Source organism: Puntigrus tetrazona, chromosome 13 (genome assembly GCF_018831695.1).
Source record: "Puntigrus tetrazona isolate hp1 chromosome 13, ASM1883169v1, whole genome shotgun sequence".
Taxonomy (NCBI): domain Eukaryota; kingdom Metazoa; phylum Chordata; class Actinopteri; order Cypriniformes; family Cyprinidae; genus Puntigrus; species Puntigrus tetrazona.
The window spans coordinates 22,815,418-22,880,417 of record NC_056711.1 but is presented as its reverse complement, the minus strand read 5'-3'; the positions used below and the strand labels follow the sequence as shown (position 1 = coordinate 22,880,417).

At 36.4% G+C, this 65,000-nt stretch overlaps 1 protein-coding gene and 2 pseudogenes across 1 annotated transcript in view; 2 read left to right on the top strand and 1 right to left on the bottom strand.

Annotated features, from left to right (window-relative positions):
* Positions 1-32,472: 32,472 nt before the first annotated feature.
* On the bottom strand, positions 32,473-48,686 carry LOC122356268 (annotated as a pseudogene).
* Positions 48,687-49,893: 1,207 nt separating this feature from the next.
* LOC122356568 lies at positions 49,894-59,796 on the top strand (annotated as a pseudogene).
* Positions 59,797-60,960: 1,164 nt separating this feature from the next.
* The window catches only part of LOC122356266 (glucocorticoid-induced transcript 1 protein-like), a 16,740-nt gene continuing 12,700 nt past the window's right edge, over positions 60,961-65,000 (top strand). Inside the window, exons 1-2 of the mRNA XM_043254796.1 lie at positions 60,961-61,400; positions 64,925-65,000. The exon at positions 64,925-65,000 is cut by the window's right edge and continues 46 nt beyond it. Coding sequence (XP_043110731.1) covers positions 61,118-61,400; positions 64,925-65,000 — 359 coding nt within the window. The 5' untranslated portion in view covers positions 60,961-61,117. The remainder of the gene's footprint in view (positions 61,401-64,924) is intronic.

The following is a 65,000-nucleotide window of genomic DNA, read 5'->3' as shown; positions in this document are numbered from 1 at the left end:
AAACTGCCAAAAACAGCACGTAATGAGCATTAACATGTGTAATCCTCTCTTAGTGTGTACGCTCTCGTCTGTGTCTCCTGACGCCCACACTCCCGGAGGGATTAGCTCTGTGGGTTATGGCGCAGAGATGCTAATTTCAACCATCCAAAATGTCTCTGTCTCTATGTCATACTGTATCAAGCTGCATTTAATATGCATTTCAATAAGACACATTCATGGACATGCTAAGGCCTTCCTTCACATGTGGGTTGAATGAAGCTGCAGCACAAGCTACAACACAGGCTACAGTGTCGGAGCGCAAACGAAAAAAAATAGTAGAAAAAAATAATAATAAATAAGGTTAAGGAACAGGTTTGGTGGTATGGCTAGTTTTAAGGGCGAGTTAAGGTGTCAGGAATGGGTCAATGGTGTAATTAAATATATATATATATAGAAATGAATTTCAGATGTAATTGCATGTATTTTTAAACAATATCATTGCAATGTACAAACATGCATGTACACAATAAGTACATTGTAGTATTGTAAGATTAATTTTAATGTAATGACATAGTAGTTAATGCCACCTTATATAAAGTGGGACCAAATGACTTCATGGCCATTTATGGTAATGCTATCAGAAACGAACCAATTGGAGAGCTATGCAAATACTGTGGCGTATGAACATTCATCCAGTACCACGATTTATTACAAGATTTTCTTGAAATACTTGCCTATGATTGGTCAGTCCCGATATTCATTCAAATAGTTTTGTATAATAACCACTAATCTGACCGTTCCAGGAAACCAGTATTGTACACAGCTGCACTAAAGTCTCTGACATCGCTCCACGTTTGGTTCACATAAACATTTAACTTTATTGTTATTATTTATTGTTTTAGTTTCAAATTTGTTGAAATTCATGAAACTCTTGAAATACGAGAAAAAATGAAATATATAGAAAAAAACGATATATAAACAATATGCACAATAGCACAGAGTAGAATAATTTAGCATAGTACAGTGAGTGTTCTGCACACGGTCAACTCGATCTTAACGTGCATTTTCCCTCGGCCAAACCAAACGCAGTCTGTAATGATGCAATTGCCTGGATGCAGGGCTTGAACCAATCTAAAGGCCGTTAGCTTAAGGACAGTTGGAGAGCTCTTTAAAGGCGGCGTTACCCCAGACTGAGGATGGAGATGTGAGGGTTCGACTACTCCAACCTCTTCCCATGAGGCGCAGCGCAGATTGGAACCTTCTGGCACGCTGATGATCACACATATTACTTACAACACAAAAGCAGTCCAGACATCTGACATAGATTACAATCTAACAGTCAGTGGCAATAAATGCTTTCCAACATCCCCCTACAAAGAACATCGTTGGGTAAACCAGGAAACGCAAAGTGTGCATGTGAGAGAATGCTGACTTTAAAAGTTATTATTATGCCATTATGTGTCCAAACTGGCATTTGCATAGCGTATGTGCCAGTGATGAAATTTTAATAAGAGTCAATTACACACATTAAAGTAGACACCGTGGAAATGTAGCAGGGTCATTGGCAACACAATATCGCGAAGCCCGTATGCTGTTACATTGCATCAGCATGGGAAGTTCAACAAATGTGTTAATTGCTGGAGTCCTTTCAAGCAACGCCAAGTGTTTTGCAGTTGAAAGCCTTATACCATCTATTATATAAAACTGTCCTTCTAATACGCTTATTACATCATGTCTACAACAATTGTCATCAAAGGTTTGGCTCTCTATGTGACAGACCTGCTCCTATGGCTCATTGGGTTTCATGTTCATGCGTTTGCTAAGCAGAGATGAACAAAGGAAACCAAAGATAGTCGATCTTTAAAGTTTTGTGACATTCTAGTGCCGTTCCGCTTGGCTTCATTTCAAAGCATGTCTCGCTTGAATTAGAAATACTCACACCCTTGATCGTTTTTCCCTTTTATACCACACTATAATCTGAACCCAGTGAATTCACTGTGAAAATCATTTTCTTAATCATTTTCTTAAACATCATTTTCTCTTTTCGCTTTCTAGAGAGAAAGAGAGGGAGTGAGCATATTGATATAAAAAAATCATAAATTAAAAATAAATAAATAAAATGAATGTTTAATCAAAATGAATGTTTAAATAAATTAAAATAAAGCCAAAATAAATGCCACAACCAATGTCAGATAATAATGAACATGCAAATATGATACTTCATTATTGAAATATATATTTTAAAATCTTAAGGGTACTTAACTTAATCACTCTGTGATAATACAAATAAAAATGATGTGTTTATCAGTAGATGGTGTGTATATTTTATATATATATATATATATATATATATATATATATATATATATATAACTTATGTGCTTATGCATATGCTTATAAATCACTTGAAATATATTTTTAATAAATAATGGAAAACTGTTTTTCTAAATTGTGTTTTGTCATGACTTTTTTATTTACAGTAGTTTTAAGAATAATTAGACTATCTGTCCTTTTTTTTTTTTGAAAAATTTAAAATACGAAGTTTTGAAACCCCATTGTCCATTGTTCAGCTTCTATTCCTAAACTGCAGCAGACAACAGCTCAGGAACCAGATGAATCCTTGTCAAAAAGGAAGCATAGTATTTCATTTAAAAAAAATTCTTTCCCAATCTCCTCCTTGGAAATGGAGAATTAGCTGAAACACGAGGACAATTACAAGTGGGCCTAGTGTAAAGACCGAGGGGACTAGGAAAATAAACCAATCGCAGTCCTCCAGAATCAATCTGGTTTACTTTAAAAAAGCCCTCTGAACTTGTGCCAGCTCCTTCCATCCAAATAATTTATCCCTGCACAGCCTTATGTTTTCACCTTTAAACATCGACAATCAAGGAGAGCCTTCTTGTCCCCCTTTGCTTTGCCTTTTGTTCGCCGCAGCAAGGTCGACTGAACATCGCACCTTACAAGTAACATTAGAAATATCTAATTGCGCAGAGGAATGCAGGTCAGCCTTTTGAAGTCGCTTGTTTTTTTAGCACTTAAGTCTATGGGAAAGACTGCGTGGGCCAGCTTGTCTTTCAGCTTCTTGATCCGCCTTTTTTCACCATCAACCCTTTTACAGCTTTTCTCATTACGCCATTTGAAAAACAGTGTCTGAGGAGCAGTGATGCATGAATGAATTATTTAGACGGAGCAGTGGATAGGCCTGACAGTGTGTGCAAAGTTTTAGTGCGGTGCAAGCGAGTCCTCCGAGGCACATCAGAGGGGCCGAAAGCCATAATGTAAACCCACTTTTATACCGCCGAGGGAGGAGCGAGACTACAGCTGTAAGCTTTATTTAGTAAAACAGACAGTATGTAAAGACGAGCCAAGGCCGCGGGATTTCAGAGGGTTGACGTGCTGCATTTACTGTTTATTATGGACAAAGCGACTGAGATCACAAGCACGGGGTTGTGAAAAGAAAATAGTTCTATTGCAGTTCCTTTGTTTAAGTGTTTGAAATTGGTAGCCATGGAGAACATTTGAACGATTAGCAGTCTGTTGTCTCAGACAATATCATTGAATCATTCATCACGGCATGTTTAGCTTGACGTTAGCGAGCTCATGTCTACCATAGTCAACCCGCACATTCTCCTGAGGCTAAAACGCAGTAGTCACATAATTGCTACATTTCTGATGTGCCATTGTAGTTCTTAACAAAAAACATATATATATATATATATATATATATGATTTTTGTAAACAAATGACAAAGTGACAAAGGGAGAGAATGACAAAGACAGCATAACAATACCATAAAGTAGTCCATATGCTCTAATGTGTCTTCTAAAAAAACATATGATGGCGTGTGAGGAGGTACGTTGTTATTGTGCGTCTTACATCTATTTAATTGCAGCATCAGATTTAAAATGGTGCACCATGTTAAAATAGTCGATGTGCCCAGCTCAAGGGCTAAACCCCCGTTTACACCAAGAACGATAAGATAACAATATTAGCATCCACACTAGCAACCGATATCGTCAGATAGCGGGCGCGTGTCTGCCGCATTAAATTTTTGAGATAGTGAGATCAGGATGGATTCTGATTGGCTGTCAACGTTTGTATCGTTCATCAGCTGAAAAAAAAAATCTGAAAACGAACAGTATTGTTTCTCTATTGTTTCGTTATATATTATAAATTTTGCTAACCTTTAATACTAATGATTTTTCAAACAATATCTATTGTTATCTTTTTGTTCTTGGTGTGAATGGGGCTTAAAAGGCTTGTCCCTATTCTTTTAAAATAAGTTTCGCGTTTGTAATAAGGAATGTGTGTGTTTTGGGAATAACATGCAATAAACCAATCAGAGCCTTATCTCCCATTCCCTCCCATGGCAGATTCAAGCATGAAGACTGAATGCATCTCCAGAGAGGAAACGGCCCTTCTGAAAAAACAGCACACGCTCGACCAGCTTAAGTCACCTCAAACCAGCATCTATGTTTCAAACCCTGCCTAACTAACATATACTGTTTTTTTCCATTGTGCTCAAGGAAATAATTCTGATACGTGCAATGACATTTTATGTTTATGTAGACTACACAATAGTAATATTTTGCATGTTTATGTGCCACTGTGTAACCCCTGTGTAATGAATATAGTATATGCTCATTATGGACCTTCCTATAGGAGCATATTACTATATAAATAAATAAATAAATACTGCGCAATTGACTTTAAACCAAGTCTCAAAATAGCAACGCCTCGGTTTCAGGCCAGCGCGGCCATGAGCACACAAGTCATGCAGGACGTGAACATGATAACTGCATTGATGTGAAACTAGCAAAAAACACTTGCATCAAATTGCACCTTAGTCCTCACAAATCAAATGACCGATCACACTGAATCTTAACAGATCATTAAAAAACATGTTTTTGTGTTCAATGTAAAAAAATAACAACATAGCAGTTTGGAATGAAATGAGGGTGAGTGTATAATGACAGAATTATTATTTTTTGGGTGAACTGTTCCTATAATCTGTTTTGAGTTTATCGCAGCCAGTACAGCAGTACAATAAAACTCCATGAGCAGCTTCAACACCTCATCTGTTTAATGATCTGTGGTTATCTGCAATCCTTTTAAACGTTCACTGTGAAAATTGCATTAGTCTAGTAAAGGTAGAATTATGCTAATGTAATTAAAAAAATGGCCTGCCAAGCATATGGTATTTACTTTTATAATCTGCTATATTCTTTTCTTGCCTTCACTCTTACAGTGCCAGAATATAGTGAAACCATCTGATTGGATTTGTTTCGCTGTGGAATGAAGTCAAAGGTGTTTCTTGTGATCTGGGTTAAACAATAAAACTTCTCCTCAATATGTCTTCTTCCCTTGTTTCTTGATTGCTCTGTTCAGATAGATGAGGGTTGGCACAGCATGACTCAGGGTCTATTTATAACTGGCGAGGTAGCAGTCAGTGTGGTGGCATCTGTGTGCCAGGGCCCGAGCGCTCACAACCCTCTGACAGTCTCTGGCTCAGGTGGTGGGCACGGCCCTACCGTATGACGAACACAGTTTGGTAGGGGAAAGCTGAACCCGTGCCAGGCAGCCAAAAGACAAGCGGCAATGAACAGAACATCTACTAGATAGGTGTTTGCATGTCATTTTCAATGTTTTTCTGCACACACTCAATGTGTGATTATTACAATTGCTAAATATTTGCTGATATTGTCTTAATGTGAAACAATTGCAGTTTTTATACTTCATTTCCGTCCTGCTAACTGGCACAGGAAGGATACCTCATTGTAACGAAATTCTCTCTTCTTTTCCCAAGAATTATACTGAATGATGTCATTCTGCAAGCACTCGATCAGAACATGCATCATACATCACTTGACAGTCTTTCTTGTTTGCTGATTGTATCGCTGGGATAACTTACAAGGTGTGTTGCAACCTGTAAGTGTGGCAAATATCCAGATGAAAACATAAGGAAGGTAATGTTTGTATTTCCAAATACGCAACGGACAGCAATCCCAGTTCTGCCTCCCGGTTCTGTTTGCTTCATCAGTATCTACGATCCGATCTTCATACGTGTGTGTGACCAACAAACCACATCACGCTGTGCCTCTGTAACGAAATATCATAAACAGTATGTGTTAAGATGTAAGATCTGTGTGTAAGGCCTTCCATTGTAAATGTTGCACTGTAACAACATTCGCAGCTCATCCTCGCAGATATGGTGAATTCACACCAGCACTGAAGCAGCATGTTGTGTTGTTAAATTTCAGGACTGCCCAGACAACTGTGCAATGCTTATGGCTCTCTCGTTTCATTAATTTCTCTTTTGTTTTAATTGATCTTTATTTCCCCTGATTATGAGCGTAATTAAACACCAGAAACTAATTCCTGGTCCATACCATCTGCCTGGACAGCCAGGCTTCCAGAAGGGCATATGGATGCTGAGATACTGGGCATGAACCATCACCATCGCCATCACCTGCTTCCCAAAGCCTTCTCTTGACATGCACTTCATCCACAAGGTCATTTTTAGGACAATATTGAATAATGGTAAATGTATGGCGAAAATATATTACAGTAAGTACAATTATCAAAATTTATTGCACTGCTGTTTTGCAATTAAAAAAACTAAAATCCATGAAGACGGCTTGAACAGGAATCGAAAGGATGAACATAACAAGTATTCGATAGTGGCACGTTGTAGCTTGTTCACATATTTGTTGTGATGACCTGTAAGAGTAATTAGAGAATGTGAGCAGGTCTAATTATAGACATCCTTAGGGACTTTGGATGCCTGTTCATAAAATTTTTGTCATTAAAGTGTCAAATTGAGCTCACTAATGCCAAGCTATGCCTTCACCGAATTCTCTGCTTTTGTGTTTCCGCTAAGTGGTGGCTTATTTGATTAGCTAGGATCTGTTTAATGAGCCAGCGATATGAAGTTAAGCCTAGTCAAAGCTAAAAGAAGAGCACTCCCATTAGAAAGGAGAAACAGTGCTATCAACTTTTGACCTCCACAAATTGAATAAGTTGAGCTAGTCATTCGAGTAGCTGAGACTTGGACTAGCTAAGTCCCCACTTACTCAGGCTTACATTACAACCATATGGCCACTGCCAAGACTGAGTGCTTAGTGCAATTTCACAGAAAACCACTATCAAAGTGTATTGCTTTTTCTTCTCAAAGCATCATCCACAAAAATTTTGTAGTCATCTCAGAAAATTCATAAAATAATCCTAAGGGCAGAAATAAACAGTTGGCAGTGATTGAAATCTAAAAATTGTGGCCATGAAAGACTATATTACATTTGAATTTTCTAGAATTGTATGCCAACATTAGATTTATTTTCCAATATATTATATATCTTGATTTTTACTGTTCTCACTCAATACACCACAAATCGAGTTATGAACTTGATCAATCGCGCCTGCTGCTGTGACTGTTTTATGATTGGGCAAGGTCAGGGATTTTATTGACCCGATAACCCTTGATGAAAATGGACGCGCTTGACGACCGGGTAGGAAGACAGTTCAACAAGCTCTTTCCTCTGTCCGGCATTTGCCAGTTCCACAGCTCATAAATGAGAACCGACATGGACTAATTTCTTCCGTGTGTATCTCAAACGCTTCTTCACCAATCGCGCCTGGAGAAAAGTGCATAAAAGCTGGACTGAGACAGACGGAAAGCTGGAAGGAGGCAGAAGAAAAACAAGGAGAGGGTGATGGATGGTGCCTGAGCCTGGCGCAAACTTCTCTGAAACTTCCCACACCCCACTCATACCATCTGTATTGGGTAGATACATTCCTTTTCCTCTGAAAGAAGCTAAAGCAATTTTCAGAGATGTTCACTGAGCAGATAAGAGCCAGCATTTCATGGTGGGGCCACTGTAGGCATGATATAGGCTTGAGGTGTGGGCATACATGGGTTTGTTCACAGGTTCTATGTTAGCCCTATCTGAAGTACCCTCTAGTAGGGTCCAACATATTCTCACATTACCAGACTAATGACTGAAGGTCTGGAATCCTTAGCTTTCATTTGGCAAGGGCCATCCATCCGTTTGTTGGACATGAATAAGTTACAGTGCATATAGACTTCCAACTGATGTTAAAGGAAACAGAAAACTGCCCTAAGCTGCTTAAAAGCCCCTTAAAAGGTGCAGTTTATATGTTTATGTGTATATATATATATATATATATATATATATATATATATATATATATATATATATATATATATATATATATATATATATATATATATATATATATATATATATATATATATATATATATATATATATACATATACATATACATATACATATATATATATATAGCACTGATGCATGAATTTTAAGGTCATTGTCATTTAATTTATTATAACACAAATATGTAAATTAGGCTAACAGGTCATCTGCCAGTTGAACAACTCCAAATCACCCTATCGGATGGGCACTTGAGCTGTGTACAAATTATGTGTAACCTTTTTTTGTTGCATGTGTTTGCGCTGGATATTACTTTTTGCTCTCAGCGGAATCCCCTGATGTGGTTAGCATTCAGACACTTACGCAGCCATTACTGTAACATTAAAACACCTTGCTGTACGGTATTTAACCAAACAGTCACACTTTACTTTAATTAAGTTCGCTGGGAAAGGAAGACATCTAGCCAACTCCCAGTAAACCATTTTAAATAGTTTTCTGACTGTTAGCAGTCTGACATTCTCCAGACCTTTGACTTCCTTCATCACATAATTAGGAAAATTGCTTTTTGCAGACCTAAATTAGTAATGGTTCTCTTTTTCCCATCCTTTGACAAGGCTAAACTACAATAAGATGTTACCTCTTACCCCACTTACCATCACTACCTTCAAACCATCAACCAATCCAGGCTGATGCGGTGTTTTCATATAATGGTCTAAATAAGCTCAGCCGTTGTCTACTTGGCTGCAGGTCTTTGATCAGGGAATGATCATAGCAGTGAGTTCCAAGATTCGGGCAACTGCCGACACACTTGTGGAGATGCTGAGGCGGCCCATTTGAAAATAACCCATCCAACTTTCATCTAACAGGCCTGACACCCACTAAAGCTCCCCGTTCATCTAACAGCTTCCCCTCCACAAAATTAAATTGGAAGCAGATGGAACGGACCCGCAATGCTTGTCCTGTCAGATTGTCATGGCACATTTGGAGTGATTTCACTGTGGTTCTGGACGAGAGGGGTTATGGGGATTGGGTAGGGGGTTGAAGAGAGAAATGTGGAAGCCACTTCTGCCAAGACATCAGTGTATGATCACACAGCTGGCACCGGTCTAGAGAGAGTCTGCATACCACCTTATGGAGGAAGCAGCCGGCGTTCCACCATCAATATGGACGGTTCTTTGTCATTACGATCCTCCTAAGCTTCAAAACTTCCCGTCACTTTGAATCTCTGTTTAGTTTTGTAGATGCACCCTCGAGGTTTATGTCATTGCTTCAGGGACTGGTGGTGCAAAATGTCCAATACTGAGAATAATAGCTCATTCTGACATGTCTCGATGTGATCTCTGAGGGATACTGTGATTTCCATGGTATCCTTCACATTGTTGGAATTGTCACTGTCAAATCTGCTATTTTTTTCAAGCCCAATAAAATCAGAGCAGTCCCAGTGCATCGAGTCTCATCTGCCATTATGCTTACCCATCCCTGCATGCTCTCCATACATCCATACACTCTGCTCTCTGATGCGTCACGGCCGCATGCTTTCAGAGGTTCCATCTCAAACAAGGTCAGCGGGGTCGGAGAGAGAGGAGGTCTGGAATGTACAGGCTGATGTGATGTGTGCTTTGCCATGGTTGTGTAGTTGACAGGTGGAGTTCCGATGAAGGGGTGAGAGAGAGACCAGTACACCTCCAGTGACCTTCTGTAGGTCTGACCCTACCCCAGCCTTCCCAAAAGGCTCCAGAGGGGTCACAATAGCTGAACCGAGGAGACGTTCCCAGCAACTGTGAGAATACGTCTAAGAGAGTCTAAATTGATGATGACTAACATATGCATGGTTGAAACACTTAATACTTATACAAATTCTCTCACACCAGAATGAAGGCTAATTCATATATCATAATTCACACCAAACTGCAACATGCAAGCTATGTGACAGTGGATAATATCAGGTTGTTATGTGCATTATTCAAAGTAAAATGTGTCTAATACATTTTGTGTGACCTGATGGCCATACTGAAAGCAACAAAAGATAGTTTGATCTGTATAGTACCTCAGATCTTGCAAATATGGCTGTGATGTTTGATTTATTCTGTCGTGTCATAGTGTCACGTCTGGTAAGGACGCCCAAATTGCTTGTCTCTGCAATTTTGTCACGCATGTATGTAGGACATGGTGTTAGTCCCTGATTATCTTCTTTTTTCTGGGTACTCAACTTTTGGACGTGCCTACGAACACATTGCAATCAGTATTGATGTCATTGACACCAAACTACATTGGTTCAAGATTGTCACATGTTGGATTGTAAATAATTTAGAAGCAAGAAGCCAAATAGGATTTTAATGTGATTACATGCCAGATTTCTGATGGCTTCAGAACACGTAAAATATAGCTCACTAGATGTATTTTCATTATATTTATACAATGCTTTGTTGTCTTTTTTAGAGCTTGGTGGTATAAATCATCACCGGGTTTTGCTGAATGGAAAACAGAAGCCCTGACACTCTGTTTAATACTTGGGTGAACTACTCTTTCAACACTTTTTGTCAGTCTAAAGGTCTTGGATTGTGTCTTGAAAGGGTTTTGGATCTTTGTCATAGAAGCTTAATAATCGATTAGAAAGAAAAGAAGAAATTCAGTACTGGGATTTTAGTACAGAACAGCAAAGCAATGTTCCCCCATAGGATATAATGCAAGCAATTTCCTGCGAACATGCAGTAAGTGTGATAACATCTCCTCCTTCAACGTTACCAGGTAATGAGTCCCCTGACATCTTAGGGCTTGGTTTTGAGTGCTTTCACCACATGGCAGAGGTCTCACACTGTGCCAGAGAAGCTCGCTGGAAGTTTGATTCCGGTCGGTAATGTTATTTCCGCAGGTGCCATTAAGCTCTAATAATTGGCAGAATCATTAACATATCATTAACACATAAGCTAGGACTTATATTTGAACCATTTAATGAGGCTATCATTCAACATTAATAGATTTGTTATCATTAGTAATGACTTTGATGTCATTTGCCATTCCCTTAGGTCGAAGTGGTGCGAGAGTCACTTTGCATAATGTAGGTATCAGACTGTGCCTGTGTGAACGTGAGGTCCTCTAGCTGTCCCCGGACACATAATGAATGGTTTCCTTCCAGGGAAAAAGCTTGGCCTGGGAGACAGGGCCGAAATCCAGCGATGGCATTACACATCACCGCAGATCCAGGATCTGACGGCCTGGCCTCGTCCTCACAAAACACCTGTCTATCCCCCAGCGGGGCCAGCAAACCCCCCACTCATGCCTCAGTCCTTCAACCACATCCATCAGGCCTCTGTCGGAGATTCGGCCATGGGCCAAAGCTGCTGGCAGGCCCGTGCTTCGCTCCCCCGGCCCCCAGCACCGCTGCTCTCCACGCCAGAGCTTTTAATGGCACTCAAGGGCAACTCAGAAAGATATGGGGCCGAAAAGCCGATGGGCCATACAATGAAGCACCTCAATGAGCGGTGAATGACAGAGCTGATGTCATTTCAGAGGTGTTTTGGTGCAATTTCTTTTTATTTGACAGTGTTTCAAGAGTAAAAGGAATGAAATGAAGGATCTAATTTACAGCATGTAATCCATTCTGACACCCACATCACTCCCATGTTCAGGTTGAGTGCATCCAAGCCTCTTCAAACCAAAAAAGGCACAAAATCAGTGGTAAAACTTTATGAAGAGCAAGCTTGGTTTCCTTTACCCCTGGATTAGGGTGCAATTAATCCCACAAAATGGCGCTGTTCTTCATTTGAGTGGACGATGACGGATTGAAACGAAGGCTCATAGCTGGAATTAGCTTACTCGGTACCGAAGGCAAAGCAATCCTTTGATTAGGGTCTGAGAAGACCTCTTGGATCACGCATGAATGCACAGAGACATTTCTGGAAGCGAGGCTCTATCATTTTTCTTTTTTCCTCTGATGTGAAAAACAGGTAAGTGTTTTTTTCCCCCTTCGCCTCCTCTTCTCTGACGGCACGGTGATGGATTATATCTCAGTGCTTAGAAACACATTGTTTTCTTTAGCACAGCAGGGTATTCTATTTGCTGGGTCTCCCCGTGAAATATTATGCATATCTATCATTGGCTAGATGCCACTGCTATGCAATTCCAAAAGGGAGCATTTGTAGGAGATTGCAGCTTTCCTTGACTCTCAGCAGTGCACAAATGAATACAAGGTGAAAGCTGGGTAGCTGATGTTAAATGGCGCTAGCAGAGGGATGAGCGATTGGAAAGTGTGTGCTCGCAGGGACGGTGAAGGAACAGAGGAGCTCAGACCTGAGGCCACACGCACTTCAGCACAAGAGATTCATGTTCACTGACAAAAACAGTTACAGGTCACAACATCCAAGCTGGCGCTGAGAGTCCAGAGCTTTAAGATGCTTCGTGTAAATCTTCTGCATCAACTGGAAGTGCGGTGGTATTAGTTTGCCATTGCTTTTAAAAGACTTGACAGGATCCATTAATTCCATCTTCACATGTATATTTGGCTACACAGCGGAGGAAAAAAAAGAAAACTTGTTAATATTACGTCAATAATTTGTCACAGGTCAGCAATTAGCGCACCATGTCTAGACCCAGATTCCACCCACACTGCATCTAATTAGGAAAATGACAATTACAGTATAATTTTCTTAATGTGTAGTTTTCTTTACAACATAACCTTTTTTTACTTGCGGTAAAAAAAATTCAAGGATATACTTATTTAATTATTTACTTATTTTTTTACACATTAAAACATTCTTATTTCATATTAAGAATAGTTCAGTTTAATTAACATATTTGCTGACATATTGCTCAACACCCAATTATATTATTTAGTACTACGTGATACTACTAATTTAAAAAGTTTATGTATTTCTTAATATTGAGAATTTATTAAGCCTAAATGATGAGGACTGTATGCTCTTTAAACAATATCATATGTCTTTAAATGCAAGATATTTAAAGTGTACCTGAACTATACTTGCAACAGTTCCACATCAGAGATACTTCAATAGATCTTTACTTGGATCTTAGTTCCACTTCAGTATTAAAAAGGTTTTCATACATAAAGCTCTAAAAACTTACTGACTAATGTATTAGAGCACTTCCTGCAAATATGGGAAGAAATAAAATAAAATAAAATAAATAAAGAGTCTCAATCACATATGTGAGTTTCACATGATTAGAACAAATTGTCACATGAGCAGAGCAGTTTATTTCCTGTTTGTGCATAAGTAAACAACTCGATGGTCACAGTAGTGACCGGTGGGATAACAGTAAATTTAGGTATACAATATAAATCCATTTGCTGTTGTTTATACTAAAATATTGCTCTAAATTAAAAGTTTAACTGTTAAAAATCAGTTACAATACTGATGTTATATACTTTTGTAATACTGGCAGCACTGATAAAAAAATATAAAAAAATATATATGATATGTTAATTCAGTACACACATTATCCCATATTTTTTTTTACACACTTTTCATGTTAACAAAATGATTACTGATTATTTAAAAGGGTTACTAATGACACATGATTTGGGTATTTCTTATTGTCACACAGGAGTTCACCTTCTATATAAAAAAAAAAAAAAATGTTTGTCTGAAAGTTTGACTGACCTTTAATAGGAAGGAAATTTAGAACTGTAATCATATCCCAGGATCTATTCCGTGTGCTCATTTATGTGTATATCACGACGGAAAGCTTCAAAAACAATGCATACAAGTGTTATGAAAAATGACTGGGAAGCTAACTGCCATTTGTGTCTCGTCTGAGTTTGAAAAATACATTTAGGCCTGACACCTGCTCCTCTGTGCGCCTGGCTGGAGCCAGCGTGCCGTCACAGGATGTGTACTTCTCTCTAGCCGACCAGCCCTATGAAAGAGAGCCTTGTAGCACTGGGATCATTCCAGCCCTTGGGAGCCGCGCCTGAGCACAAGATGGCTTGCTGCGCGGTGCTGGCAATGATCGAAAGCCTTTCAAATCCTCGCTACGTTTGAGAAATGTCTCTGTATGCTTTTGTGTGTGAAGATAAATATGAGCTTGTTCGTAAAAATGCGATTTCAGGAGAGTTTGGTAAGCCGGCAGCCCTCAGCTAATTAGCGTTAGCGCGCAAATGTTGTGAGTGAATGTTTATTTGTTTTGTTACGTAGGAAACCGCGGCCGTTGAGGGCCAACAAGGGCACTTTCTGGCACGATGATCAAATGGAAGATTACCAAGGAAGGATTATCGATCTAAATCCTCCTTTTATGATCTTAAACAGTGAGTAAATAATGTGGGGTGCTTGTTTGCTGCTGTTGACAGCATTTATGCCATAAGCACTTTGCGGGCGCCTTGTTTGAGTCAAATGAAACCGTTTGAAAGGGTTGTTTCAAGGCATTTCCTCCTTTTATGTATCTCTGGAGATGCTAAACACATATACGCTGTTTTGACATGCTTTACATGTATTTCTCCGGGGGATGAAGGTATTTAAAAACAGTACAGTGACAGGGCCGCGATGACGAACGTGTGGTACGCGTCGAAAGAAATTGGAAATGATCTGCAATGCAAACAAGACCAACGACCCAGTCAGAGCAGAGGCTTTTGTCAACGGTGGATTCAGACTTCACTCTTACGCTGCCCTCGTGAACTGATGTGAATATTTGCAAACAAGAAAATGTTGTTGTTCGGTGGTTGCTCTTTTAGATTTAATGATGTTTTATATATATATATATATATATAAGATCCTTTATCTTAGCTGATTCTCCTAAAATACTTGGAGAGAAAATAATATAAAACAGATGCAAATGAGACATTCATTGCTGACATATATAGTATTTTTTGTTTGTTTAAATATTGCAATGTGCATTAAATATTATTATGTGTTAATTTTAGTGTGTGAATTTGTAAGGGATTGAATAAAACAAGTTATTATTATTTTCACGGCTCTGTGTCTGAGACCATTTGAAGAGCAAGCTCCATTTATGATATTTCTGTGTTGGCTCCAGTGTGTGTGTGTGTGTGTGTGTGTGGTTATGGGCCTGCTGTTCCTGTGTGAACAGCAGACGAGGAGCTGAACTTCTGACCTGTCCCTGAGGTGGGGCCCTGAGGCTTCAGCAGAATCACAGAGCCCATCTACTCCAGCCATCCCTTCAAACGGCCCAGCAAACTCTCACACACATAACACCGACTATAAATACATTTTCACTATACACACTGCCATTTACAGGTCATATATATAAATGCATAACAGCTGCGATAAAACTAATTCTACAAAATTCTTATCTGTGGGGATTCCGAAGATGAAAAAGTCAGATTATAATATAATAGCCGTTCATTATTTTACTTCCATTACTATTCAAATTATAAGATACAGTACAGGAACTAAGAAATAGCCAATTCAAGTAAAATTCAAAACGACATATCACTTATAAATTATTGTTTATATGTCATGGCTCAATACACACACACACACACACACATTTTGTCATCATATTTAATTTTAAGTCAAACATGGATTAACTTAAAAATGTATTTTACAAATGTAACTCAAGTCCATAATTGATCTAAAGTGGAGTTGAAACAACCCAGAATTTTTCAAGTGTACAGAAATGAACAAATTATCAATTAACAGGAAACATTATACAGTAAAGTAAAATTAAAGATAATTGAAATAGTGCCAATTATATGTTTTTATATGGCACAGCTCATATTATATATTATGTAGCAATTACTTTAAAAAATTTTTTAAATAACATCATAATCATTTAAAAAAATGTTGTTATTCAATCAAAATAAAATCAGTGTTTTGTGTACTTTGCTAATATACAAAACTTAATAGCATTGTGAATATTTCAATGTGTAAAGCAAAATTTCTTGTACATATGCATTTGAGGCATGCTTTAACATCTTTCCATTATATATATATATATATATATATATATATATATATATATATATATATATATATATATAGTTCATTGCATATTTTATTATTTATTATTTTAATGCTTAAAATCAAATTTTCTGTGCCTAGTGGTATTAGAATTAGTCTCTCCACGTCTTTTCATGAAAGCTCAGTTTTTATTCTTACTGCACAAACACAGACCATCATGGACAGACACAACAAGGAGAACGATGAAAGAATGAGAGTGGGAAAGAGGAAGAGAGTGGAAAGAGCAAACGAAGGTGGGGTTGAGCTGAACATGGTTCCCAGAGTGTCAGCACCCCTGCTGGTTTTGCAGCACCCTGGGCTAAAACTTCTGACCCTACGACCCTCCAATCTGCCCTGGGCAACCCTAGAGCACAGGCCCTCTCAGCACAGAGTGTGTGTGTGTGTGTGTGTCCACTGTCTGTTTACTTCAGCTCACAAACACAGTCAATGGAGTCATAGTCATTGCGCCAACTGCGCTCTCCTCTGATAACCTCTCCATGGATCATTTCAGCACTGGATTCTGGGATGGAGGGAAATGATGAGAATAAAAGCGCGAGCTGCAGTGTTTGTTCTGGCGAGCGCTGTGGATGCGTATGTGTGTGTGTGTGGACGGGGAACATGCCTCCGACTGCCGATGATCTGACGACCCCAGATGGAGCGCAAGGGGGCTGCTCTGTTGTTTCATTATCAGCGAGGTTCACGTTCGGCAGAGGCGCTATCATTATCCATCAGCCTTAATGAGACAATGCCACTGCTGTAAAGGTCAGGCAATTATTGTGTGCGTAGACTTTCCATGAGAGGCAGCTAAAATGGGGAGATAAAACCAAACACACATGCACACACACACACACACACACACACACAGACTAGTAGCGGCAATGCAGTCATGACAGTCTTCAGGCAATCAGCAGAGCACCTCTCAAACGCACAGACCTTTAGGTTCTCAAGAGCAGGTAATGCCACTTTTCTTGGCTCTCCAATTCAATTACATTTAATGAATGTTACATTATCATAAAAGGTGGATCTGTACCAACATGGAAGGTGGAAAATGGAAGAAAATAAGCCCAGTATGAGCCTAATATTAAACAGGTCAGCTCTTTCTTTTATTCAGATTCAAAGATGGACAGTTCAAAAACATTTTAGACATGTTTTCTTTTTCGACATCAGGATTTGAGATTTAACAAAAATAGTTTTTAATCTAATTTACTAATGCTGCAATGCTATCTGATCGAGAATACTCTGCGAACCAATTTTTTATGAAATATAATATAATAGCAGCTGGATTATATATATATATTTTTTTATTTAAATATATTTCTTTCTGAAATGACAGCAGCGCTTACTCCAGTCTTCACTGTCACATGGTCCTTAAGAAATCATTTTAATGTTCTGATTTGCTGCTTAATAAATCAGAAAGCGCTTTTTTATTGCTTTTGAGTGTTGTTGTTGTTGATTTCATTTAATTAATTTGATATTTATTTATTCATCATTGCAATGTTCAAGTTAAGAGTAAAGAAAGAAAGAAAAATAGAAAGAAAGAAAATATTCAGCAAGCGTATAGTAAAGACATGTTTGTAAAATAATTATATTAGAAATGCTGTACATACAATAAAGACTTAATATGAGGGGAAATACGAAATCACAGTCTCCACAAAAATATATATTAAGCAACATAAACCAAAATAGTAATATCAATTTTTTGACTTGTTGCAATTCACGTAAATAGACCTACGTGCAATAAATGAATTTTAAAACTTACATGTCCTGTCTGTCCATCTCTCTGGAGGCTAGATTGCATGAACAGGGTGATTAAATAATACTACAGTGCACAAAAATGATGTGTTATCCTCTTAAAGGTAACAATGTCAGCAAATATGATATCATGGCTGTTACTCATCAGTATTTATTGGTAGGAGCAGGTGATGGGGATCAGGCATTTAGCAAGCGCTCTCTTAGTCATCAGTATCACATGTGGTACATAAAGGCTCACTGCCAAAGTCTGTAACAGGATCAGTGTTAAACCTTTAACCTCTGACATATGACATCACCCCCCATGCCGTTAGCCTGTTAGCATTACATAGAGCTCCACCACAGAGCTGGCACTGGCGGCTCCAGAGCTAATTTCTTCATGTGACATAACTGCAAGCATTTCCTTTGAAGCACATGAGCCATGAACGCACATCCATTAATGCCACACACACAGAGAACCGATCCATTTACATTTTACCCGGCCTTGTCAGCTAGCTTCTTCTGGCTGATTGATGCATTAATAGCAAACTATATTTTATCCAGACACTTGCAACGCAGTGAAAATGTAAAAAGTCTAAAGCCATAACAAAATATATGGGCAGTTTCGCTCAGCGGTTTGTTTGTGAAATAAAACAACTTAGAAACTAATGCTGTCAAACGACCAATCGTGATGAATCGCATCCAAAATAAAAGTTTTTGTTTGCATAATATATGTGTGTTCTGTGAGTATATTACTATATATTAAATGTAATTCATATGCTTAATATATGCACATAAAATTTTTCTGAAAAATGTGTGTTTATATATACATGATATATATATATATATACACAGTACACGTATATTATGTAAACATTAAGTATATAATTTATATATACATGCATTTCTGTGTGAAAAACATTTCTGTTGTTAATTAACATCATTCCTTCTATTCCATTCATGTCATCTTTTTGTAAATATTTCAACAGTTCTAGCAAATAAATGTTGTAATCGTTTTATTGTAAGTTATTATTTAACTATATTATTACAAATAATAAAAATATTACAAAGTACAAAATAAATCAGCTTAATAAAAACGTGTTTAAATTTAATTATTTACTCATTTATTTTTTGTCTTGAATTTTCAGGTTGTCATTAATTCAGTCTTTAACTTAATATACTGTATATATTTCACTGCCTCTGATATGACTTTCCTCACCAAGACCTCTCACTTTTACTAATCCTCCTCTACAACCATCTGTCAAAACCAGTTTTCACCATGAAATGAATTGCCAATGGTTAACATCAGGTCCTCTCTGTAATGTTCTCCCTGTCCTGTTTACCTTGGACATACATCAGATTACGAAAGAAAAATGGTCGCGCGCGGCGTATTCATATTAACTTTAAGCAAAACTCTCCATTTGCTTTCACTGCAGTCTAGAAACAACTACAACATAGAAGATCTTGTTTGAGATTGTTTGGCCCTATGGGACTAATAGCACTCAGGGAGACAGTGGCCAATAAAAAGATCAGAACCAAAAAGAAGATAAAATGTCAGCCCTAGAGTAATGGCTCCAATTGTGCAAAAGCCCAGAATCAGCCAGGCCAGGAAGAGAAAAAAATAACTCTCCAACACAGTCAATGGCATTTACACAGCCACTGGCAACACAGGGACAGCTTTATGCAGACCCAATGGTTACAGTATTTTAACGGCTGGATTAATGGGGTGGCAAGAGGGGCAATAAATTGGTAATATAACCGCCGAACATACTTGCCAGGACAATTAAGATAATACAACTGGAAAAAGAGGGCCTATGAATCCCGGTAAGGAGCGATGTGGCTATTATGACACACGCGCCTGAGGCTTGGAGGGGAGAGGATAGAGCCGACTGTGGATGTGACTGATTGTACTAGCCACACCGGCGTCCACAGCTGCACTTTATGACTTTTTACTACTTGCATTGTCTACCAGTTTTATAAACACTCTACATACGCTAACGCTATCAAGATCATTAGTTTGAATCAGGGCGCCAAAGGGCCAGACGATGGAGGGGGGAACCTGAGTGGACATGCTGTCCAGGGGGCCCAGAAGCCGTAGCGGCGCCCTTGGTTTAATATTGGCATCAGTTTGGGGTAGGGGCTAATATGTTTGACTGACCAATGGAAGAGAGGAGGCATGACGTAGCGCTTTTATTGTGGAGTACGACGAACTTTATGTTTAACAACATTTTAACATTTCAAAACACATCTTCATGTTAGCGGACAGATCACGCTTTCACATTCGACCAACAGTTCCAAAACAAAAATAAAATATCACAATTAAATATTATCAAACTATTCATCTGACGGAGGTGACGTAAGCCTGAATTTGTAGTTAAGTTAACTATCAAATACATTAAATCGTATTTAAGTATTTTTATATATAATTGGAAAACTAAATATTGCAGTGTTTACAAAGTTAGTCATTTTTTTCACAAAACATGGAGTTCATGTAGCAGCCATTTTCTTTTGTTGATGCTAGATGCTTCAGGAAAATAAAATTATCTAGACGGTTCAAATCATCTCCTTAGAAATTGGAAGACGGTGTTGACATATCATGGTTGTGACACGCAAATATTAACATTAGGATTTAGAATATTCTAAAACTACGATGTCCTGATATTACCTGATTTTATTACATTTTTAATGAATGTCTGACGGTGTTGACAAAAAGTAGGGACACAACTTCGAAACCTTGCGAAACACGCATGTGTCACAGAAAGACAACCTTGCTTTGATATGAGATATTATTAAGTCTGACTTTTCGTAATATAACATTTTTAGCATTAAAATTTTTTTATTCATTTTAAAGCATATGAATGATTCAACTCTTCTCTGTGGACACATTGTTTTAGATGTAGCTTCAGGACAACAAGAGTCAAAGATCTGGTATAATAATAAGAAAACAGGAGAATTGGGTTAATGCATTATGAAAATATTAGTATTTTTTACATCTAATAGCAGTTACACCACCTGTTTTGTCCTATATGTCTTAAGAATGACTGTACTACTAAATTAAAACTACAGTGTAAAAAGATAAATTTCAAATGTTATCTTAAAAGAACTATTTCTACCTGATTTAACGATATAAGGAACACTTTACAATAAGGTTCGTTATTTAACATTGGTTTACAACATTAACTAAAACATGCTACTGGTTAAAAACATTAACTAAAACATTTACAGTGAACATGAACTAAGAAAAAACAATACTGTATTCATTTTAGTTTGTGTTAATTTCAGCATCTACTAATGGATTATTAAAATCACAATTTGTTCTTGTCAACATTAGTTGATGCAATGAGAACTAACATGAATAAACAATGAACAACTGTATTTCCATTACCTAAAATAAGCAAAGATTAAAAAATAGTGTAATAAATGCATTGATCATTGTCAGTTCATGTTAGTTCCTTAATTAATTATAGTTAATGTTAATTTCAACATGAAGTGATACATTTTTAAATTAAATCTTCCATCTGTTGATATTATTTAGTAACAATTTACGATTTCATTTCTTAACAATAATTAACTGTTTTAGTTACCTTGAGAAATTGAAGTAAATATTAATTTTAAAATTTTAATACATCATTAAAATTGAAAAGAAATACATGTTCATATTAGTACGGACTAACATGAACATTTTTACTAATTAACATTAAACAAAGATTAATAATGCCGTAAAAAATACAGAAGCAACTTTCCATTGTTTATTTTATATTGGCCCCAATGTAACTAATATTAACAAATGAGATGGAAAAGAGATAATGTCAGACTGCATTTCTCCCTGCCTGTGTTTGCGCTGGGGTAACTGGTTGCAGTCCTGTACTCATGAGGTCGGTGGAACGCTTCGTGGCACTCAGGTGCTGTTCTCCTCTCCAGGTGAGGCGTGTTTTTGGCGCGCTCGTTCCACTTGTTTTGGGCGTCCTTTCTTAAATATTCTTTAACACCCAGACTGAAGACGCCGGTAGTCTCAGCGTCTCAACCCGTTACGACTGGCTGAGCGGGCGGCTGGAGTGCAGAACCACAGACTGCTGGATGCAGGTGGCGGCTGTGAAACGCGGCGTCTGTTAAAGCCCCGGCGATGCCGTGGGTGTCCGAGGTGGCTGCTCCTTTCTTCACGAAGGTGACTGCAGAGCGAGTATTAGTTCGAGATTGAAGACTTGGCCTGATTTACGATGTTTTTAAATGTTAGATAAAGCATGGCTGAATCTAATGCTACCGGGGTGCACTGGTGTCGTTGCCTAGGAAGTCCATCAGGACATGAACTGTGGAGATGATTGTTCCACCTCCATCAACATACCTCGTCTATGGTCCCGCCAGACCATCAATAATCCAAGCCCTTGATGAAACCTTCATCATAAGTCACAACTGAGATCACGGATTTTCTTATTACGGATGTTCTTAACATAAATGATGTTATTCTATATTTTGTCTTTGTTTTCTAATAAATCTGAAAGCTATATAAATAGGTTTGATAACTATGTTCATTAGTAAAGATTTTTGTTAATCGTCTGATAAACTGTACAAATAGTTTCTTGAATGGGAAATAAATCTAAAGTAAAAACTTAAAAACTACAGAAAAAATTACTAAAAAGTGGAATAAAAAAAATAGAATTAAATATATAAATCAACTAGAAAAATGACAAAAGCACATAAAAATTACCTAAAACATAAAATTAAAAATACTTTATAAATTTAAAAAAAGCATAATTCTTTATAAATTGTATTAAAATAGTAGTGTTTTTCATATATGTGTGAAATGTCTTTAATTAAAACATGCAACATAGAAACACATTACTTATTTTTATAACAGCCTGGTCATCTGTAGAAAATGCTGCAATATACTAATAGATCAATTAATAAAACATGATTTTTATCACTCCCAATTAATGTCATCTCACAATATCTTAAAAGTAGTGTTCCCCAGATGAAAATCCATTCTAGCACTTCATTATTTAGTTCTCAGACATATTCATGCTGTATTATAAATGTTTTTTTAAGTATGTTTCAATTATTTTTGGTATGGATTGTTTTGACAGAAAGATTGCATCTGTGAATGCTGTGTTCAAGTCTTTTTCTTCTCCAAACTTCTTCTTTGCCATCAACCAGAGGCGCTGTCTGAGGATAGGCTGTCTCTCTACACCTTTAGATTCATGGCTGCAAGCTCAGTAGTAGAAAAATAGGCTACACTTTTATGTTAAAAAGATTATGCTTGTACATGTAATTACTGCTATTACTAAAAACCATGATGCAGCAATTACATCAAGTAACCCAAACTCTAATATATAGTAAGTAAACATATTTAATCAATATTCTGGCTTGGTATATGTTTGGTAAATATTTCATCCATAACAAGTAATAATCATGTTTAAACATGTGTGTCTGTCTGTCTGTGTGTGTGTGTGTGTATTATTGTCTGTGTGTGTGTGTGTGTGTGTGTGTGTCTGTCTGTGTGTGTGTGTCTGTCTGTGTGTCTGTGTGTGTGTGTCTGTGTGTGTGTTCTGTGTGTGTGTCTGTGTGTGTCTGTGTGTGTCTGTGTGTGTGTCTGTGTGTGTGTCTGCTTGCTCCAGCGTGGAGTAGTTTATATTTAGTGCATGTACTAGAAACCAGGGCTAGTTGTCACAATTTAAATTTATTGACTGACTGATGGCCAATACTAATAGAGACATTCCTTTGACTAATATGTTATAATATATGTGTATAATATATCTTAAGTTACTAAACATTCCCCATTTATCACTAGCTTACAGTATCAAAATTTGACGTCTTTTGTTCACCTTTTTTCTTACAATCAAACAAAGTTATTCACATCTACTCCAAACCAAGGCGCTTGGGCTATCACAGTTTTTAAAACATAGTTTAGAAAATCCTAATAAAATATGGCTACTTTAAAATACTTTGTCACGATAAAATGCTTTGATAGAAAGGCATGTATTAGATGTAGAGTTAAATTAAAGTACACAGTTAGATAGCTAATTTCAGGTCAGCAAATACCAAGCAATGCTAAATGTGTTTCAGTCTGTGGTGTAAAAAGTTTGCATTAGCAATTAAAGAAAAAGACAAGAACATTGGTCAGATCCGCGTGTCTGAATCATTTCTGATCCACTGTATAGAAGAAATTTTTATGCATAATATGGCTGCACAGTTTACTATAAATCATATCTGGTGTATTTAGAAGCACAATTTCCCGATCTAATTTCCCCTGTAAAATGTTTTGATTTCACTTTTTTTTTTTATTCTGCAGGTTTCACATTCAACGAGGCTCTGCAGGGAGCGGCTGCGAGTCAACCTGCCGTTACAGTGCCACGTGTTGATCGGCATCTGATGCGCGGAGGCGGGAGCTCAAGCGGTGGTGGATCTGCCGGAGAGTTTAAGCAGCGTTAGTGGCACCAACCATATCATTGTTCAAAGCTGGGCCGTTTTGTCTGGTCGGCCTGTTTTGGCTTGTAGATTTCATGGATTATGATCTTCTTGGGTGGGCGCCTCTCTGTCTGTCGGGCGCGAGACAAGGCGTATCCTGCTGGGATCACACACGTGCACGGCTGTCGTATGCTCTGTTGCTATGCGTCACTGTAACCTGGGATTGAGGCGCTGGATAACGGCCTTCCATGTCGTGGCCATTCAGTTTAACTAAAGTCTCTTTCCAGAACCTCATGTCACTCAGCGGCCATCTTTGAAACGCCTTTGAGCATCCAGCGCAGCTCCTATCTTCGTGAAACATCAAATTCTCAACAACAACTGTGCAATAAATATTTGTTACTTTTGGTCAGATTGTATTTATAAAAAGCTTATTTCCCAGCTGATATCAATCATGGCAGTCATGGCACATGTCTCAGAATGCTGATTGTTTCTGTAACCATTCTTAGGAAGCGGTGATGCGTAGCTTCACAGATCAGCAATTGGCTGTTTTATTATTGAAGAGGCGGGCTGCCTGCTATTAATTAGCCATATTAAGCATTGCATTTCCCTATTCAGAACTGTATGAAAGCGGCACATCAGGTATTCAGTAGCTGATTTAACTGAATGGAATTTGTTGTTTTGGTTTTTTCAGCGTCATCATTGTGGTGTTAATCAATGAATGCCAGTTGCCAGTATTCGGCCAATCTATTGCCTGTAAGGCTGGCCAATCAAAGCCACCTGCTTTATAATAAGCTTTATACAATTGACCCAATCTGGGAGAGAGGCAAGGTTTAGGGAAGAAATCTCATACGACACACAAATTAATGTTCTTTTTAGGGAACATGCCTCATTGAGACCCTCAGTGTATTGTCACCAGCAAACAGGGGTTTAGTTTAGTTTAGTTTTTGGCTCTCAAAGCCATGGTGGCATTGATTGCCATTATGTACCGACAGACTGCAATGATTTGAGTTAAAATCTTCTACTGAATAAACTGAAGTCACCATCTTGGATATCCTGAGGGTAAGCAGATAAGCGTCAAATGTTAATTTTTTAGTGAACTACCCCTTTAAATGTATTTTTTCTTAAAAGAATATCAGTCCACACCACAACTATAATGATACAACACACAGAACATAAACACTGGAATGATGTAGAACCATTTTCCAGCTGATGAATAATCTAAAAAAAAAACATTAACAAACAAACAAAATCCACCTGCAGAAAAAGGCCTGAGCATTGAAGGTGGCAGATGACAATATATTCTTGAATCGTTATTGCGCATTTGTGTTGGGGAGACTAATGTATTTTCTTTCTAGTGATCTTCATAGTAGTACGTTCCTGATGAGTACTGGCCTTTAGTTGATGCGATACAGTTAGTTTCTGATGATTGAAAGCGTTTGTGACTTTTTCTTTACAGAGGCGGTCACTTGGCTGACAGATGTGTCTCCTTTGATTTCCTCTCTCTGCTAAATGACAGAAATCGTCTTTACCATGAAGACTGTGCCATGGGCCATGCAGTGGATGACTTCTCTCAATCTGCGCTTTAGTCACAGCAACCAGACAGGTCAGGAAATATTTTAATTTATTTATTGTAAGAAATGAATGAACATTAAGTGGGACTGCATTTTTTCACGCATCTGTCAAGTTTGAGGTTTTAGTCTTTTGATTTTTTCATAAAATAGTGTTTATTTGATAGTATTTTACCCCTATTTTATTGTGGTTTCAATTACAATCCATATTTTTAAAGGCTGATTTGTCAAAAATGACATAAATATCCACTTCATGGCGACAAGCCACCAAACTTTATCTTTTTATCCCGTCTGTATCTTTGGAGTTTTACAGAGGATTTGTTTTATATAATTTGCTTGGTTTTATACAACATTCGACCCAGAATTGGTAAAAATATGTATGCATGTATGTGCTTTTCCAAAGTATTTTCGAATTATGGGTGACAAAACAAGATGCAAAGTATCAGTTCCACAAAAATATGATCAGCACTCTTTTCAGCATTAATAATAATAAGTGTTGAAAACAGCAAATCAAAGTTTCTGAAAGAACACTGTAAACACGGTCAATGATCACAGGAAATAATTTATATAATTTTAAAGCTATTCACACAGAAAGCAGATGAATGTTTTAATAATGTGTAATTCTGTATTTTTTTTGCTTTGATATTTTATCCATTTGTGACCATCGTGGGCATTTTAGGCATCGATTGCGCTGCGCTGTATGCACATTACTAAGTGTTTCAGGCGCTTTTAAATGTTGTTAGAATATTTTTCATGTCAGATCCGCTTAGTTGGCGTTATAAGTGTACATTTTGAGTTGCTGTCTGTATGGCGCTTTCGAAATCGATCGCATGCGAGTTCTTTTCAGACAGGATGCTGTTCTAGAAGGGATGCATGTGAGCGGCGGACACTAGATTTTGAAAAATATTTTTTGCATAAACATCATTTGGTGGAACGAAAACACAGCGTGACTGATTTACTGCGCGCTGCAGGCACTGTTGCTCACCCACACGTATTCTATTGGAGTCACCTCAAAGACAAAACAAAGGTGTCTCCAGTTTTGGAAAAAGAAGAAGTGGAAAATCCTCTACACCGTTAACTCCACAGACGGCTCTCCATTATCTCTTCAAATAATTTCACTTCGCCAACAACTCGCAGAAACGCCTGCACGCTCCTAGTTTAGAAGAGTCGACCTCCGTTTGCAATAAAATGTTGAGTCATAAATCCTATCATCGCTAGCTCTATTTCAGAACACATAAATAAGCATTTAGAGAGCTTGACTCAGTTTATTACTGCGGTAATAAAGCAAGTCAAAATAGATTGCAGAAAGATGAGGACAATCTGATGTGGATGTGACGTCATCTGACATTGCATGCCAGGTAATTATTCAGACAGACTGTACCCTTTCGAGGGTAATGTCACTCTTCCCGGGGCACGTTTGACAAGGACTGCAGCAGCAGATACCAGAGATCAGTTCAGTCTTCAGCTTCAGCAGAGGGTGAGTAGATCCAAACCTGTTATGATTATTACTGGTGAAACTGTAATAAAAATAGCATTCAAATAATAAGAGAAATCCTACTTCCCGACATTGGCCAAACAGAAAAAACATAACATTTCATAGGGCCGCTGAATATCAGACATTATATCCCAATACATATTTTAATTTAAACATATTTTATTTTTAAAAGTCATTATTTCAATTACATATCATTTTAAATATATAAAATAAATATCTATAAGTAAATTTCCATGAATTGAATGTGTTTCCACGTGTGTGTTGGAACAGTAATATAATACTAATAACAATAGTATTGCAAAATAATAATATAAGCTTTTATTTTTAAAAAATGTATTTATTTTGTAATGAATTAATCTATTTGAATTTATATATTATAACATTTTCTTGATAAGTAAAAACTTTCAAGTAGGTTTTTAAAAAATTGTATTAATACTTGATTTTATAATTTTTTTAATCAATCAATCTATTTATTTTTATTTATTTGCATATAACAATTCACATTAAAAGTACAAACTTTACTTAAATTGAATGTGTGTTGCATGTAATAGCTGGCACAGTAGTAGTAAAAATACTGATAATGCCAATAGTAATACAAAATTATAAATATATATTTGGTTAATATTTTAATCCTTTCTCATTCCATGTCCCAAAAAATCCCATTGAAAAAGAAACCTTTAGGGAGTTATTATTATTTTAGTATAATGCTTCATTCATTCATTCATTCATTCATTCCATCTTCTTTTTTTTTTTTATTACTAAAAATTGTATTATTAAATTGTATTTTTGTGTGGCAGGTGGGTTATGTACCATTATCACGGCTCCGCAGGTGAGGCCAGAACTATAGCAGTGAATTTTGTATGACTTCCACATCACTTCCTGATCAACAGATCTTTCAATAACTCCTCGTGTTTGAGTCTGCTGGTTAGTGGCTCCAGGGTGGCAGAGTTAGCGGACTTGATAACATTTTATTAAACTCGTGGTTTCAGCTGGTCAGTGGGACCCGGGGTGACCAGGGCCAGGTTAACTGAATAAACTTTATGTTAGTCAATGTATCGTCCGTGCAGGATCTCCTCTGGGCTGTGCCCTGCGGGTTTTCCTGAAGGAGCGGTGCCCAATTCACGGGACCTGGATTTATACGGCCGAGGCTGGTGTAGCCCAGACTCCGGTAGATCCGTGGAGGACCGACATCCTTCCCAGAGTACAGCAAACACAGTAAATTGAGGACAGCAGTAGCGCATGTTACATGTACTGCTTGTCTGTGCAGCGTTCGATTCACAGCCAAGCAATATTTCATTCTTCTTTATTGGCATCCAGTGATCCGTGAGAGAAAGGCGTTTAACGTTCGTTGCACAAATGTTCCTCCGTTATTTAAGTATTCTCAAAAAAAGGTTCTTTTACTTTTGATTTTTGAGAAAGAACTTATCCAAACCTCATGCCGACTTTATTTTTAGACGTAGCCAGGCGTGTCATTTTGGTACCGCGTTCATTTATCTTGATGATGAGTTCGTGATTTAATACTCCTTTGTTCCCCTCACAGCTGGACAGGAGGAACCAATTCCAAATCCTTTACTATGGACTCTTTGGGGATACCAACCCAGATCAAGACTAATCCAAGGTACATTATTATGTACTCCTTCCTAATGTTTATAAATGATTTCTGGACAGAAAATTCAGCTGATTATTTTTTTTTCTCAATTTTTGTGGCAGTACTCATCATCTCTCTGTTTTATATTGATGATTTATTCATCAATTGCTGCTTAAAGTATTTGAAAGGTATTTTTTGTTTCTAAATGCTTCCTTGCATTATAAAATCATCATTTTAAAACGGTGAAACACCGAGATTTAGACATTCACGTAGTCACACATGCGCTAAATCCTTTTTCCAAATAAATTATGTCTTGAAGATCAGTCTGCAGCCGTGGTTATTTTGTATTAGATAAAGTCAGTCTCAAAACCCCAACCAAGCTGCATGTTTAAGTTAGGCGCTTTTTAAATCCTGCGTCACTTATTTCTCAATGCAAGTCTGGTCAAAAGGTAGGAGTTATGATGTTTTCTGAGGCGGCTGTACTTTCTTTTTACTCCTAATTTATGAGAAAGAAATCTCATAATCACAAGATCTCAGCAAAAATCTTAAAGTATCTTTAAGTGATGCTGACCGAAGGCAGCGTTATTTCACATAGTGCTCTTCAATCTAAGTCAATGCCTTCGTGAAGAGGAGTTCATCGGGCAGCTTTTTTTTTCTTCTGTTGACAATTATAGCAGTTAGGCCAGGTCTCCTCGAGCTATTAACTGGAAATGGAAGGAGGACCAGCAAATCTCTATTCTTTCTTGAGTGCTTTTCACTTTCAAAGGAGCTTTAAGTCCTGATTTTGAGGACCGCCTCATTACGTGTTTCCACACTTGACCTGCCGTCAATTTAGGTGATCTTCTGTAAAATGGAGCATTATAACAGGTACTGTTCTGTAATAGAACAGAACAGAATAATGTGATTTTGTCAAATTCACATCATTTTGTAGGAAAAAGCAGACAAACACTGGGATTATACTCTAGTTTTGAAGTAAATACCAAGCTTTTGCAATTGAATAACTCACGCATTAGGTTTGCATATTTACATTTTAGGGCCTGTGATGTCAGTTACAGCAAATAAGTTGTATTTAGCGACTTCAATAAAAAGAGGTAAATAAAAAATAAAAAGGATATGAAATAAACGCTAATGGAAATAATCAATCGAGTGCTGAGATAAACACCTGAACCTCATCATTTTTTTAAATATAAGATATCATTTTATTTTGCTGAACAGCAAGCGAAAATGACCTGAACTCACTCAAAGCTGAATAAATAATCTTTCCACTGATGTTTTGATTAATGATATTTGCCGAGAGGCAACTTTGAAAACTGAAAAAACAAGACCCCAAACCCAGTAAATTCAGATAATTGGTTTTAAAGATGTTCCGACCAAAGAATATTACTAAGCAAAAATTAAGTTTTGATATTTTTACAGCGCGTTAACTAATCTTAACCTGATTTTGATAGTACATTAGTAAATGCTGAAATAAAATTAATCATGTAGTTCATGTAGTAATAATATTATAATATTATTACAATTTAATAATATTATTACAATTTAAAATATTTATGAACATTGTATTTATTTGTAATAAAAAGCTGAATTTACAGCATCATTACTCCAGCTTTCAGTGTCACATGGTTCCTTCAAAATGATGGTAATATGACGATTTGCTGCTTAAAAATTTATGTGAAATTAAATATATTTGCAATTTATTTGGAACTTATGTAACAAGTCTTTCCTATCGCTTTTGATCATTTCAATGCATTTTTTATGAATAAAACCATTACATTTCTTTAACGAAAATTAAAGAAATAAAAATTTGCCTGACCTCAACAGTTTTGAGCGTTAAAAAAAGTTAAAATCCCAAAGTTTCGACTGCTAGTGTTTTGTGCTGGATCTTGAGCGAGGCTGGATACGTCAGGGTTACGTGAGCGTAGGAGCCGGATGCGTCCTGAGCGAGTGGCCTCGGAGATTTGTGCAAGGCTTCAGTATGAGGAGCCGTGGAGGACGTGACCTTGGGCAGGTGCATGGGGACCGTGTGAGAGGAAAGGACGGATTCAAGAGATCCGAATCAACGGGAAACATTTAATCCCTTTAGACAGGAGAGCACCTCATCCCCAGAGAACGGAAAACAGGTCTGGGGCTACTTTAGGTGAGTTAACTGTTGCTAACACATTCATATATATATATATATATATATATATATATATATATATATATATATATATATATATATATATATATATATATACAAAATTGTTTAAATGAACACAGAAAATGTAGAAATATTAAAATAACACTGATCAGAATCAAATCCAATGTGTTTTACCAATATGTTGAATATTTAATGTAAAATTCAATTTGAATCTAACCAAACATACAGATACTTGCATTAGAAAACATCCAGTTTGATCAAAAATATCACCCTACATTTTATTGTTGTTGAAAATACAGTTTCACTCACAAATACAGAATTTAGCAAAAATAGTTTGCATACATTGTTTCATGTTGAAATGCATGTTTTTAACATAAAGTCCTTTTGTTTTTTGACACATCTAAACACATTAAATGACTGATTTTTAAATGTCCTATGTGTGTGTATATATATATTTTTAATGTCTATAATGAGTACTACAGTTTTACAATGACAATGAAAGCTTTTTTTTTTTTTTTTTGAAGTAAAATGTTTCTTCAAGCTCAAAGGGCATAACAGAGCAGTATTTTGGCATTAAAATAATTGTAAATATTAAAAGTAAGAGTCAGGGACATGAACATGGAGTATTTCTACATATCACCTCTGACCTCTGGATACAAGTACAGATCCACCCGCTAGTCATAAACAAAATAGCTTCAGTGAAGCTTAAACACACTTAGAAAAATACAAATACAGACAACATATATAAAAACCCTAATGAGATGTTTTAATGTGTGATAAACTAGTTTACATGAGAACATTTGATGGTAAAAGATTACAGACTGTTTGAATATTGGTTCATTTTCCACATCAAGAAATAGTATTTTTACTCAGAATAATTTTCTCTGAGCCAAAATGATTTCTTATCAAGAATTATTCATACATTTATTTCAAATAAAAACATTAATGCATTCAAATTTAGACATTTTAGAAAATTGTGACTTGACCTTTTTGTGGCTACTATATATGCAAATAATGCATTTGTAGATTGTTCAAGTTTATTTTTTAAATGTTCACAGTAAAATGTTTATTTTTAAAACGTAAAATTTTAAAGCTTATGTATATTTAAATAATAAAGAGCCCCTTTAGCTCCATGTCTTGTTTAGTATCAGCGCTCTAATGACAAGACTTACATTTTCACACAGGATTTTTGCAGGCCTCTTGACTCCCGTAACTGGTTTCTGTTGCCGTGGCAACCTCCAAACCAGAACTGAGCACACGAATTGGCTTCGGATCGAAATACCATTTAACAACGCACTTCTCGGCACGGCCGGGATCCAGAGGCTGTAGGCATCCCTCGTCTGACGCAAGACAGAGAAAACGTGTTGACGGGAAATCAGAACTGCAGTTATTATCTGTATCGTCTCGCTTCTGAGCGGCATTTACCTGCAGTGAAGTCATCCTGTATGAGCAGCGGCGCTTTCTGTCCTGTCCGCGTCCCGGTTTGGGCCGCCCAGTGACGTGGAGAGAGAAATCTGGGAGGAGGTTCAGTTCCTCTCTTTCTAGATACGGTGCTAAAGTGCTGAGAACGTCGGGGCCGCCTGGTTTGGGATCGTGAGTATGGGAACACCTCTCCAACTGCACCTGGCTGATTGAGTAAAGCAGTTGTAAAAGCGAACGCCTGCATGGTAATCATTCAAAAGTGGTGCTTAACTTTATAATAAAGAAATAATAATACGATGAAAAAAATCCACAGTGGAGAGCACTTGTGTAATTTCAATTAAATAATTATAATTTCTCACTTAAACAGATCAAATATGGCTTTTTAGATGCATCTTGTTTCTACAACGTAATTAATTAATATAAAAACTAACGATAAAATAAAAACTAATAAACTAAATGTGCAATAATTATTAGAAAAAGCATTACTTTTAAATTTGTGTACTAAATACTTGTATAACTTCCTAAACGGAATGTAATTTTTATTAAATATATTCGCGTTTTTTAATATTATTTAAAATTCTAGAAACTTCTAGATTATTTTATTAATACGGTATGATCAAAACACATTTTTATTAAAACAAATATGGCTGCAATTGTAATGAAAGCTGCAACTGTAAAGCAAGCATAATTAGAAAACATTTATTTTGAATGATAATAAATAGACTATATTAATTAAAGGGCACGACAGAACTTCTATTTTGTTATACATATTTTGTTTTATATATATTTTGTAACAATAATAACAAATGGATTTATTGAATTTATAAATTATATTAAATAAATGTTACTGCAGAACTTAATTTAAATGCTTTTATCGTGATAAAATTCTATTTCTGTTCTAGAATTTAAAAAGACTATTTATTAATTAATAAAATGATAATTCTATTTTATTAATATACCCAAAACATATAGCTAATGCAGTCTTGAGTTCACCTTGGAGGTAGTGCTGAATATCGATCCATCAATGTTCTCACAGATCTTCTGGAGCAGTTTACTTTCCACTTCTAGACCACAGAGACAAAAAAGAATGAATTAATGCTGATTAATTATGATTCTGTGATCCTGTAGCTTAGGCATGGGTTTCTCTATGTCTGTGATACATTAAATCATTAACTTTAAACTATTGCTTCATACCAGCCATAATCCATAACATTCTGACGGCACCCATTCACTACAGTGGAGCCATTGCTGAACAGCTCCAAATGAGTCTGATAAAGAATACTATAACATGGCCCACGGGTAAATCTTCAGAAAATGTCATTTTTGGGTCAAATGTGTGAATGATTGAGACATTATTTATGCCTGATATTGCTGATTTCCACTTCTTTTGTCATTAAAGAGTTAGTTCATCCCAAAATTAAAAATTCTGTCCTTAATTACTCACGCTTATGTCATTCTAAACCCGACCTCTGTTCTGTATCTTCAGAACACAAATTAAAATATTTTTGGTGAAATCGCATCTCCTAAATGTCGGACGTAAATTAAGTCAGAATGAAAAAGTAAATTATGTTATTTTTGGTTTCTAAGCGCAAAAAAAAATCACGTAGCATCGAGAGTTGAGCCGCTGATGTCACAAGGACTGTTTTACTGATGCATTTATTACATTTCTGGACCTGTATCGTTTCGGTCGTGTTGCTGTTCATGGAGTGATTTGATCAAAAATATCTAAACTTGTGTTCTGAAGATGAACGGTCTTTTCATTTTGGGGTGAACTAACCCTTCAAAACGGCTATTTTGAAAAGTGCATTAAAGCCGATACATACAGGCCTTTTTCAAATCAGCAAACGCGTGCCAGAAAGCATTCTGAAGTCCTCGATGGAAAACACGCGTGCTCTTCGATTGGTAGCGATGCTATTGACTTCAGCTCGTGTTTAAAATCATCATAGATGGGGTCGCTTTGATTCACCACTCCTATAACCAGCATAGTGATATTGGCGAATGGGCCTCTCTGACCGCATCCTCCAGCTTCACCGTGTCCCGGTGATCCGCCTGGCCCGTCAGTAATGACCACAGCCACTTTCCTCACACCACGCCCGGCGAACGGAAGATCTCATTGGCTTTTCTGATGCCGCTTCCTGTGTAAGTGCCCTCCCCAATGTAGGGCATCCTGCGCACGGCTGCTTTCACTTCATCGCGGCTCAAACGCTCTTGAATGCTTGTGACCACCAGGTTAATGTGGCTGTAGAGAACCACGCCGACTCTCGTGACCTCGGGACTGACGGACGAGCGGTCGATCATGGTGTTCACAAAGTCTTTAATGACCTCGAAATTTTCCGGGCCGACGCTCTCGGAGCTGTCGATCACAAACACCAGCTCCAGAGGATGTATTCTGCAAATCCGGCCACAGCCTGACAGGTGACAATAAATCATTTAAACCAAATCAGTTTTGGTGTGATTCACCGCAAAGCGATCAAATGTAGCAGAATATATCTGCAATTTAATCACCTACCACAAATAGATCGGATTAAGCTGATTATTTCCTCTCTCTGCAAAATACATAGAAATCTTGTTATAGAAGTGCTCCATTTCGGTTTCACACTAGCTAGTAGTAATGTTATATTTTATAAAGTATTATATTATATGATGATCATGTTCTTTTATATAATTAGCTTTAAGTTTTTATATTTTCAATTTTCATTTTGATTTTAATTTAAGTTTGAGTAGTTGTACTATTTGCTTTATAACATTTGCTATTTTTACTTTTATATATATATATATATATATATATATATATATATATATATATATATATATATATATGTATATATATATATATATATATATATATATATATATATATATATATATACACACACACACATGTATATATATACATATATATATATATATACATATATACATGTACATACACATTATACGTATATATATATATATATATATATATATATATATATATATATATATATATATATATATATATATATATATTTATTCTTTATACATCTGTGTACGTACCGTGAGACCAGCTTCTCCTTTTGTTCCTGTATTACCCTGTCATTATAAAGCACAAGGTTCAGGCGTGTTAAATGTAGTTAAATAATCTGGTAATGTGTCTTACGCAATGCTTGGAATTACTGTATCAGCTATCATAATGCTTAAAGATTAAAAAGAAAGTCTCGTGTCCTTCTCAGCTCTTCTCACCGGTGGTCCTGTAAATCCTGGTTCTCCCTGGCCTCCTCTGTCTCCTTTACGTCCTTGTGCTCCGGTTAACCCACGACTCCCCTACAACACAGTAGTTACATTAAAGGAGCTTTAAACTTACTGTTTTGGTCATGTTTTCAAGTATGCAACATTTTTTTTGCATGTAAGTTCATATACTGTACTTTTTGTCATTATAAGTTACCAGTTTTGTATAAAATAGTATTAAACATAATGTTTGATGGAAGAAAGAAAGTCCTACAGTTATGGGATGACACGAGGGTGAGTACATGTTACTGTTTTAGGGATTCCTATAATGATAGCTGTACAAAATATAAATGCATTCAGTAGTGAGTCTACGTCTCCTCTCACCTTCTGCCCGTAGCAGACCCTCCAGGAAACCCTCTTGGCCCCTGTAAACCCTGATATCCAGGATCACCCTGTTCGAAAACAAAATAAATGTGAATTTCACTGTTGCAGTATATCACACTGTAATGTGTTTCTATGAATACTGTATTCTGTTGATGAGCCTCAGATTCCTGTTACCTTTGGTCCTTGCATGCCCTCTCCTGGTAATCCTGGAGGACCAGCTGGACCATTCTGACCAATGGAGCCCTGCAACCCACAAAACACCTCAGAGCACACCCAAACCAGTCAATCTGAACACCTAAACATATCTAATGACTCATTTACCAGTGTATTATCGAATCGTGGAGTGATGATTATGATATTCTACATATATTTCCTACCTTTTGGCCCACTTGCCCAAGACCTGGTGCTCCAGCAGGCCCTGGGGAACCTGGAGGGCCTCTATCCCCCTGTGACAGAACACATCAATTTATCAAATGCTTTCACCCCCCATTTTCTGAGGAAAACTGGTGTGAAGCAAGCACCTTACCTTTGGTCCAGGTAAACCTGTTCCCTATGGCCCAGACTCTCCTGTAGGACCTGGCAGACCCGGTGGCCCCTGTAGATCACATGGGCGAAACATACATAGTTTAAATTATGCTGTTATGCTGAGTTGGTTTATCAGACTGTAAATTGAACATTCGCATTAATAATATTTGTAATGATATTTACAGGTGGGCCGAGATAGCCATCTCCCTTCAGCCCTGGAGGTCCAACGGGTCCTCGTAACCCTAATTCACCCTAAAGACAGGCAAAATGCATTATCTCAATGAAAAACAACAACAATATTACATGTTTCTGCTACAGCGTCACTCGTACCTTCGGCCCTGCAATGCCTATCCCTGGTTCTCCAGTGGGACCTGGTGGACCGACTGGCCCTGGATCGCCTCTACAGGAAGATGAACATGGTATTGAGATCTCTTGATCAATTACATACACGTACTGTTAGCCCAAACAGTTAGGATATAGATGTTTATCAATCAATCAATCATTTTTATTTCTATAGAGCTTTTAACAACACAGGTTGCATCAAAGCACTAATCTTTTATGCTACATTAAATATATATGAATCAGTATTTAAAAAAATAATAAATTGGTCTTCATTCCAGAGCAATTTAAAAGTAATTGTTGCTCAAAAATAGATAAATAGCAGAAATAGATTGGATCATTTTTTGTACTTCTGATTAAATTATGTTCAACCAACAAACTACACTGAGTTAGAAGAAAGCAATTTGTAGCATTATTTGTGATTATTTGTGAAAAAACAATTTTTATGATTTTTATCAAATCCACAGTTATAATAGCACCTGCATTAAACACTAACAGGTCTTTTCCTTCACTGAAAACACACTGAATAAAATTGATTTGACCACTTATTCTCCTTTATCTTGCCCTATCCAAAGCACACAAAGTTCCAAAATTTGAGTTTATATTATGCACAATATTAAGTTAATGTAATGATCAACAACTTAAAGGCCAGAATTAGAATTTCCATTTGTTGTTGTAAACCGCCCCTGAATAATTTAAATGTAAGGTTTAAATGGCATAAATGTGTCTTAATTTTCATAAATCACTCGATAATAGTTTAGTTTAGTTTAGTTATTTTTGATACAGCTTCTTTTTAACCCTGAGAATTTCTTAATCATACCTTAGGTCCCGGTATGCCCCTTCCTGGGGGCCCAGTAACACCTTGAACTCCAACATTGCCTGGTTCCCCCTATTTTAAATGAAATATACTGTAACTCATTCGATTGTCAGTGAATACTAGCAATACCAGACGCACAGGTCTTTTCTTTGTGTGGTATTTTGTTTTTGTTAAGATGAACAAATTGTTTTCACCTTTGACCCTGCTGGCCCAACTGGTCCAAAAGGTCCTGGTTGGCCTCTGGAGCCCCGCTCCCCTCGAATACCCTATTGAAGGAAGATACAGCCTATTTAGTACATTTAATGTCATTTTAGATCCTGTAATGTGTATATATACAACAATGTTTAATACTCTTCAGTTTTGTCTGAAGAATCAGTAAAGCACATCCACACATTACCTTCTCTCCAGGCAGGCCTCTTCCAGGAGGTCCGTCTTGCCCTTTGGGTCCTGGTAAGCCTATATCACCCTAAAGAAAACAAGATATAGTATATTATAAGATATTGAATGTTTTTGATTTCATGCTATCTATCCTTCACTAACACGGCATTAAAAGCATTCTGACCTTTGGCCCCATGGCTCCATCTTCTCCTGGTACACCTGCCTCACCTGGTAAACCTCGTAATCCAGGTTCACCCTACAGCATCAACCCATAAATACAACTCTGATTTCACTACTTGATACTTTATTCTGCTTTTTCGTGTCATGTAACTGCTTAGCTGAAATGACAACTCACTTTGGGTCCTGGTTCTCCGATTGCTCTTTCTCCAGGGACTCCACGTTCTCCAGGGAAGCCCTGTTCTCCCTGAGAAGAAACGAAAGGAAAACACAATGTATATATAGGGATAGATAGACGAATGGATGAACGTACAGATGAATAGCTTAAGATTTACCTTTGGCCCAGCGAGTCCTATCCCAGGATTCCCTCTTTGACCAGTAGGGCCAGCTGGTCCCTGATTCCCCCTAGATATATAAAAATAAAAATGACAATTAGGAAAAGAAGTGGTGGGCTTGGGTCTTATGGTTATTAGTTATTAGTGACCTCTGGGTTATTAGTGTCTTCTGGGTGATTTCTAGGATTTTTCTAGTGCTTGGAAGGTTCTTTTGGACATTTCTAGCAGTTGCAAGTGGATCTATATTTGCTTGATATTATTCATTTAGAAAAATATGCTGCAAAAAATGCTTTTAAGACTCAACTTTTTGTCTTGTTTTCAGCCAAAATGTCTAAAACATTCTTCAATCAAGATGGATTTTCTAGACAGTAAAAATTATTTTAAATAATAATTTTAAACAGAAAACAAGATTATTTTTCTTACCCCATTGGCAGATTATTTTGCTTGTTTCAAGTAAAAACTCACTTAATTTTGATATCCTTTCTTGATTTAAGATTTTGTAGATATTTTGGCAGGAAACAATGCAGGCTCTAGGCTAGAAAAGCATTTTTTTCAGTGTAATAGCACATCTCCTCCAGCAAGATGCAAGTGTTCAGGTATCATTCGTTTCTGTAAGCGCAAACCATGCATGTTGTAAATATTTTAATCAGATGACTAACCCCATTTGTGATCACTAAAAATAGTAAAGCTACTGTGGCATCACTAGTACACGAATACTGATATCAAAATGCAAATTCAGAAAATAACAAATACTTTCTCTCCTTGAATCCCCCTGCCAGGCATTCCTAATGGTCCAGGTGATCCAGGAGGTCCTGCGTCGCCCTACAAAGATGCATTCAGGGGCTAAATTAAATGCATAAAGGGCTTTTATATAGACAAGTAAGGTCTCACGCAACTGTGACATACCTTTTCACCTTTAATTCCATAACCTGGGGGTCCACGTCCACCTGTAGCACCGACATAGCCACGGTCACCCTAACACAATAACACATTAAAAAATTTAATATAAATGGCTTTATTCACGCAAACCAAAGGGAAATAATAGCATAGAGGTCTGAGCTCAAGCACAAAGATTCTTTATTGGTATCGTTTGTTTCATGAAGATCCATGAAATATTTTTCTTCCTTCAAAGGTTCCTTACAATAGAAACAAATGTTCTATAATCAAAGCGGCTCACCTTGGGCCCAGGAAGACCTTCACCTGGAGCTCCTGGGTTCCCCTGTGCTCCTGGTAAACCTGGAGGACCCTTCATTGAAGCATGTTTCATTATGTCGTTATAATCTACCGACGCGTGTTTAAAAGTCACATATGCTGTTTTTACTTACAAGTTGTCCAGGCTGACCTCGCCCGACCTGACCAGGAAGACCTGCTCTTCCCGGGTTCCCTTTGTCTCCCTAGAAACAACCACACCGCAGGTTAAGTTTAAGATATCTCAAAAAAATGAATAAAATACCCTGCATGCAGGTTCTTACACTGTGAAAAAGAACATACTAAAAAAAGTATACTGTTATAACTTTTTTTGGCTATTGATAAAGTCACATCCCATAATTTTTATATTGTAGTAAAACATTAATAATGTTAAATATTCTTACAATTTCAAATAACAGTTTTATATTTTAATATATTTTAGAATGTAATTTATTACTGTAATGCAAAACTGGATTTTCAGCATCATTTCAGTGTCACATGATCCTTAATCATTCTAATATGCTGTATATATATTATTAGTATATATATTATATTATATTATATTATGATTTTAAGGTTGGAAACTTTAAGGCTTGTAAAATTGTTGTGGAAACTGTAATACCTTTTTTGATAAATATAAAGTTTGGAGAACAACATTTATCTGATATGGAATATATTTATATTTGACATTTTTAACATGATTTGTCCCTTTTATTAGTTCAATGCAGCCTATTAATTTCTTTCAAATGTCCTGAGAAGTTTACCTTCGGACCAGGAAATCCGACTCAATATCTCCCGGTGGGCCAGATGCACCAATCGGCCCTCGATCACCCTTGGAACAGTCCAAAAGTTAGTGATTCATTTGGATCTTCTTATAAATTCAAAGTTCATGTAAATTTAAAGCTGATATATATTGTGCTAAATCTCAGTCATCTTGGGCACATGTAACATTGCTAATTTAACTTTTTTACTTTATCGTAATATTCATAACGACCATCTACTATTAGAGTTATGGTGAAAGGGTTCAGTACATGTTTTCTCTCATGTATATTCCAACTGACATTTACAGAGCATAAAGACACCCCTTGTGTCTAAAAGTTCAGGAGTTTTTGCTTTTGAATGTGCTATTATATATTTGTCGGATTTTCAAGGCACTCTTTGTTAAAGCTTTCTGGCCAAACACGAAAGGCAGAAGATCTACATTTAAACCGACATGGAAACATGACATTCTTCTTTACCACTCTGTCTCTATTTAAGTCACAAATATCAGTTACAGACGTCTCACTGGCAAAGAAATGGAAGATATGATCCTACTTTAGGTCCAGCTGTACCCTCATGACCCTGGTCTCCTGGAGGCCCTTTCAGACCCTGGTGAAATAATGAAGAAACAGGTTGAAATTTATGTTTACATTGTACTAAAGGTATAGCTCAGCCAAAGAAATAATGTATATGACTATGACTAATGTGTATGCAATAATAAATAAATTTGGACAAATTTAGAAATAACATCATAACTGCAGTGAATGGGTGCCGTCAGAATTAGAGTCCAAACAGCTGATTAAAATCATAACAATATGCAATCCACATAACTCAAGTCCATCAATTAATGTCTTGTGAAGCTAAAAGTTATGTGTTGATATGAAACAAATGCATTGTTAAGATATTTTAACTCTCCTTAATTTCATAGTTTATAATGACACTAAAACAACTTTGCTTATATAAAGTGTGTTAAAATGCTAAAAATGCCTTAATGATAGATTTGTTTTGTACAAATGCACATCTTTTCACTTCACAAGATATTAAATGATGGACTGGAGTGGTTCTAAATGACTTGCGGATTATTATTACATGTTTTTATCAGATGTTTGCGCCAAATTCTGACGGCACCCATTCAATGTAGAGGATCCATTGGCGAGCAAGTGACGTAATGCTAAATTTCTCTAAAGCTGTTACAATGAAGATCTTCGATTGGCCTAAACATAACTACATTTTTAGCGAATTTAAATTTTATTTTACAGTTCTTCGACCATAGGCCAAGATGCAATAAACGCAGGATGATATGGCATTTTTAGGCTGCTGCGTGCCTGTTAAAATGTGGTTTTGAGGACCTGACCCAGTCAATCTGAACTATTCTGTCTCTTCGCTAATCCCACTGCACAAAGTCGTCCTCAGAAAAGAATAATATCCTGCAAGCCTGGATTCACTGCTTTACATGTGAACATTAGCACAGGGTTACGAGTGATCTGCCGATCACATTCCATGAGTGCAGGCTGGGGAAACAGCCACGGACGGCCATGATCGCCACGTTTGTGGAGAGACGACTCGTAATGCAACCAACGCACTGTACAACTAATAAAACGGTATCTATAAACTGTAACAAAGAGAGATTTTAGAGATTGTGACACGTTGGCACGTGCTTCTCACTCAACACCGCTGTTTATTTTTTGCTTTTAAGTTTAATCGAGCTTAATGTTTTTCTTTACAGATCGTAACTATCTAGCGGAGTTCTGTAAACGAACGCAGGATGATAGCGGGGTACTGAAATGTGTCGATTCTGCTCTAGAATAGTTTCTTTATAAGTAGCAGAATAAAAAGTAGTACAAATGACAGGCCGATGGGTTGTAATTCAGTCTGATATAATCACGATAGGTTTCTTATGGCCTCAGCAGCCAACGTGCTTCGAATGTTTGGCTAACATTTGCTTTAGCAGTTGCAGCAAACTACAAAAAGCCTTCACCCTCCCCAGCTCCACCTGCATAGATCTATATTTCCCAAATGTCTGCATGCATTGCCAGTAATGCTCGCAACAGCATAGCAGGTCTATTCCACCAAGACCCAACGCATTAACACTACATCACGTATATTGCCATGCTATACTTTCAGAGGGTTGTCATGACGGAACTGTAATTAGTTCATTTTTGAAAGCTTTAATGTAATGTAATTGTACATATATGGACAAATATCGCAAGTATCATTATACAGTTATACAGTTAAATGTCAAGAAAAAGAACGAAGTGGATTATGGATTGTTGAAAATGAAATTCATGAGCTTTAAGTGAATGAAAAAGCTTTAAATATATGTATGAAGTTATTATCTCTCAAAAGAAAGAGCCAATACTGAATCACCGAAACAAATTATTTTTTATACGGAATCCCAAGCTGTTTCATGTTGACATCAAAAACATTTTCATATTGCCCGTCCGCTTTTTTTTTTCACGTCGGCCATTTTTTGCCACTAGGTGCTGCTTTCGGAGCAACCCCATCAGCTTCACGCAAAAGAGGGGTTTCGAAAAACGTGTTGTAGAGCAAATCGTTGGCAGTCGTTGAGCAAATAAGGTAAAAATAAATGCATAGTAATTTTGACCTCACATGCACCTCACTGCTGTTGGGTTCTCCCAAAATCAAAATATGATTCTTTCATAACCCATAATAGGGAAACTTTAACTTTAAAATTCACAAACACATAAATTAATTCAGCGTGACTGTTTATGAAATGTATTATTTTTGTAATTTTTACAAAAAATTTTACTGTAATTTTGGCTGCTCTTGGAAAACGTTCCCAAATTGATTTATTCAGTTAGTTCATCAAAAATCTCTTTTGCTATTGGAGCTGTTTTTTTTTATGTCGTGATTAAAACATAAAGGCTTCTACAAAGGTTTAGAGAATCAAATTAAACACTAAAATAACTGAACAAGTATCCTACATTATGAAAAACTGTGCATACTAATTCAGCTGGAACCGTGAGTGTGGGATATAACGTGGCATGTAAATGGTAAATGTTTATACTGTGCCTGCTCTCCTCTGGGGCCCCTTGGCCCTGGGGAAGCCCTTCTCGGTGCCCTGTCAAATGCAGTAAAAACTATTTATTAATAAAGTATTCTATATGTTACTGATACAAATATATTAAGTCAGTACAGAAGACATACCTTATGTCCCTTTTGTCCCGGTGGTCCACAGTTACCTTGATCCCCTAAAACCACGACTCAAGACTTTCAAGATTTTGCTTTGTGGAACAGAATGCATTAAAACAGTTATAGTAATATTCAGAATTTTACTGAGAATATAAATTGTGCAATTCTATTATATGTGCACAATATTTATTTGGCATGCACAACAATTTGGAATAATTAATATGCTTTTGAAAGAAGTCTCATGCAATTCTTTGATCTGAAATACAGTAAAAAAAAAAAAAATAAAAATATTCTTAAAATAGCTACTTAATATTTGAATATGTTTGAATTTATAATTTATTCCTGTGATGCAACAATTGATTTTCAGCCTACTCCAGTCTTCAGTGTCACACGGTCCTTCAGAAATCATTCTGATATGCTGATTTGATAGATTTAAAATACTATATTTAACATTTTACTGTACTTTTGATTAAATAAGTGCAGCCTTGGTGAGCATAAAATGCTTCTAAAAAAATGATATTCCAACCTTTACATTATCCGATCTTGTGTAAAATGGATTCTGTGTAAAACGTGTAAATATGTAAACTCTGAGGTTTCACCTTATCACCTTTGAACCCAGGTCTTCCCTGTTGATGAGGAACCAGGAAGAGAAGAGTGATGGTCAGAGAGTCGCTGATAACACAGACTGTATAAAGTGACTATATGAAGATTTGACGTACCTCTGGGCCGCTGATTCCTGGCAGACCGGGTGCTCCCGTTTCCCCCTGTAAAACAGGTCAGATCAACAACAGTACACTACAGATCTAATGCTCATAATTATGGCTAATTGTTTTCACTCTCACCCTTGAGCCTTTTTGACCCGGTGCTCCTTCATAACCTTGCTCTCCACTTTTGCCCTAAACAAAGTAGGCTTTTCTCGTAAATGACACTAATGACTGAAAATGGCCTCGGTTTCATCTCAGCGATACTCACAGGAGCTCCTGGAGGACCGCGATCACCTTTCTCACACAAACACACCGGTGGCCGAGGACACTGGCGGGAGGAATACAACAGGTGGTACGCAATCGGCATTTTTCAGATTAATTCACCCCAAAACTAACATTTTCATCATTTACTCACACGTACTTCATTCCCATTATCTATGTTTTTTTTTTCTGTTTAACACAAAAGAAAATGACGTTTGACTTCATAGTCATTTTTACCCTGCTATTGCTATTTTAATGGACAACAACATATATTTGGTCATTCAAAATATCTTCTTTTGTGTTCAAAATATGAAAGAAACTCCAGGGTGAGTAAATGATGACAGAATGTTCACTTTTGGGTGAACCGTCCCTTTAAGAATGAACCTTTTTAGTATAATACGCTTTGTTTAATCTCTGTTCTTGATACTTACTTCATTCTTCGCAATTCTTTCCTGAGAAAAAAAATGAAAAGAGAAATTAGACAGCAAATCCATGACAGCACCAAAACACATTCTATTTATTTTCGAATCCCACGCATGGAAACTTTACGATGCGTTTCAAAGAGGCCTGCATTGTGCGATCACAGACAGTGCTTGACATTTCACGAGAGGCAAATCTTCTGTGGAAAATCCCTCGCACCCACTGATGTGTGAACCGAGCCTCGGGACGCCAGACTGAGCGCTGCATCTCAAACCCTCATCGATCAAATCTAGACGCCCGTTTTCTGACCCAACATTACAGCAACATGCAGGCTGGAATATACTGGAGAAGTACAAAGCAAAGCTAAATGAATGAGCTTTCATTTCAGCTGGGAAAGTAAAGCTCTGAGAAATCAGTGCGGTGTTTCAGTGCTCCGCTTTTCAGAGCGAATGGGTGACTAATATAGTTTATATTTTTTTAATGATCAAGCAGTTTAGATTCAGGGTTCAGTGTCTTTTGTAGTTATTTATTAAAAAGTGTGCCCTGGAATTCAACACTTGAGTATTAGTGACATTTGTATATATTCTTTAAATGATCTCATTAGATCAAAATATATTTAATAAACACACATATTGCAAATGATACATTTTATATTTTAGCACATTTTATTTGTAATTCAGTTTTAAATCTCAATTACAAGGGTTTATTTTTTTGCCTAAGGTGATTTAGGTGTTTGCATAATTCTATATTTCTATTAGATTTTTTATTAGATTTACGGTACATTTTATGTGTGTGTGTTTCATGAAAAATTACATTTTTCATATTTTTATTATTTTAATTAATATGAGCATATTCTGTTTAGATTTTGTGTTTATGCATACTTATATTGTTTATGCATACTTCATGCATATTTTACACACACCCACACAAGCATATATATATATATATATATATATATATATATATATATATATATATATATATATATATATATATATGTATGTGTGTATATTATATATATATGATTTTTATTCAATTGCTGCTTTTGTGTTTGCATAAATGATTAGAAGTTATACGTGTGATTCATGAAATATTAAATTAAAAAAACATTTACAAGTAATTCATAATTTATATTAGCATGCTCCGTTCTGCTGCACAGCGTGATCTTGTGTGTTTGCTTAGAAGCCCTTAAAATCACGACAAAAAAAAAATTCATTTCTCAGTTCATTAGTTCTTTTTGTCTATAACTCAGTCGTGCCATCTAAATGCATCTCTCGCTTTCTTTTTCATTTCCGCCGAATCATTCATTCCTATCTATAACGGGGCCCGACAGATGAAGTGCATGTCTCACGAGCTGCTGCAGGAGCCGTTCCTCTAGTTTGGGGTCAGTGAGGCTGTGGAAGTACTGCTGCGCCGGGCTGCTCGCTACGACCCGCAGTTTGGCGCTGTTCACGTTGTCCTTTGCCAAGTTCGATAAGCCGATTGTGAAGATCTTTATGTTGTGGCCTTTGGCCTTCGGCGGCCGCCATCATGATGTCGGGATTGCGCGGTGGTCGCGCCGTCGGTCATGAGCAGGGCGACCCTCACGCTTTGCTCCTTGGTCTCGCTGGCGAAGAGTTGAGTGGCGTTGGATATGGCGTCACGTGGAGTACGTTCCTGGCCGATGTAGATGGCGTCCTCCAGTCGGCCCAGGAAGACGTCAAGGTCCTGCCAGTTTCTGAAGTGCTGGTCGATGTGGACCGAGCTGCTGTAGTAGATGAGCGCCATACGGGTTTTCAGATGCCAGTCAGACACCTGCATCTGGGCCACGCGCTTGCTGAAGGAGCGCACTAACGCTCTCTCGGTCGAACAGAAGGCCCTTCGCGCTCTCTGAGCTGTCCAGGATGAACGCGATCTCTAGAGTGCATACTAACTCTGAAACCAGAAACAAAAATAGAGGCAGGCTTTACTGTCTGTTAAGTTTCCCGTGAAGAACCTTTAACATCCACGGAACCTTTCCAAACATTCTTCGGATTAAAAACCTGTACACTGAAAGTGAAAATGAAAATGATTCTTCTGTGAGATCGCTCTGTAAAGCCTCACATGTGAAACGATAGCCAGAATTTATCTAAATTTAAAAAATGCAACAACCTAACCAATATTTATATGGCCAAAACCACTGCTAGCTTGTAACGTAAATCAATGAGATCTTTATAACAGTACGGCAGACTGCTTAAAAATCGTATAAATGTAAGCTGTCACTGTAAAGCTCCCAATAATGTCATATTTTTATGTTTTACGTTTCAAAACTTATAATGCGATACAACGCAACAATGATTGAGAGTCGATCGTATCTCGAAAGTCACTTTTATAAATAGTTTTAATGGGAAAATAAGGATATGGATAATGAAGTAAACCAAGCTGTTTAACTCCAGCAAATGGTCATCTTGCAATATTGCTAAAGATATAAAATTATTATTTTGATAACTTTATATAAAAAAGGAAGCAAAAACGACAATTAACCACAAACTCAAGGTGGAAGATTTTACAATTATTTTAAAAGGCTTTTCACTTGTTATAATTGTTTTGACTGTCTAATAGAAACAGAAAACAAGCAGTAGAAAGTGTAAAAACTTATTTTTGCATTTTTGATTATATTGACCATTTAGAGTATATAAAAGTACTCTCTCTCTCTCTCTCTCTCTCTCTATATATATATATATATATTATATATATTATATAATATATATATGTATATATATATATATATATATATATATATATATATATATATATATATATATTTTTTTTTTTTTTTTTTTTATAAAAAAACTATAAAAAAAAAAAGAAGAACCTACTGAGATGTTAAACAAAAAGACATACATTTTTTTGACATACAAAACTAAGCCAACGCGATAAACGATGCTGTGACACTGAATGAAACACTAATGCGTTTACCATTGTCCTGTTTTGTGGTGAGGTTCAGAGTTTCTCCAGACTGTCTTCTGTTCTGGCATCTGGCCGCTGGTACAAGCAGCCAAAGCAGCAGGCACAGAAAAAAGCCTTTGGCCATGCTTTCATTCATATCTGACCTTAAAGACAGTCAAAGAAAAAACCTTCTGTGCATCTTTAAGATGTGTTCATGCTGCATATTGTGCATTACAAAGAACAACACAAGTCAATAATAAAATATATATATATATTTTTGATATAGACTTTTAGTGCTAGAAATTCAACCACAAGCTGATTCTTGGATATTTGTGCAATGCAATTAATTTTAATAAATCATATGATGAATCGGAACACTTTAAACAATGGCATGCATGTTATTTAAAAATCAAAGACTAATACAAATCCACAAATAAATAATGCAATAAGGTCAGATGCAGTGTTTAGTTTTGTCGTATGATGCATATAATGTTTAAAACCGGTTATAATATTTCGAAACGAGTGAAACTAATGCCAGAACAATAATATAAAAAAGATAAAGCACTTACTTTGCCTGTTATGCAAATCTAAGGAGTATCCACATGCTCCTGTATTGAGCACATTCTGTTCTGACTAACTTCAGTCCTGTGCTGAACATCAGCCCAACATCACAGTCCCAACAATCTGATGCATGACTGAACCCCCCACACACACACACACACACACACACACACACGCACACACACACACCCTGCATAACAAAGGAGATCCATAAAGGTTTATTTACATCAATTCTGGCTCACACTAATAAAAATAAATGCATGCATACAGTAGCACACCTGTTACAGTATAAAAATATAATAAATAAAGTTTATGTGATATTTCGGTAACGCAGTATGACGTTGAACAGAAGTTAAGCTACATAAACTCTCTACTCCTTTCTCATGTTTACGTGTTTTGAGATGAATGCTGAGAGATTGTTTGGAGGACAATAGCATTTCCCTAAAAACCTCCTGTTCCTTGACAACAAATCATATAAACGACGCCCCCGTGAAATCTGGAAAACATGCAGGAACCTCTCGAGATGTGACTCATCTGAAGTCTTCAAGACTTTTTAAAGTCATATTTCATTTATTACATGTGCCTCCAACACTTTTTTTGTGAAACACATGTGTTTTTATGATTTTTCTATTTTTTATTTTTATAGCATTATGAATATAAGAACCTTCACCTATCACTAATTCAGAATAAGCCGCTGTTGATATTTTTTCCTGCCCAAAAATGCTTAATATTTACATAAAATCATCACTAAACTTTGCGCGATTTAACCCGTAGAGGGCAGTGAAGCTTTCAAAAAGTACAAATTAAACTAGCGCTTCGACCACATGAGAAAGACATTAAAAAAACTTTGACAGAAAGTCAACAGTTGTGAAATAACAGGTCAAAATTGTCCAAAAAGTGAAAATGATGACTATAATTCATAATTTCGATATAGAAATGTTACATTATGGCAGTATTATATAAAACATTATTTATTATTAAGTAAAAAAAGTGTTTTCAAAATTGAAAATAAAAAATTATAAGATAAAAACTATTTTTATAATGATATAAAAATACTCTTACTACATAAATCAACTTTAGATATTCTGTCATAATTTTGACGTTGTTATCTCATAACTTTTTATGACATAATTAAGATTTACCAGAGCGTTGTTTTTGTGTGTGTGGCGAAAATTGTCTGTATTTCACATTTAATTTAATTTAATTAGTTTATTTCCTGCATTTCCCCGAAAGACGTTATTTTTGTGACGGTAACAACAGTACAACCTCGCTCTCTGCCCGTAGATATCCATTACATTCGTCAGACGGAGCAGGACTTTTATTTTGTGTGTTTCTGTCACGTTGTGTTTATAATCTGCACTGCTTCCGGCTTCACGCTACCTAAACAAACTTCAGCATGTTTGCACGTCAAATGTGAGTTTATATTTATCGAACGCTCACGAACACAGCGATCATTTATTTATATTTTAAAGCATGGTTTATCCTGTGTATCAATTTGGCGAATGGTGTCTGTCATTAGCTGTTTCCGGTTATAAAAGGTTGAAATGGTTAGTGTAGCTATAGCCGACCGGCTAACTCACTCTTACTAGAATGAAGTTATAAGAACATTAAATTATATCTGCACTATTTACCTCTTTTTCAAAAATCAGTTTTATTTTTTATTCAGTAATTTGATATCTGCATCTTAACACGAAGTGATAGATACACGAGGCGATCGATTAATGATTTTATTTCATTTAATTTTTATTTCAACACATGAAGTGCTTTGTACCTAATGTGTACAAAGTGTACTAGAACTTTCTTTGGTAATGCCATGGTAACATTAGTTTTTATTATATGTCCAACTTCATTGTTTATTTTTATGTGCAACTTTAACCCTTTGATGTATGAAGGATGAAATCATAGAGAAAAACGAATCCTTATGTTGGTGTTTTATATATACAAGGGTAATAAAAAATAATATACAAATAATATACAAATATTATATTATATATATATATATATATATTAATTGTTCAAAATCCCATTATGTTATCCTGTGTGCTTAAGATGTTTTCTTTTCTTTCTACATTTATAGTAAGAGCTTTGTATTATGTTTTAATTTTGGTATAGCATTATAATACTATTAGTATTAATATAAATTATACTGCTATTAGTATTAATATAAAACTAAAAGGTTTTTATTTAAAAAAACAAACAATCCATTGTATAGTTCACATTTTAGGTCTAATACTAATACAGTCGTTTTTAGCAAATTTTCATAGAAATGGTATGAACATCATTCAGTGAAAATTGTGGTGACCTTAATTAATAATCACAATCACAATTACAAAGGAATATTATGTGCAGACATATTATGTAATTAGTCATATAGTAACTCTAAATTACTTTTATTATATATATATATATATATATATATATATATATATATATATATATATATATATACAGATTTATTTATATATATATATATATATATATATATATATATTTATAGTAACTTTATTTGCCCATACATGTATACAATATGCAATATAAATGTTTTGATTAATTCAAGTAAATGTAAAGTCTTTATCATTCGCAGGCATCTGCACTGAAGACACCACTGTCCTGCCATGTCGAGCGGCTATAAGCCAGATATCCTGTGGTCTCCTCATCACGCTGACCGCTATGTGATCTGCGACACCGAACTCAGTCTGTATCGGATCGGACCCGCGAAGCTCGGAGACCAAAGCTGGCGCCTTCCACTCTCTGAGGAGACGGCGGCCACTCTGCTGGCCATCAACTCCGACACCCCGTATATGAAATGCGTGGCCTGGTATCCCAAACAAGAGCCGGAGTGTTTGCTGGCCGTCGGACAGGCCAACGGCAGAGTCGTCCTGACCAGTCTGGGACAGAGCCACAACTCCAAATGTAAGGAGCTGGTGGGTAAAGAGTTCGTGCCCAAGCACGCCCGACAATGCAACACGCTGGCGTGGAACCCGGTGGACAGTAACTGGCTGGCGGCTGGTCTGGACAAGCACCGGGCTGATTTTTCCGTTCTCATATGGGACATAAGTAGTAAGTTTTCTCCCGAGGCGGTTCCTGCCGAGAAGGTTCGTCTCTCTGGAGACGTGGACTCGGGGTTGGTGGTGACCAAACCGCTGTACGAGCTCGGACAGAACGACGCGTGCCTTTCTCTTTGTTGGCTCCCTCGCGATCATCAAAAGTTACTCCTTGCAGGGATGCACCGAAACCTGGCCATCTTCGACCTGCGCAACACCAGCCAGAAGACGTTTGTGAACACCAAAGCCATTCAGGGCGTATCGGTGGACCCTCACTTCCAGGATCGCGTCGCGTCCTTCTTCGAAGGCCAGGTGGCCATCTGGGATTTGCGCAAATTCGAAAAACCGGTCTTCACCTTAACCGAGCAGCCTAAGCCTTTGACCAAAGTGGCGTGGTGTCCCACTCGCATGGGCCTGCTGGCCACGCTCACGCGGGACAGCAACATCATCCGGCTGTACGACATGCAGCACGCGCCCATGCCGTTCGGCGACGAGGTGGAGCCCACCATCATCGAGCGCAGCGTGCAGCCCTGCAGCGAGAGCATCCTCAGCAGCTTCGCCTGGCATCCGTCCGCTCAGAACCGCATGGTGGTGGTGTCTCCCAACCGGGTCATGAACGACTTCACCGTCTTCGAGCGCATATCGCTGGCCTGGAGCTCCACCACGGCGCTGATGTGGGCGTGCGGGCGGCACCCTGCACGAGTGCGCGGAGGACGGCGGTCAGGGACCGCCGCTGCCGAGAAGGACATCGCCACTAAGATGAGGGAGCGAGCGCAGTCGCGTTGCACGGCCACGACACCACGCAGGTTTGGAGGAACCATGTGCTGGCCGGAGAAGACGACCCGCAGCTGAGGTCGCTCTGGTACACCCTCCATTATATCCTTCACTGCAGAGCGACTGAACCTTTCAAAGCATATAGTTACTGTTTAGTGTTTTCCTTCAAACTAAACTGAAACTAAATTAATTAATGTTTTGCTGTTTACTTGACTCTTGACTGATTATTATCATTATTACCTTTATTTTATTATATATACTAATACAACATAAATAAAATATATATTATATTATTAAATGTATAATAATATAATAATAATAATAATAATAATAGTATTATTACCATCATATATCATCATAATATAGTTTATAATATACATTCTATTGCAGTGTTATTTACTTATAAATTTTATTAGTAGGAATTGTAGAAGTATATAGTTTGTTTTAATATATGACTTTTGAATAGGCAGATTAATACTAATATATTGATATATATGTATACACACACACACACACACACACACACACACACACACACACACACACACACACACATATATATATATATATATATAAAATCCAGTATCCCAAAATATTACAAAAATCAATATAAAAGATTTGCAAAAGTTACATAAATTATGTAAAATAATATTGTGTATATATATATATATATATATATATATATATATATATATATATATATATATATACTTTTATATATTTACATATTTAAATTTTTTTATTACATTTTTTTATTAAATGGTCTGTGGCATCTGACATTGGAAGCTAGATTTTGATAAACAAAAATATATCGGTTTTAACAAAATATTGTTTTGAGAAATGTTCACAATTATTATGTTATCATTATTTCTTATTGTATTCTCTTTTATATGGTATTATTGTTCTATTTAAAATCTCTATATTTCCTATGCAAGTTTTACTTATGAAACAGTACACTGAAAATGTGGAGCAGAAGCAACAGAGCAATAAACAGTTGCTCATCTACTCAGGCATCAAAAACATTGTCAAGTCCAGCTCTGGTAAGTGCGAGCGACACAATATCTGTTCTGATCACTCTTTCTGTGAACATGATGATGATTGTTGTACAGATGAGCAGAAGTATTTGCTCTGTACAGTAGAAGTATTTCTCATAGATATCTGCTGAATGCCTCGGTCAGCCTCATGGTATCTGTCACCGGAGGCCCTCTGAAGAGATGTCTCTCTCTCAGGCACGACAGAGACACGACGCTGCTGGTCAGGTTCAGACAGGCAGACCGATGTGCCGCGGTACCACAGCGAGGAGCGCAGTCTGGCCCTGCAGCTGTGCGGCTGGATCGGTCGAGGGCCCGACATCGATGTGGAACCCTTCCTGAAGTCTCTGGAGCAGGAGGGCGAGTGGGAGAGAGCCGCTGCTGTCGCCCTCTTTAACCTGGACATCCGACGGGCCATTCAGATTCTTAACAAAGGAGCTTCAGCAGAGAAAGGTACAGGGCTGGAGGAACAGTGACCAGAAACGCACTAACTGGTCAACCACAAAATGTTTTTTTTTTTTTTGCATAAAAAAATTAAGCATTTTTAAAGATTTTATTGTGCATTTCTTTTTAATTTCGTTTTAGTGATAATAACACTGAATTATATATATATATATATATATATATATATATATATATATATATATATATATAATAAATACATTCATATATAACAAATACATATATATATATATATATATATATATATATATATATATATATATATATATATATATATATATAAAAAAAAATTCACATTTTCTGAACTGGACATATCAGTGTCACATTCAAAACATTTAACTGATGCTAAGCATTTTTAATGATATGACAAATAAAATAAAATAATAAAAATCCACTATATATTTAAATATATTGCATCTCTTATAAATTACCTATTTATTTATTAAAAGTTTTTTTTATATATTAGTGTATAAAAAGTATATATTTATTTTAATTTAAATTTTTGATATAATTATTATTTTAGTTTTAATTAATGATAACAACCCTGGTTACAGATGTATGAAATTCTATTTTTCATTTCTCCCTTATTTGAATAGAATTATGTATTATTATTATATATTAGAATAATATATATATTATTATATTAGTTATAATATATTCAATGTTACTTTGAAATGTCAGTGTCACGTCCAAATCTGATGCTGAATATTTTTTTAATGATATGTTCACCAATATTATAAATGTGTGCTACTTTGATACTGTTTTTACATATCAATATAACGCACAGTAGAAAGATTCATAACTAGATGCATAATAAATATACACAATATGAATCGATGAAAATAATATGCGTTAAAAAATAGCTTTATCGACTGATAACGATATATAATGTGTCTCTGTTGGTGAGTTATTTAAATTGGATCTAATCTGAACAATTCTGAGAAGCTCGTTCAAATAGAGATGGATGTTCGTGTTCCTCTAGGCTAGGGGATTTACAGGAAGTCCTGTCCTCGGATGAATGATAGAAGCACTGTGTGAAATCCAGGCTACAAATAAACACGGAACGCCATCCGCTGCCTGTTTGCAGTGATCCTTATATACTGATAAAATGACAAAAGCATGGATCGCATTGCACAATGATAGCTGTTATTATTAAATGCCCTAAAGCTGTTGATACATATGGTATATGGAGCTGTTTGCTTATCATTCATAATTGCCCGTTGTTTGGGTTTTAACTAAGCATAATTTGTTTTGGCTTTGGTAAACAGATCCAATCTTTTATAATCTTCATAAAGGAAGTGTTTTTCTTTTACAGATACTGCCATAAGGCTTTTATCTTGCGTTGTGTTTTGTTCGCACTCATCCAAATGGCATATATTGTTCTTTCTTCCTTAGAACACAAAGCGAGTGTTATTGATATCATATACTTAGTGCTGTCAAATGATCAATCACATAAAAAAAAAAAAACATTGTTCACATAATATATGACTGTGTACTGTATAAATTTATTTTGTTTATATAAATACACACGCATGTATATATTTAGGAATTATATGCTGTTTATATGTTAAATATATATACAATATAAAACGTAATAATATAAATGCGTATGCATGTAAATATTTGCAAAAAATAAACTGTTTTTATATATGTACTTAATAAATAAATGAATTATTATATATACTATATATATAAATGTTTTGTTTGCATTTGTGTACTTTATTTATATATATATATATATATATATATATATATATATATATATATATATATATATATATATATATATGAATATTAAATGTTTTGTTTATATATAATACACACATAAAACATTTGTTTTTCAATTATTTTTAGGTGTTTTTAAAAATTATATTTTTCCTTTTTTTCTTTTTTTTTTTTAAAATGTCTATGTTATTTATGTCTTTTTTTATTTTAGCTTAAAGTTAAATGGCTTAAAGTTAAATATATATATATATATATATATATATATATATATATATATATATATATATATATATATATATAATATTTCTTTATAATAAATTTAAATATTTCTTAATGTTTTTCTTGGTTTAAGATACCTCTAGTAACCTTTATCTCGTTGTGATCAGGTGATCTGAACCTGAACGTGGTAGCCATGGCTCTGTCGGGCTACACTGATGAGAAAAACTCCTGTGGAGAGAGATGTGCAGCTCTCTCAGACTCCAGCTGAAGAAGCCGCACCTGTGCATCATGTTTGCCTTCCTCACCAGTGAACCTGCACGCCTACGATGCCGTCTTGGTATGTTAACAAAAAAAAGCACAGTATCGTGCTTACAGGAATATTTAGTATTGCACCGAATTGAAAATATGCAGTTGTCAATATACCAAGGCTAATTATTGAATAAAAGCGTGTTTTGTGTTTTGTAGTATGAGAGTCGTGTGGCTGTCAGAGACAGGGTGGCATTTGCATGTATGTTTCTAAACGATGCTCAGGTAAGACCCGCCGCTCTTGAGTTCATCCAAGTCTCATCGCGGCGCTGTATAACGCACTGTCCATTTTCCTCTCTTAAGTTGCCTCGTTACATAGACAAGTTGACCAACGAGATGAAGGACGCTGGTAATCTGGAGGGCATCTTGCTGACGGGACTGACGAAAGATGGAGTGGATCTCATGGAGAGTTATGGACCGAACCGGAGACGTGCAGACGGCCAGTTTCTGCATGCTCAAAGTAAGTGAATAAATACAATAAATAAAGACAATCTTCTCTCGAATGGATGAAGTGGATGTTTGGGGTCAGAGACATTGGTCAGAGACATTGGTTATTATTACTAATATATTTTGTGGAAACCGTGATACCTTTTTTCCAGATTCTTTAATAAAAAGAACAACATCTATTTGAAATAGAAATATTTTGTAACGTCAGAAATGTCTTTGCTGTCACAATATAGTGCATGCTTGCTCAGCAAAAATATTGCTATAATAATATATAACTATATAAATAATTTTATGTTTATTAGATGGATAGGATGAATGTAATTGTTGTGCGTTTATGCATTTAGCAGACGCTTTTATCTAAAGTGACTTGAAAAAGAGTAGCAAAAGCTATTTAGTCAACGTGTATTCGTAATATACGTTGATAGGTTTAACAGACAGCTAGATTAGACGCAAGCGAGCTAGAGGAGAGAAATGCTGAGAATGAAAGAGGCGCGTGTTTTGTTAAAGCAGGAAAACCGATGTGGATTGAGCTCTACCTGAGTGTGTTAAATGTTGATTTATGTGGTGTTCGTGGCGGCAGGGCTCCCCCAGGAGAGGTGCTGAAGGACCTCGGGTGCAGTGCTGGATCGAGAACTATCGTAACCTGTTGGACGCCTGGAGGTTTTGGCATAAACGAGCTGAATTTGACATACATAGGAGCAAATTGGATCCCAGCTCAAAACCACTCGCACAGGCTAGAATCAAGTTGTTTTTATTTCTGGCGGTTGTTAAGTCTTGATCACTGACGCATTTGTATCAGTCAGACTCAATACTAGTGGTCTGTATATATATATATATATATATATATATATATATATATATATATATATATATATATATATATATATATATTTTTTTTTTTACTTAATTTTAAATACTGTAACAATACTGTATATTGATTAAGATTTAGTGCATCCCTAACTTGGGTATTTACTTAACATATCATGAATTAATAGCATACTTAATCTTACATTTTAAATTGACTATTTTTAATTTTATAACAGTAAAATTGTAAAAGTAAATATTGTAATTGATCTAAACAATGTTTGTTTATATATATATATATGTATATATATATATATATATACACACACACACACACACACACACATATATATATATATATATATATATATATATATATATATATATATACACATACATATTTGTATTCTCGTGTTTTTACTATTATTTAAAAGATTCTAGATTTATTTAAAATGTATTATTTATTTAAAATTTTTAATTCAAATTTTCTAATGAAATATTTGAGTGACTTATAATAATTATAATATTCTTTACATTTTTTGTGTGCATCTCTAACTTCGCTATTTAGTTAATATGTATAATAAATACATACAATTCTTTGTACCAATGTGTTTTTATGCTGATTTCTTCTATTATTTTCACGTCTGTTCTGTGCAGGTGTTTGTGAGCTGTAACTTCTGTGGAAAGTCTATATCATACAGCTGCTCAGCGATGCCTCATCAGGGCCGTGGATTTAGTCAGTACGGGGTCAGCGGTTCACCCACCAAGTCAAAGGTCACCAGTTGCCCTGGTTGTCGTAAACCACTACCACGCTGTGCCCTCTGCTTAATGAACATGGGCACACCGGTGTCCAGCTGCCCAGGTAACAGACGGATGGGTCCTTCAAAGTTCTTCTCGATATACGATACCATAATGTAAACGTTTTCAGTTCACTTGCGAGACTCATCTCATCCATCTCATCAGGCACAGGAAAAGCAGATGAGAAAGCTGATCTCACACGAGACAAAAAGCTTGCACAGTTCAATAACTGGTTCACCTGGTGCCACAACTGCCGGCACGGGGGTCACGCGGGTCACATGCTCAGCTGGTTTAGGTAGGACTCAGTATTCATCCATATTGTCGCATTTATTTGATGATCTCATAAATTCAAATATAGGTTATACTTTTATTCAAAAAGGATGTATTAAATTGATCAAAAGTGACAGCAAAGACATTTATGGCGGTACAAAGGATTTCTATTTTTATATAAATTATTTGGAAACTCTGATTTATCGAAGCATGCTGAAATAAAGAAATATTATAGTTTCTTGAAAATCTGCATATTAGAATGATTTCTGAAGGATCGTGAGACATTGAAGACGCTTAAAAACACCTTTAGCATTAAAGCAATAAATAACTATTTAAAATGCATTCCAAAAGTTATTTTGAACCGTGAAAATATTTCACAATATTGACAACATTTCACTGCGTTTGGACCAAAGAAACGCAACCTTGGCAAATATAAAAGTGCTCTTTGAAAAATGTTTCCAACCTCAATCTTTTGAACTGCAGTGTATAGTATTAACTGTAAAGTGCACTTATATTGTGTTTTCTTGCAGAGATCACAGCGAGTGTCCCGCTTCGGCCTGCACCTGTAAATGCATGCAGCTGGACACCACAGGCAACCTGGTGCCTTCCGACAGCGTATAAAGGCTTTTCTGCCTTAACTTAAATCTCCCACAGAAACTACTAGAAACCAACTACCAACATTAGTACTGTAAGCGTCAACGGCAAAGCTCTCACAGTTTCCAAAGTTAAAGAAGAGCTCATGTGTCTTTTCCGAATTGATCTGCGTACCTCACTGGCATTGAAGTTGACGACAGGTGCTCTATTGTCACGGGAACTAAAGCAGTTAGACTGTTAGGGTTATGTTACCAATGATTAACTCAGCCACCCACAGGCAGTGGTGTTTTCTCAGAGAGAGAACCCATGAGAATGTCTGACCTATGCATTTGTGGTCCAGCATCAGGAGTGTCTATGAATAAAACAATTTCAGTGTCAACGTTAGAGGCGTGGAAAGAGATTTAACCTGAGGATGCATGTAAGGAATGTTTTGTTTGTGTCTTGGAAAGTGCTTTCACACGATCCGTCGCTACTTCCACTACTCGCCTTTGAGTTCAGTTTTATTATTCTGTATTTATTGCATATTACTCCACATACCACACCGAACCTCAGTTGAAAATTCGATTTGTCACGGATCTACGTCACATCTGTTCAGTTTGTTTTAAAAATTGCTTTTAACAAATAACACAAAGTGATTTTTGTTGTCGATTAACATTAGCTCTGGCTGAGTGTTGCATTTTCGGATCCCGAGGGTAATGCTGTTTTGAAATGCTTACCTTAATTTATTGCACAATCAATGCAACAACTTAACATCCTAACTATTGTGTGCTTATTTTTGGACAAGCAAAAGTACTTGCGTCGACGATTAATGTTATTAAACCATTTTTGAAGGAGTTTTGAATGCGGTGTTTTCATTATTCAACTAAATGAGATGTTTTGGTTTAGTGAACTGTGACGAAGATATGCAGATATGATATGAAGTTATGATGAAGATAAGCAGAAATGAACAGTTCAGAGCAAGTTTGAAATTTTTACTGTGTGGCGAAGTCATAGTTCACCAAGAAAAGGCTATTTTAGATCTATATTTTTGGACCAAACTAGTTTTTTTTTTTTTTTGACATTTTCATGACAATAAAGCCATTGAGTTTGCAGTCCTTAGAAAGACAGAAAGACAATTTGCATTTTGGAGAAATGGGACTCAGGACTTTCTATTGTTTTGTGCCTAGCTTTGTTTGGGATTCGTGAGTAATATATTGTAAAATATGGTCTGTGGTTAACTTTACTTTCTTGAGACTTTTACATTTTGTTCTGCAACATAAATTGCGCTCATACATCCAATTCACTTTTGGCCTGGCTATGATTTATGGTGTGGACCAAAACAATAAGAAATTCCCGAGGAACCCATGACAATTATTATCCCTTGGAGAATTTGGAAAAAGTGCTTTGTCATGAGAACTAATAGAATTTTAGCTATGATTCATCAAAAGTTCCCTCGTCTTTTGAGGGGACAAGATAATGCGTAAGAAGGAAGGTTTTTGTTTATAAACGACTTTAATGTTGGTCTGTTTCTCACACGATTTACACACAACAGCTTCCTGTTTGTCAAAACTACTGTTTTTGCCATTTTTGGAGCTTAAAGGATGGAGTGAACGTCAGCTTTTGCGTTGGTCCTATGGGTTCGGAACAGAATTAGACCCAGAATTTTTTTTCTTTTGAATTATTCCTTTAATATAATTTAAGTAATTATTTCAGAATGCAAACAAAACTCCTACACTTTCTCTGTTCAGAATATAAAACAACATTAAAAAAAAAAAACATTCCGCAGCTCCAAGGCACAATGCCTATTTTCCACGCGAAACTAAACGCCACCCCAGCAGCGATCTCATTGGTTCTTCGCTGCAAGAAGGAACTCGCAAGCCAATAAGAATCGAGCGTCGCTGGTTTCTGCTCCAATCAGATTCAGCCTGCAAGCGCCTTCCTCTCCGCCCACAGCCTTTGCTGCTAGTACACATCTGTCAGAGCAGAAACGCTGGGGAGTTTGGACCCGCTTCTGAACTTTGCGTCCGCTTTGATTCAGAGTTTTACAGGGAACGACAGGCTTGTGCGCGTACGTACAGCAGGTTAAGAGGAAGTGAGGTGCAATTATAAATCGGCTTTTCGCATGAACACGTTTTCGGTTCTCGTTCTGGAGTTTATTATTGCGCCTCGTGCTCATAAATGCGCCAAGTGCAACAGTAACTCCAGACTTCAGACTGACTCTAATAAGAGTGCTCTGAGATGGAGTGACCATACGAGAACAACGTTATTCTCCTCTTCAAGATACAGCAGAAGTCCTTCATCATCACCATCATCATCATCATCATCATCACATGCTGCAAACATGAAGCAAATCACTAAACCCACCAGGATCCCATCAGAGAATCACTTTATAACACCAGGAAGAGGTACGTTTTATTTTTGTAAGCCGGCTAACTTTGTCATTTTGTAATGACATAATTTGTCTAAATTGTCATTTAAACCTCTTTTTACTTCAGTTTTGAAAGTTTGTTTGTTCTTACGCCCTTTTGTACGGATACAATCCATATTTAACGTGAGCTTGATTTAACTTCATCTTCCACGTTGGCTATTTTGAGTGGATGATTTCTTCCTCGGGTTTTATAGATGTAGGGATTTTGTATTTGCTGCATTTGAGATTAAATCTCCGATCTGATTGCCCTCGAGGTTGTTTGTTACAGCACGGGTTTGCTTTCTTTTGTCTGTCACACTTACAGTAGAAATCAAACCCGTCGTATTCTATCAAAGTTACAGACAGCACCCAAACCAAAACCTAGACCCGCTAAGATCCAGACCAAGATTAGGCCTCTAGAGACCCCCATCCAGTCCAGCAACACATTTCTGTGGTCAGCAGAGATATTTGTGTGTGTGTGTGTGTGTGTGTGTGTGTGTGTGTGTGTGTTGATGTACAGTATGTTTCTGTAAAAAGAAGATTAGATCATTGAGTTTGACATTTTATGACCATGTATGTTTCTTTCTGTCGGTCCGTTTTTCTTTGCATTTCTGTGTATTTTAGTACGATTCTGACCCTTAATTTCTAGCAATTATTGTCGATTTGATTGCACCAGTATTACTTAAACTAAACAGAGCTAGACAGTGACATCTGTGAATTCAATAATGAAATGCCTTTAACTGAAGCTTGAGTGTTTCGTTTTGTAATTATACGTTACTGACACTATTCTCCAGTTTGATACTGTTAAGTGCTTTGACACAATCTTATAAGCCCTATAAGAAAAGGTGACTTGACTTAATTGATCAATGGTGGCATTTGATATTTATATCTCATAATAACGACGCTAAGCTGCATAATCCACTAATGTCCTAGTCAATTGATTTCCTACACAGCTGGCCATTTTATGCAAATATTCCACCTTCATTTATGTTCATTTGACCAGCAGCTGTGTAAAAGTAAGATATTATACAATGATGATTATCACAAAAAAATTATTTAGCAATAATGGTTTATTTTTGAGCAATTGTACAACACGTATCACTCCTTTGAACGATTCCTCAGACGACAATCCCATCTGTAGAATACTGACATACTACTCTTCTGCACTGTATACAGTAAACAGCATCGTCTGTACGGACGGCTGTCCCACAATGCAATGCTTCCAACTTGACCTTCCATTTCGAGTGCGATAGATGAACTAGAAAGTGACTTTGCTTTCGACCCTTTTATGTTTTTTTTTTTTAATTTCTTTTTCGTTCAGTGTATTCTTATTCTCAGTTTTGTTTTATTTTAAAATGTTACCATATTGAGCTTTTTTTTTCCCCAATGTGTGTTCAAACCATCCGATATTTGTATTTAGTCGTAATTACAACGTCAGTCGTACTTTGTTTTGAGAAAAACGACGATGTCTACCTTTTCGACAAAAATAAATCATAAAAAAGTTTTTTTTTTTTTTTTGTCACTTTCTGAAGTTGCTGTCAATTAAATCGTTACATATTCCTTTAGTATTGTACTACAATATTCCATACGTGCCTCTTTACTAATTCTACATAAATGTTTTCTCACTGACATGCCCTTAAACTTGGAAACTCGAGGAGAAGAGAGTTTTCTTGTAATTATACAAGAGCGTTCTCATACATTCAACTCATAAATACAGCCTTACCGACTTGACTTGAATGCAACTTGAATTGAACATCATGCACATTGTTTTTGGAGACCTTTATAATGGCATCCTACTAAGTACGTACTATACAGTTAGTAAGCTCCATTCTTAACATGGCCGTTGTCTTATCTCCTCGGGTTTTTGTGCGAGTCTAGTAAAGAGTTTTTTAAAAAAAAAGATGGTTTTGACAGTCGTTCGCATTTTTACCTCCCGTTCTTATACGAGTAAACCGCTATTGTCTAAACGGTTCTGACCAGGCAGGCTGCACCTATTAAGTCAGACAGCTCTCTATCTCCCGTCCTCGTGGAGTGCCTGATGCTTGTGTAGATTTGCATTTGAAACGCTTCTCCTTCACACAAAGACCTTGCAGCTGCCTCGCTGCAATCTGCAAGTGAATGTAGCGTAGCCGTCCCCCAACAAGTGCATTGAGAAAAGGTGTGTGTACTGGGCTAAAAATGTTTCGGAGTCGATGGTTATCGTTCGGGCCGCTTCGGCGTTCGAGGCCTGAACTGTAACCGGCCTTGCTGCGACACGTCTGATAATGAGTGTCACTCGCAGAGTCGCTTTCTTTCGCAACAATGGTGTAAAACAATGAGCAGAGGGTAAACCGACAGTGCCGTTTTATTGGCTCTTTTGCATAGGCTTTGACATTTGTGTTTGCAGAGCTGGAGCAGAGAGCAAACACTCAATCTGTGGGCTGCTTGCAAGCGACTTGTTTTGAATTTCAGCTGTTAGTGCATGTGTCTACATGCATGTGGGTTTCACTGTGAGCTGTTTCACTTTGTTTCATTTCCTCCTCGTGTGTCCTCAGAGCGTAACTTTCTTGTGAGAACACTCATTTGTAGTCAATTAGTTCATTTCAGGTAATGTTTTTACAATTAGTAATGTAGTAGATGGTTTTATCCAAATGTGTACAATTAATACAATATATGTATGGTGTGTGTGTATATATTATATAATATAGACATAAAACACACATATCAACATTATATATATATATATATATATATATATATATATATATATATATATATATATATATATATTTTTTTAAATTTATATATATATATATATTTTATTTATATATATATATATATATATATATTTATTTATATTTATATGTTTATATATGTTTTTATATATATTTTTATATGTTTATATATATATATATATATATATATATATATATATATATATATATATATATATATATATATATATATATATATATGTGTGTGTGTGTGGATTTTCATTATATGTACTAAATGTTATATACATGAATATATGTAATCCAAAAGTTTGTGTAATCAACATACAGTTGTGAAGTTTATCATTATATTGTATTATGTGTGTGTGTGTGTGTGTGTGTGTATTTGTGTGTAAATTTAATAAATAACATATATTAGGTAGAGTACATTTACAGTAGAGTACATTTTTGGCTGATTGACCTAAAATGAAAGAAAAGGAAAACAAAGTTGACACTTACAGAGGGACCTGAGCCACATTTAGAGATCAGACTATATATCACAGAGCCTTGAAATAGGCCTGTATGTTTTTCATGGTCAAACACTAGTCAAGTTTTCATCAGAAAATGTAAACATCAACTTTTGTAACTTCCATTTCATCATAAATACAATCTGTTCTTGTTCTGTTTCACTACCATTATGCCAGAGCAGGCAAAAAGCTCATCAGTTTCCAGTGACACCCTCCAACTTCCTCTCTGTCATTGCAGTGCAGTAATGTCTGGTATAACTGTCCACTGCACGCATAACCCAGAACGCCTCTTCTTTTCTCACAAGCTCGATCAGCCGGGCGACAGCCGCCCTCATTGGACAAGCTGCCTGAGCAGTACCTAATTGGACAGTGGCCACGAGA